Here is a 72,089-nt window from a genome sequence, read left to right on the forward strand (position 1 = left end):
GTCCTTTTGCCTCTTTAGGTAATTGGTTAAAAGAGGTATAGAAAGTACTATTTCCACTTGACCATGCTAACTTAGCCAAGTAGTCAGCCACTTGATTGGCTTCCCTGAAACAATGACAAATTTGTACATCGCCATTTCAATCATTTGAGCAATGTCTCTAATCGTCTTCCTCGGCTTTAGATTGTTGGTGTCTCCATTTTTAATCATGTTGGTGATGACTAGAGAATCCATTTCCAGGTCATATCTGTTGAACCCATTCTGAGTGCAACATCTCACCCCATACATTGCTGCAAGTGCTTCAGCTTGGTCGTTGGAGCAACATTGAGTTTTGACAGAGAAAGCCATGATAAACTCCCCTATACTATCTTTAACTGTGCCACCAATTCCCGCTTTACCATTCTCACTCAAGAAATTACCATCTGTATTGATTTTAACTCTATTAGCATCAGGCTTGATCCATGTCACTTGCCTCCATAGAACCATAGGTTTCAGTCTTTCAGTGGTATCACACAGCTGCAACCAAGTACCTTCTATTTTACATTTTGGGAAAGCAATATTCAAAGCAGCTTTAACACTCCAGTAAACATGTAGCTCTATTTTAGAAAATTTCATTTTCTTTTGATCTCCAAATTTACAAGCAGTCCAACTTTTTCAAATTTCCCAACATATGCATATTTTGTATACGCATTCTGTGAATGCTATTCATAGGTTTGACTTCCCTCCATTCCCAAAGGAGCTCCAAATTTTCGCCAAATATGATAAGCAGCTTCTCCCTCAACATGGTTTCACATTTTGGTCTCAGACAACAAGTGCATCTAGATTAGTTTCCTTCTGAAAGTGACGTAGCTTACTTGAGACCAATATTAATACAGTAGACAAATTCCTCCCCTATAACCAAGTAGAATAAAGACCTCAATGCTAAATACCTAGGATACAACAATTAGGAAAAACATAAAACAATAAAATACAAAACTAAAAAAAATCAGAATTAAGCATCAGTCTCTACACACACCCGCTAACAGAGAATATATATGCCAACGAAAATTAGCTAAAACTAGAACATCACAGGAAGAAAAAAAATAATATACAAACACTCATGAAATTGAGTACAAAGCTGAATGGATTAGTAAATCTGAACAACTCACTTCGAGAAGTTGCTGTAATTCTAAGGACTGAAGAGCTGAAGGATCCATGGAAACTTTTCCAAAATCGACTTGAAGGAAAATTTATTGACTTGAAAAACCCTATGCCGATTGAGTTGGATTATATTAAGATGAACTATAATTAGACAGCTGTGTAGTTGTGTTGGATTGGCCCATAAGATACTTCTGTAACTTACGAACGCGATAGATCGTTTTGAGTTATACCTTTTCATTTCGTAGTTTGAGATCATACATTGTCTTATTTGATGATTTTTGACTTGCGTGCGTGATCCTGTTGATTTTTCAAAAGTTTAAATGTGATTTTCAAAGAAACCTTCATTTTTGAACTTCAAAATGGTTAGAGTTGACCACAGTCAACATTATCGGTAAACGACCTGGGATTGGTGTTTGGAAGATTCCGGTAGGTTCGTATGATGGTTTTGGACTTGAACACATATTTGGTTGGGGTCCTGAGTGACCTGAGGCCATTTCAGCGCTAATTGTGAAAAGTTGAAATTTGAAGTTACGAACTTTGAATCTTTGAGTTTTGATGCTTGATTCTTGATTGTAGATGTTATTTTGGTATTTTGAGCTTACGAGCGAGTTCATAAGATATTATTGTACTTGTGGTGGATGTTTGGATTGGAGCCCGAGGGGCTCGAGTGAGTTTTGGATGGATTTCAAATGATTTGGTAAGAATTGAGTGTGCTAGCTGCAAACATCACAATTGCGATGGTTTGTTCTCAAATGTGAGCATCACATTTGCGAGAGGTTGCTCTCATTTGCAATAATGGGGGGAGTTGGGGAAGCTCAGTTCGCATTTGTGATGTGCTATCTTCATATTTGCGAAGTTTCTTTCTGTCGCATTTGCAACTGCCGCAATTGCGATATTTGTGCCGCCATTGTGAGATCTGAGGCTCAGGGGCTGGTTTACATTTGCGATCAGCTGTTCACTTTTGTCGACATTGCAGCTACGAACAATTCTGATACCTGCAACTAGGTAAAAATGAGGGTTACGGAATTTAGCTCATTTTATTCCATCTTTGAGGCATAAACTCCACATAGAGGCGATTTTGGAGAGTAATTTCCTCCCAGCTTCATAGGTTAGTACTTTAACTTATTTTTGTTCAATTTCCATTACTTTTCCATATATTTCCACTACTAAACCTAAGATTTTACAGAGTAGAAAGAGGGTTTCTGGGTAGAAATTTAGGATTTAATATTATATAGATTAAAACATCGATCTAAGGTCGAATCCCGAAACAAATAATATATTTGGATTCGGGGGTAGATGGGAAATCGAGATTTGGTCTTAATCCCGGATTGACTTTGTGTTGACTTTTTCAAATAAGATAAAGATCGAATCATTTTGGTACTAGGGTAGTTCCTAAAGCTTGTTTCGACTTATTTGAGTAATATTTGACTAGATACGGGTGATTTGGAGGTTTGTTCTAAAGGGAAAGCTATATTGGATTGTTAAATTGTGCCAGAAAGAAATATGTGTCTTGGTTAACCTTGATTTGAGGGAATTAGGATATAATTATGTCTAATTGCTATGTCTTCTATGTACTGGGAGCAGTGTATACGAAAGGTGACGAGTGTATATGCGTTTGCCATGGGTTAAGTATGTGGGTATAACTAGCTTTATTTATGCCATGCTGCTTTATGTATTATGTCTTCCATGCTCTAAATAGATTGTAAAACCTTTGATTGTTCTTATTCATGTGTATAGCTATGTTGAGCTTGTTGAGATATTGAGCATTAAGATTATTGAAATATATATTTGGCTATTGGTGCAAAAGTGATGGTAAATTCATATGGCGAGTTATGTTTAATTACTCTTTTAGATGTTGTTTGTACTTCACACCTTTCTTGGTACTATTTTATATGTGATGCTTGACGAGGAAGAGTAAATAACACAATCATGTCACTTGCAAACTAATTATGATAAATATAACTGGTAACTTGGTATAATAGTAAATAATCTACTAAAGTACACTGATTATATAAAAGATGTTTGCACTTCCGGTATATATAACTTAAATCCTTTAAAAAATAAGTAACACAGTACTTGGGCTTACTTCCACACAGTTAAACCTTTTGGCACTGAATTTCTCTGGTTCAACCAAGTCACATAGACAGTCAAACACAAAAATCGTCTCATAAGGTTTCTGTAGCACTCGACCACACCAAAGAAATCGACCATATTTCTATTACAATACTGGTCCAAGCTGCTACGATACCAATTCAACTTCCTTCAAACTACTCTTGATTCCATTTCAAGACATTACTGGTCTTTCCAAAATACCCTGGTCTTCAGCCAAACTCACACAAGTGAACCTGACATGAAGCAACATCACTATGATATCCATAAGCCTCTTATTTTTTCTTCATGTACACTACCTCAAGTCGAGAAATTCGCTCTTAAGAGCGGACTCGCAATCACTGGCGGAGCCACCTTATTCCAAGGGGTGTCAACTGACACCCTTTCGTTGGAAAAATTACATTGTTGTAACAATCTGAACGATTGTTTTGAGTTTTAGCGATCCGTTCGGTGGTCCGGGGTCTTGAGAGGCTTTATATTATGTATTATGACTTACATGCATGGTCGAATTTGATTTTCGGATGTTTCGGTATGAATTTGGATGAATGATTCTAATTTTAGAAGCTTAAATTGAAAATGTTGACCGAGGTTTGACTTTTGTGGAAACGATCCGGAATGGTATTTCGATGGCTCCGATAGGTTCATATTGTGATTTTAGACTTGGGCGTATGTCCGAAATTGAATTCAGAGGTCCGTAGGTTGATTTGTGTTATTTTATCGAAAGTTGGCGATTTAAAGGCTTAGAACTTTGATAAGTTTGACCGTAGATTGACTTTATAGCTATCGTGTTTGGATTTCTATTTCGAGACTTGGAATAGGTCCATTTTGACATTTGGAACTTATCTGCAATGTTTGGCGTCATCCCGAGTTGATTGATAAGAATTAGACGCGTGGTTGTGTTTTTAGAAGTTCTTGAGTTTTATGTTGATTTCATGTGTTTTGGAGGTCCGATTCATGGTTTCGGATATTATTTGATGACTTGATCGCGCGAGTGAGTTCGTGTTATATTTTTAGACTTGTGTTGATGTTTGATTTGGAACCCCGAGGGCTCGGGTGAGTTTCGGACGCGTTCCGAAGTGTTTGGAAAGAGTTTTAGTTTGTTGGTTTTGATTAGGTGATGTAGGTCTCGCAAATGCGAGAATTTGTTTGCATTTGCGATAATCGCAATTGCGAGGTGGGAGATCGCATTTGCGAGAATGGCTTGAGTGTGCTAGGTTCGCATTTGCAAAGGGGATCTGGGCATAGCAGTGATCGCATTTGCGATCATCTTGATCGCTTTTGCGATGATCCACTGTTCGCAATTGCGAACTACTCGTCGCATTTGCGATGACAGTAGGGATATGAGGTGTTTTGATTTTACAATAATTTCCTCGCATTTGTGGGGTTCGCATGTGCGAACCCCAGGTCGCATCTGCAACTGGACATAATGTGAACCCCAGGTCGCGTTTGCAACACTTGCGACTTGACCTATAAGCTGATGAAGGACAGGATTTTGGTCTCATTTTCATATTTTGGAACCCTAGACTTGATTGGAGCCGATTTTGAAGAGGGGATTTTTATCTACAAACAATGGGTAAGTGATTCTAAATATTTTTCAACTATATTTCATTAATATTTCTTAGATTTAACATCAAAATCATGTGAATCAAAGAGAAATTTGTGAAATTTTGCCAAGTTTTTGAAAAATAAGAAATTGAGTTTTAAGTGTTGATTTGGACTTGAATTTTGAAAATAATCATATATATGGACTCGTGGGGTTATGTGTAATAGGAATGCACCATTGGACCTAGATTTTGACCGGGCGAACCCCAGGTTGACTTTTATTGACTTTTTGGGAAAGGTGTAAAGATCATAGCTTTATCTATTGTAATTATTTTCCCTTGCATTGTTTGATAATATTAAGTCAACTTTGTTAAGATTTGAGCCGTGTGGAGGCGAATTTTAGGGGAAAGCTATTTTCGAGGGTTGAGTTGGCCTAGTTAAGGTAAGTATGTTGCCTAACATTGTGTGGGAGAAATACCCCATAGGGATTGGCTTATTTGAACTACGTGAAAGACGTGTAAACAAGGTGACGAATGTGTGCACAACTTATATGTGGAAATTTGACCGTTTTAGACTCTTAGGTTTTTTTTTTGTACATTAAAATGAAGTTGCCTTATCATGTTATATCATCCATTGCTAAATTTACTCTTACATGCTTTATTTGAAGTTGATTGGTTCATGTTCTACCCTTTATTTCCAAATATGCTCTTATATGCTTCATTGTAGGTGTTGCCTCTTTCATTGTAACATGTTATCTCTTCCATTGTGACTTATCCTTACTTGAAGTCATTGTTACATGTTATCTCTTTCCATTGTGATTTATCCTTACTTGAAATCTGTGTTACATGTTATCTCTCTTATTGTTGAGTTATTCTTATTTGAAATTATTGTTACATGTTATATCTCCTACTGTTGAGTTATTCTTATTTGATATCCTTGTTATACATTATCTCTCTCATTGTTGAGTTATTATTATTTGAAGCCATTATTACTTGTTGTGTCTTTCATTGTGAGTTCATTCTTCCATTTCTTTGTGCTTTTGTAATTCTTGTGTGTTGATTTACTTGTCGTACTCCTGTGTTATTATCGTCGTTGTTGTATTTAGTGTTGTTGAGCCGAGTGTTATATGTGGTTGTGGTATTGGAATTATTTCTAATCAAATATTGTGGCATATGGGCACGTGTGGTGTGAGTTATTATATTGTGTTATTATGTTTATGGAACACGTGGTATTGTTGAGAGGATTGTCGAGGTGTTCACACGTGAGTTGTCTGTGCTATTGTTATTATTGATATTTTTACATGCGGCATGACAATGCAGGCTATTTATGTGGGTTTGTGCATGTGGTGAGACAATGTGGGAATATTATTATGCGCGTGTGGCGAGACAAGACAGGCAATTAGTTTATTATTGCGTACGCGACGAGACAAGGGGGCTATGTCGGGGATGATTTGTGATGAATTGGAGGCATTGTTGTTGATGATATCAGTGTAGTAGTGTGCCTACCTTGTGTGAGCTATGAATTTTACAGTTTTATTTTGTTGTTTCCTACGTGCCATTCATTGTCTCTGATCTTACTTGTTGACTCGAGCTGTGATAGAATACTTGCACAAGCATACACCGTAATTAGTCACTCATATTAGTCCAAGAAGATGAACCTTGATGTTTATTGATCATTTACATGTATTCTTGTATACCTGCCTTCTGTGCGTGAGTTGTACCATTAGCATGTGAGTTGTCCCTGCAGATATGAGATATTGTTACTATTAGCACGTGAGTTGTCCATGTAGATATGAGATACTCCCTTCGTTTCAATTTATGTGAACCTATTTTCTTTTTAGTCCGTGCCAAAAAAAATGACCTCTTTCCCTATTTGGAAACAATTTACCTTATGCAATGATTTATAGCCACACAAAATATATGTGCTTCATTTTACACCACAAGTTCAAAAGTCTTCTCTCTTTTCTTAAACTCCGTGCCCAGTCAAATGGGTTCACATAAATTGAAACGGAGGGAGTATTATTACTGCTAGCACGTGAGTTGTCCGTGCAGATATGAGATATTGTTACTCTCTTAGCACGTGAGTTGTCCGTGCAGATATGAGGTATTAATGGTATTGGCACGTGAATTGTCCGTGCAGCATATGAGTTGTCCGTGCAGTTGTGATTTGTAATGTGGGCACAAGATGCCAAGTGACTAGGGTTCGTGATTTGGGACCCATGATTGTGATTATGAGATGTGGTACCTCGGGGAAATTCTTGTATAAACCTTGTGTGAAAGTGGTTGGTTTATTGGGTTGTTATTTCTTTTCCCTTACTTGGTTTCGCCGGACCTTAACTGTACTCTACTTATTTTACGTCGTTATTACCTGTTTGCTCGTTATTGTAAATTGTTGTTTCTAGTTCTTATTGCAAGTATTGTAACATTATTTTTACCATGTTTAGCTTTATATTGTTCTCTATTAGTTTTATATTCATATCGGTATTATGTCTAGTAGGTGTCTTGACTGTTACTCGTCACTGCTCCATCGGAGCAAGGTTAGTCTTGATACTTATGTGGTACTGCTGTGGTACGTACTCATGCTACTGTTGTGGTGTACTCATGCAACACTTGTTGCACATTTTTGAGTAGATCCAAGTACTTCGGAGCGCAGGGGTCATTAGTTAGCAGATTGTGAGTTGCGGTGCAGACTTCAAGGTGTACCTGCCTTCGCGTTCGCAGGCCTCGGAGTCACCTTCTGAAGTTTACTTTGTACTGTTTATTTCTATTCCGGAATAGTTGTATTTAGAGATTCTCTAGTGAACTCAGTAAAGCTTATGACTTGTACTACATGTTTTGGGAGGTTATATATCTACTTTGGATTGTTGGCTTTATATAGAAATTTCTGGTTCATGTTTAATCGTTGATTGGTTAAAATTTATTATTAATTCAGTAAGTGTTAGGCTTACCTAGTTTTAGAGACTATGTGTCTTCACGACTCCTAATGAGGGACTCTGGGTCGTGACAACTGTGTAGGTCGGTAAATTTTATTTTTATATGTATATATTACTATATATTGATTCCGCTTGATTTCTTCGTATATTTACTTTTTTATATTTTGACACCGCTTGGTAAAAATTCTGGCTCCATCATTATTCGCAATTATGCAAAGTTGAATCGAAAATTTTTAAGTGAAATTGGGAGTTGATATTACTAGCTAAATGTGTGGGATGCGCATGTACTTGATATTGTAGGTGATGTGGAGCATGAGTTTTTTCAGCAACAAGGAAGCCATGCAAATACTGAAATGGAAATCAAACGAAGGGCAACTGTGAGTGATTAATGGAAGCCTATCGGTTTAGACAAGCAAAACACATGTCCAAAAGGAAGCCGTTCTTGGGATGAAAGACTCTGATTTTATAAAAAGGCCGAAAACGTCCTCATGACTTTAAAACTGATTGGATCATGCATGAATACCGTCTTGTTCTTCCCATAAATCCACTCTTCATTTTCATCATTTCAAGAAATTTCCTCATATAATATTCTTGATTAAAATGGTGATATATACGTTGTAAATTTTTTGAGTTCATAGGATGAATTTTTAGATATAATGTATATTTAATTCTACCTGTACATATATATATATATATATATATATATATATATATATATATATATATATATATATACACACACACATTCACTCACTCATGAGCTCGTTGTTGCATCTACTACGGTTGACTTATGGCATATTTTAAATTATTATTTGCATTTTCTTCTGTGGCTGCATAATTCCTTAGTTCAGATTGGCAACTGGGTTCATTGTCATATATCTTTGAGGAAGAGAAATGGACAAAGTTATGAAAAAATCTTAGGAATGGGTATTGAATATTACAAAGCCCAGTATGTTGAAATAGTAGCGGAGCTGATAGTGTCTTCTATGATTTTATGATGAGAGACTTAAGTGATGATGGAACTTCTTCCTCATGCTTTTCTAATTCTGTGAGCTCTGATTTAAGTGCCGTCACTGAGGTCTCTTCTAGTTCAAGAGTAGTAGGGCATGACGAAGCTAGTAACCAACTTCTACGATGTGATTTCATTAAAGTTTAAGTTATGTACACTGTTAGCATAAAATATTTTTCATATTATTGGGTCACTAAAAAAATATTTTATAGGTCCTCTATAAAAAAATACAGGTTACCTGTTACATTATAATAGGTGATCTAATATATATATATATATATATATATATATATATATATATATATATATATATATATATATATATATATATATATGTTTACATTAAATGATCAAATAAGGAAGTGATCCGTGGAGCCGAAGACAGAAGACAGTTGAATCTAAAGGCGACGATCCCATCTGTTACCAGGGAGTAATATCACATAGATGAAATAAATGATTGTCACTCGGTAGCACTAAATTAAGAATATTCTATAGCATTAAGTACACAGTCCGTTACAAGGAATATAACATTCATTGCCTTCCGTTATATGTTTTTCAATGGCCCTCATAATTGACATTAATGAGAGGCTTGATCCTAGGACCTTGTTCCCTAGGTGCAACTATAAATAGTGAGTTCTATTATCACTGTAAAGGACACAAATTTTCTGGAAACATACGCTACATTCTATTCAAAGCTTAATACAATTTTATCTTTTTGTTCTTTGATGGCATTGTTGTTGTGCCCGGACGCCTTGCTCCTGGAATTACTATGTCTGCTATTTTATCTCAATCACAAAGCTAAGTATTATATTTTTATCTAATACATCTATTATTTCAGGATCAAATTACTTTACTTGTCTATAAACCACGTATAAATTCGACTGTACCGTTTTACGGATACATAATTTGGCGCCCACCGTGGGGCTTAGACAGTTGTGTAATTAAGTTGGTCCTTGCCTCTTTTACTAACGTATTTGATTATGTGTTCTTAGCAAAAAATCATAGAAAATGGCAGATAATGGTGTTAACAGCACACACGACCTTGAGGCCTAAGGAAAACACCCTCAACATGAGGATTCAATCAGCGATACCCGCAGCGAGGCCACACCGGTCCATGGAGGTCGATACTCGCGACATGTTCGAGAAGCGACTCCTGATAATGCTGAAGAGGAGCACTTCGTCGAAACGGTAAGGGCCCTGCAAGAGCAAAAAGAGGCCATTCTAGGCCATCTCACACGGCAGGATAAGGTGATGACAGAACTGAAGCGGGCGTTATCGGGTGCTCCCAATAACGCGAATGGGTGAGGTCCAGTTCCTCCCGGTGCTCCCACAAATCAAACAACGCAAAGGGTCGACAACAACACCCCGAGGGGCAAGGTCGGCTTCGATGGCGATGGGGGGCGTCTCTGGTCATAACAACGAGAGCAATCCCTTCGAAAAAAGAACTCATACGATTTATGAGGGAAGCGAACGCCTGCATGGACCAAATCCTGGGTGCACCACCGGTGCCGAAAGGGCCAGACTCAAAGAAGTATACTCAATTACCGTACAAACCAACCGCAGCACCAGAATTGATCCTGAAGCGGTTTAAAATTTCAGACGAGCTGAAATATGATGGGACTTCTGATCCTCAGGAGAATATCACCACCTATGCAATTGCGGTAAAGGGGAATGATTTAGCTCCCCATGAGATTGAATTAGTGCTGCTAAAGAAATTTGAAGAGACTCACGAAGGGAGCCTTGATGTGGTCTTTAGCCCGAGTATTCCAAAGACTCTTTTGAGATACTCGTGGACTCTTTCATTAAGGCCCATGCCGGGCCCAAAGAGGTACAGGCCCAAAAGGCTAATATTTTCAGACTTGAACAAAGAGGTCCGAGTAGCTGCGAGAATTCGTAACCCGGTTCCAAAGGAAGGGATGTTGCTACCTGCTGTTCCGGATGAATGGGCAGCTGAAGCATTCAACAAAGGATTAAATCTCAGGAGTTCTGATGCTTCCTGGAAATTGAAAGAAAGCTTGCATGAGTTCCAAGTGACAACTTGGGTGGATGTTCACAACCGGTACAGGTCAAAAATAAGGATTGAGGATGATCATATCGGTTTTCCGACGTCGGTTAAGGGTCTAGAGAAGAATAAGGAGAAATCAAAAGACGGTTTCGACACAGATCAACAATCTTCGAATAGCCCATTTTTGCCCTATGAATGGGCCGAAGGATGCGGCAGAGGTTTTCGATCGGCAGAAAGGCTCGTGATCGGTAGATGAATTAATCGCAGCAGGAGCAACGGGTCATTACAGGACAAGGAAACTTCAGGTTCTCGAGATTCTTCATACCCCAGACTTTCAGAATATAACTTCAATGCTAGTGTAGTAGAGTTGGTATCGGCTGTGAGGAACATTAAAGAAGCACGTTTCTCAATCCTAATGAGATCTGATCCCGGTCAGAGGGATCCTAGTTTATGGTGTGAATACCACGGGACGAATGGTCACCGAACTGGGGACTGCCAATATTTATGCAAAGAGGTTGCGACACTACTGAAAATGGCCATCTCAGGGAATTCTTATATTTAACACTTGGCCCACTCTTATTTCAGTAACAGCCCTTCCCTCTTTCAATTTTGGCCTCAATTGGCCCATTTCCGCCCACAAATTAAACAACCCAATACCCGTTCTTAAAACCCGCCCGGTTTCCCTTTAAATCCAGGCCGTTGATCATTTTGATCAACGGCCAATATTCGTTCTTTCCCTTTTTAATCCCTAACCCACTTAACCCTACTTCATTTGCATAGAGACGCCGCCTCTAACTCTCTCCGCCTCCCTCAAATCCTCTCTAGCTTCTCTGAAACCCTAATCGCCTCCCACCTTAGCTATTGTAACTTTCGAGCTTCCTCTTCTCTCCCAGCCTTCTATGCCGCATGCTCTTTTCCTTTCCTACTAGAGACTGATATTGCATTCATATCCCTTGCCGCTGGTTGGTCATCTCTTATTCATTTAATTACCTCGAGAGTTGGGAATTTCAGCAATTGGTGATATATCGATGGCACAAGTTTCATCTCGTGCAACCATGGCCTTCCCAGTATAATTTTGTAGCCAATATCACCTCTACTACCTCAAAAAGGGTCATCTTCATCACCCCTTCGGCATTCGTGGGTAGCAGGATCTCTCTCCGGGTTGTCACGCTTGCTAGGTTGAATTCGGCGAGGAGTTTAGTGGCCGGAATGATGCTTCCGATAAGTTTGGCTTGCTCCAATACCGTCCATTGTATAATATTGGCCAAACTCCCTGGATCCACCAAAATACGTTTGATTTAAAAATCTAATACATTTAAAGAAATTACCAACGCGTCATTGTATGGTAACAATAATACATCTGTGTCTTCCTCTTTGAAGGTGATGTCATCTTCAACGACTTCCCAAAGTCTCTTGATGTGGGTTACTGATACCTTTGTCTTCTTCGTCGCTGAGAAGTTAACCCCGTTAATCTCGTTCCCCCTGAAAACTATGTTGATCGTCAGACGCGGGGGATCTTCTCCTGCTTTTGAGGGCTCTACATTGTTTCAAACGGGAGAACGTAAATAAGGAAAGAAAATTTGAGTAAAATCTGTCATAGTAACATAAGAAAGGGAAAATACATGAAGTTTATTTAAGGAAAGAACTCAACGGTACTTGTTTTGTAAAGAAAAAGGAAAGGGGATCAATCAGACAACTGATACAATCAAGGTAAACAGGTTTGATTCGAATGAACCCAGTCAGAAATAGGTAGAGGAGGGCTAAAACGGAGAAAATCAATAGCAATTAGTCGAGACTCTATGAAAGGAGTCTAAAATCAATCAAGTAATTGTCAAAAACCCCTTTGAAAGAGGAGCTTTTTCATATATATAAAGCAAATGAATCAAACAGAAGTCTAACATTGCAAGGTATCGGATCATAAAACAAAAGAGTACGAGTTCAGACATAGATTCGTAATGCGTCTGAAGGTCCAGGGTCCCAAAGCGAAACCCTAATCCAGTTATCAAAGAAAACCCTCAAATTCTAGGGTTTCAGACTGAAACGAGAAGGCAAGTGAATAGACTCAAGGAGTCTCATGAGAAATAAACAGACCTTGATAGCAGGTTTGAAACAATCAATGAAGGAAAGTCGATTTGAGAGCATAAAGGGACACATTTTGGAAACTCGGAACTTAAACAAGTCAAGAATAGACGAAACATGCTTAACAAGAACACAAATAGAGTGCAGAGAAGCAAAGTCAAGAAACTCAGTAGTAAACACACATGGTAGAAGAGTGAGGAAAATTTAACACAGATTAATCATGTGAGCACACATATAAAAGAAAAGAAGGACAATACATGCGTAATAGAGAAGGAAAACATACGAGAATAATACAGACAAACATCTAAAAAGAAAAGAACAGCAAGAATCAAAAGACTTTCAGAAACCCTAATTTAAAATCAAACGATTTTTGAAAAAGGAAATTTGGGGAAAACACTCAAAACGTCAAGAAGAACATAGACATAGCACAGATCTAAACAAATAACAGTGAAAGAACCTCGAACGGCTTAGGGTTTCAGAGAAACCCTAGAAGTGAGAAAGGCTTGGAAGAACAAGATCAGATCCTGAGTCGAAACGGTCAGGAATCAAGCTTCCAGTGTTTGAACATGCCGGAACGTGGCCGGAAAACCATAGATCTACGGATCTGAAAAGAGACCATCGAGGTCAGGTCTCCAAACTTCGAGGACCTTGGGTCTTATGGTGAGAAAGGGTGAGTACAGAACATCCATGGCCGGAGACGCCATGGATTCCGGTGGAAATTAGTAATAATGATTTAAAAAGTAATTTAAAATACTGAGCAAACAAATACTATATAAATATCAATTTAAAAAATACTGGAACTAGTTTTATAATTATAAAAATGCTATTAATCATAAAATAGGCTATAATTGCAATTACATGCAATCTAGCTTTAAAAATACCAAATAAATTTGTAAAAAATATACAAAAATCACCTTAATTATATTTTGGTGTAAATATGAGAATAAAATAAGCTATTCCCCTAAAATGATATTTTTTGGAAAATAATTACTGGACTTTGTTAAATTAAAATAGGCAATCGATTAATTTAAAAATTAAAGAAATGCCAAAACTTTTGGGTGTGCTTATATATGCACAAATATGCTATTTTGGAAATATTTTAGGTATAAAAAATACTTAGGAAAAAATTAGGTATCAACACTTGGGTGCTTGTTTTAGTCCATAAAGGGACTTAACAAGTCGACACACCTTCTTTTCTTTTCCCGGAACCACAAACCCTTAGGGTTGGTTCATGTAAATTTCTTCCTCTAGATCACCATTTAAGAAGGTTGTTTTTACATCCATTTGATGGATTTGAAGACCATACAAGGCGGCTAACGCTATTAGCATCCGAATGGATGTAATTCTTGTTACCGGCGAGTATGTGTCAAAATAGTCAAGACCTTCTCGTTGTCTAAATCCTTTGACAACAAGTCTTGCCTTGTATTTGTCAATAGTACCATCGTCTTTCATTTTCTTCTTGAAAATACACTTAGAACCCAATGTTTTGTTACCTGGAGGAAGATCAACCAATTCCCAGGTATGATTGCTCAATATGGATTCTATTTCACTATTGACAGCTTCTTTCCAATATTGATCTTCTGAGGAAGACATTGCTTCCTTGAAGGTACGAGGCTCATTTTCTAGCAGGAAAGTCAGAAAATAATAGATGTCTGTTAACGTTTACTTCTTCTCGGATTTTCCTCATTAGGCATACCATCTGTTATTTCCTCCCGAGGTTGTTTTGACTTTTGGTAGGTCACTTCACTTTCCTTTTTATACGGATAAATAGTTTCAAAGAATTCAGCATTATCTGATTCTATTATCGTATTAACGTGAATCTCAGGATTTTCTGACTTATGAACCAGAAAACGATATGCCTTGCTATTGGTTACATATCCAATAAATACACAATCAACCGTTTTTGGACCTATCTTAACCCTTTTAGGTTTAGGAACTTGTACCTTAGCTAGACACCCCCACACTTTGAAGTATTTCAAGCTGGGCTTCCTTCCTTTCCATTTTTCATAGGAATGGACTGTGTTTTACTATGAGGTACACGGTTGATTATTCGGTTAGCTGTAAGTATAGCTTCCCCCCACAAGTTCTGTGGTAAAGCAGAACTTATCAACAACGCATTCATCATCTCTTTCAACGTTCGATTCTTTCTCTCCGCAATTCCATTAGATTGTGGAGAGTAAGGGGCAGTTGTTTGGTGAATAATGCCATTTTCCAAACATATTTCTTCAAAAGGAGATTCATATTCGCCACCCCTATCACTTCTTATCATTTTGATCTTTTTGTTTAGTTGTGTTTCAACTTCACTCTTGTATTGCTTAAAAGCATCAATTGCCTCATCTTTACTATTAAGTAAATAAACGTAGCAATATCTCGTGCTATCGTCAATAAAAGTAATAAAATATTTTTTCCCACCGCTAGATGGTGTTGACTTCATGTCGCAAATATCTGTGTGAATTAAGTCTAAAGGACTTGAATTCCTTTCAACGGACTTAGAAGGATGCTTAGCATACTTTGATTCCACACATATTTGATATTTGGAATTAATGCAATCAAATTTTGGCAATACTTCTAAATTTATCATTTTTCGCAATGTTTTGAAGTTGACGTGACCTAAGCGTAAATGCCATAAAGTGTTTGACTCAAGTAAGTAAGAAGAAGCATTAACTTTATTGATAGGAACTGCTATTACATTTAGCTTAAAAGGGCCCTCATTCAGGTAACCTTTTCCTACATACATATCATTCTTACTTAGTACAACACTATTAGAAACAACAATACATTTGAATCCATTCTTGACAAGAAGTGAGGTAGACACAAGATTCTTGCGAATTTCTGGAACATGGAGAACTTGGTTTAGAGTCACTATTTTTCCCAACGTCATCTTCGACGCAATCTTGCCAACTCCTTCAATTTTCGCTGTAGACGAATTTCCCATGAAAATTGTCTCGTGGGGTCCTGCGGGGGCATAAGAAGAAAATAACTCCTTGTTAGCACAAACATGGCGGGTGGCTCCAGAATCTACCCACCATTCTTTAGGATTTCCTACCAAGTTGCATTCAGACAACATGGCACACTAGTCCTCCATTTCTTCAGCACTTTCAACCATGTTGGCTTGATTCTTCTTCTTCTTATCATTCTTTGGTGCACGACAATCCACGGCCTTATGCCCAGATTTTCCACAGTTGTGGCAATTACCCTTGAACTTTTTCTTGCTTGGGTAATTCTTATGTCCAGAAGCCTTCTTTCTCTTCTTATTTTGTGGTGCCTCCTCAACAATGTTAGCCCTTATTATTGTCGAGTTTCCACGTGACTTCTTTTCAGCATTTTTGTTGTCTTCTTCTATCCTCAAACGAACAATCAAGTCTTCAAGTGTCATCTCCTTCCGCTTGTGTTTTAGATAGTTCTTAAAGTCCTTCCACAACGGAGGTAACTTCTCAATGAAAGTGGCGACTTGAAAGGCCTCATTTATGACCATACCTTCAACAATAAATTCATAATTAATAACAAGATAACTCTTATTAATAAATTTATTGATTCGGGTCATACCTTCAGCAAGGAGGTCATGCACAATGACTTGTTATTCTTGGACTTGAGTTATGACCGACCTAGTGTCAATCATCTTGAAATCCAAAAACCTTGCAGCCACGAACTTCTTATGTCCGGCATCCTCAGTCTTGTACTTTTTCTCAAGTGCATTCCATAACGCTTTTGAAGTTTCCATGATACTATAGACATTGTACAAGCTATCTTCCAAACAACTCAAAATGTAGTTCTTGCACAAGAAATCAGAATGTTTCCATGCTTCAGTTACAACAAATCGTTCGTCATCCGGAGTATTTTCAGCCAGGACTGGAGGATCCTCCTTGATGAATCGCTGCAAACTCAACGTAGTAAGATAGAAGAGCATCTTCATTTGCCAACGTTTGAAGTCGATTCCGGAAAACTTTCCGGGTTTTTCTGCTGGTGCCATAGCATGAGCAGGAGTTGAACGGTTTGACGAGGCAACAACATTCGTAACAGTAGCCCCCGTTCCCGCAACATTTCCATTAGTTTGGTTTTCATTCGTCATTTTTCTGTAGAGTTGGAAACAAAACAGAACTTTGTTAAATCAGTGAAGTTTTGATATCTTCAAACTGAATACCAAACCAAACATACAATACGTAACAATGGTGAAGTTTTTATATACTTCAAACCCGTACGTTTATTATTCCGACAAAGTTTTGATATACTTTAAACCAGACAGAACAATTATTGGAGTAGAAAGCACGAAGGCTTTAGTCTCCAAACCAGTGTACAAAATATAGATAACAGTTTATAATATATATTTCAACACAGAAACGTTAGTAAAATTCCTTAAGCTTGTGACCGCTACTGTGTTAAAACACAAAATCAGAAAACTGTTAGAAGAATAAAAGAAACTGGAAAACAATAAAGAATAAGAAATATTCAGAGTCCACAATTTGCTTGTGCGTCCTTAAGGAATTTAAACCCCCTCACACGTTGCCAAGGTAATGGATTAAATCCTCCCGGGATAAAACGGAATAAACCTTCCTGCAACAGTGGCAATACAAACTGCAGGATACCAACGAACTCAAAGAACGGAGCAAAATCACACTTACGAATTTGAGAGAGAGAAACTGCGAATTAGAATGCAGTATTTTCAGAAAGAAGGAAGTTCTGTAATTTTTCAGTGTGTTAAAAACGAAGCCATGCCTCAGAATTTATAGGAAATTATTGGAAGAGGTGTGATGTTTGTTCTGGAAAAGGTGTCTCAGCAGTTTACGCGTCCTACCTCGGTTACGCCAGGACCGCAGCCAGAGTGGCCTTCTGAATCTGCAGAAGTGTTCTGGCGCGGTCCTACCGCGGTTACGCCCGGACAGCGGCTAACTAACTGACATTTAATTAATTATTAAATAATTAATTAAATAAATTTTGTCCAAAAAATAATCTTATCGATCCAAATCCAAAGCCGAGCGAGCGACGACGGCGCGAGGGTTCATTCTCTTCAACTTCTTTTAAGAGCTTTAAGAAGTGATTCTATATATATACACACAAATGTAGTTGTCTCTCACCAATGAGGGACAAAGTTCAAGACAAAAGCTCACTTCATTCAAATTTTCATTTTCCTCCATTTTATTTCCCACCATTTCCAATTCACACTCTTATACTTTAAAGCTCAATGCTTAAAGTCTTTGAAGCCCAATGCTTTAAAGTCCAACAGTTGTTGGTTCAAAATGATAAGAAGGGATTCTTCCTGTCTGTTAGAATCACAAGAAAGACGGGAATACAAAGGAAGGAAAGACTGCAACTTCAACGTAACTGGTCTCCTTTCCATCTTCCTTAGAAATTGATTTAAGTATGAACACAAATGACTTGAAATAGGAAGAAATTTTTTAGGAAAAGCCGATTATCCTTCTTTTACGAATAAAATTCTTATTGTAATTAGTGTAGAAAATCATTTCGTCAACATTTCTTGAAGTACCTAATTCATGTATTAACCTCACCTTGTTCAGTATATCGTGGAATGCCTCTTTATAAAGTAGTAGTAGTAACACCTCATCTTCAAACAGTACAAATCTTCGAGTGAGTTAATTACTGAAATCTAGGACTAATGTTAAGCAATTAAAGCAGCCACCTTTATAACGAGTTATGATTTAATTTGACTTTCATTTCATTAGTTTAAGTTTAATTAATTTCTTTTCTTTATCCTGAATGTCCATTGTGAAATTTTATTTTAATATCTGAAGAAGTTCTCTTAAATATTTAATTGATAAAAGTTAATGTGAAAAAAATACACATGTTACGCATTTGTTGGTTGGTGTAATCAACGTACGGACGGGGATAAGTAATTTTTTTGTTCTACCACCTTTTATTAAATTTTCCTTTGATTCGTTTTGAGCCTGCCTTCCCAATTCCTTGTGAAAGGAATTGAGAAATGCCCTTTTACAGAATTCTTAGAATGGGTTGTGGCGTTTCCAAGATAGATGCCAATGGCGTCGCCACACCTAACAGGATCCTCCCAAATTTCCCTAATAGAAGGAGGCACAAAGAATGCACCCCTTCAAAGAAAGAACCATTATTGTTGATGCATGAAATACCAGATGAAGATCATGCAAATAATAGGCATTCAATATCTGCTCCAAAATGTGATGACAATATGAGTTGTGTCACCTCTGAGGGGTCTAATGAAAAAAGGGTTGCCAAAATAATGGCAATTGTTCAAGCAGAGGAAAAAAATAATGAAGGAGGAGGAGTGCATGAAAATGAAGAAAATGGAGGAGAGAAGGATGATAATAATGACGATGACCTAAGGGCCATTAATAAGGTTCGTGTTGACGAGGAAGATGGTGATGTTTACCCTGGTTCACCAAGTTTTAGGGTTTATTTCACCGATACGGATGTTGAAAGCAACAACAATGACGGTATGTGTAGTCATAAATTAACTAACTTTACATTGGGTGTATGTCACCACAATCCTTCTGTCTATCTAGGATTGGAATTAAGCAAACGGACAAATTTTAAGTTTTTCTTATTTATCTCTTCTATGTTAATAATGACTAGATAATATATAGTTGCGGCAGGTAATAACAAGGTTGGCCTGAAGGACATAACCCCAGTTGCAGCTACTACCATATCATCAACAAAGGTATGCACATATGATTTCAATTACAATTATTAGTTCTGTTCAACGTAACTATAAAGGGCTTGAGATATTATCTTGCCTTGATTTCCTTCTGCGTCAATAAATTGGCCATCATGGCCCTACGTAAATTTGAGATCCGTTACCTCTTTTGCCTCATTTCTTTTTCTCTTAGAAAATAGCTACTACATTATATTAATTAAAAGAAGAAATTCATAGCTTAGATTAAAAAGAGAATATATACTACTATTATTTTTCGTTGTTCAACAAGAATATTGATGGTGGATACCTTTGCCAATTCTATTCATTTTCAAAATATATAAAACATTTTATCATTCCCCACCTGCGTGCATTAATTATTGTGATAGACATGTTCATTTTGCTATTAGAAGTGGTACAACAACAGCAACAACCCAGTAAAATCCCACCAGTGGGGTCTGGGAGGGTAGAATGTACGCTGACCTTACCCTTACTCCGGAGGGGATAGAGAGGCTGTTTTCGGGAGACCCTCGGGCTATTAGAAGTGGTAGCAATTGGTATTTAAAATCACTTGGCTTCCAAATTCTATGTACAGCCATAATTGAGTTATGCTAATATTCATCGTTTAGAAATGAGAAAATTGGGGGTAGGAGAAATAGGGAAGGGATTACAAGGTGGGGCCGAAATCAAACTTGTACCAAGAAAATAAAAGTTCAGGTACTCAACCAACTGAGCTACTAAGATTCTCCTATTAATATTTGGTTATTAGTTTAAACTTATAACGTTCCTATGTAATCATAAATATAATAGTACATATTACTCTATTGGCTTATAAACCAAAAGATTGACTGCCATCAAACTCAACATGTATTCATCACTGTTTTATTTCTTTTCTAGCTCTCACTTCCTCACATTTCCTATAGGAGTACTGTGTGGTCAAGGAGGAGAAGAAGGAAATAAGAAAGAAGAGTTTTAGAAATGTACTACCAAGAAACCTGTTGAATGTTCGATCATCGTCCAACTCTTCAACTCGCTCCACACACCACCACAATACTCATCATCCAGCTTGATCATATCATGCAGAAGGGAACAACACCTCCACAGCCACAGGCTTCGTGTAATTAATGGGAATTTGAGAATTGAAGTGTAACCTTTCAACAAAAAGGACAGACGTTGAATTTATTTGTAAACAAAATATTCTTCTATATGTGTTGTTTTCCTTCCTTTCTTATATACACTTCTACATGTTTTGTTAGTCGTTTCAAATATACTATTAACAAGATGTGATGTTATCTGTTTTGGATTAAGCTGATAGAATTTTCACAATGTGGATCTCACACGAAAAAATAGATTCTTTGACTCATGTAATCTAAGCAGATCATTCTTTTGGGAAAAATTCATACTTAAATCGAATTTAATTTGACTAAATTCCATTTCTCAAAAGGATCGAAAGAAGTGAAAACTGTACTTTGCACCATTTGTGCTTTTAGGCTTAGGAAGAATTAATCCAAAATAGCCGTTCACTCAACCGCTTAAATTGAATACAGCATGACAGATGTATAATAGATGTATGATTTATGCATAATTATGTGAATATATATATATATATATATATATATATATATATATATATATATATACCGAATAAAAAAATATACTTATCGGACTAGCTATTTATGTAAAGATTTCTATTATGAGTACGTCCTGAAATGCATATGCGTGGATAGGTACAATTTTACGGTATTTTTACCTGTATGTACAAAATTAGAGACTTATTTATTTACCCCATTGTTTAGCTTTTAACTTAATTACAATTGGTATATAATTTACCAATTATATACAAATTAGTATTAATGAGTATCCCTTTATATTAGCAATTTAATAGGGAATTTTCTCTTTGCTCTCTCTCTCTCTCTCTCTCTCTCTCTCTCTCTCTCTCTCTCTCTCTCTCTCTCTCTCTCTCTCTCTCTCTCTCTTAGTATTCGTATATTAATATCTTCATGTGGATTAACTGAAGAATGATACTAATGTTTAGCGAAAAAAAGAGAGAAGATAGTACCCAGCAAAGTTCTTGCTTCAAATCCTCGGAAAAAGAGGAAGTAAATAATAAAGAAATTAGCTCTGATGAAGAAAATATTTTAGTTATTGTTCTTTTAGATTTTTGGAATACAACAACAACAACAACAACAAACCCAGTATGATCCCAACAAGTGGGGTCTGGGGAGGGTAGTCTGTACGCAGACCTTACCCCTACCTAATGCAGATAGAGAGGCGATTTCCAATAGACCCTCGGCTCAGGAAGGGCAAGAAGAAGAAGAGGGAAGCAAGGAAGGAAGAAAGAAGGAAGAGAAAATAAAAAGGGAGAGATAAAGGATAAGTAGTACCAAATAATAGCAGCGGGGAATACGATACCTGAGGCGAACAAAACCACATAACGTAATAAAACTCTAAGAATATAAAGGGACATGCATGCTACTAAGACTATCGGTGAACAACTAAAAACTACCCAGTAACCTTCTACCTTAATCCTCGACCTCCACACCCTCCTATCAAGGGTCATGTCCTCAGTGAGCTGAAGCAGCGCCATGTCCTGTCTAATCACCTCTCCCCAGTACTTCTTAGGCCTACCTCGACCTCTTCTCAAACTCTCCATGGCCATCCTCTCACACCTCCTGACGGGAGCATCAATGCTTCTTCTCTTAACATGTCCGAACCATCTCAACCTCGACTCTCGCATCTTGTCCTCCACGGAGGTTGTTCCCACTCTATCCCGGATAGATTCATTCTTAATCATATCTCTCCTGGTACACCCACACATCCATCTCGACATTCTCATCTCTGCTAGGTTCATCTTCTGTACCTGAGAGTTCTTGACTGGACAACACTCAGCCCCATACAGCATAGCAGGTCGAACCACCACTCCATAAAACTTACCCTTAAGTCTTGGCGGAACATTCTTATCACATAAAACACCGGAAGCGAGCCTCCACTTCATCTATCCCGCTTCGATGCGATGTGCGAGATCTTCGTCAATCTCCCCGTTACCCTGATAATAGACCCGAGATACTTAAAACTCGCTCTCTTGGGGATAACTTGAGCATCAAGATTAACCTTTACGTCTGCATCATGGGTATCGTCACTGAATTTGCACTCCAAGTATTCTGTCTTGGTTCTACTCAGTTTGGAACCTTTAGACTCCAAGGTCTGTCTCCAAACCTCCAACCTCGCGTTAACTCCGCTTCGTGTCTCATCAATCAACACTATATCATCGGCAAATAGCATGCACCAAGGCACCTCCCCTTGGATGTATCGCGACAATATATCTATCGCCAAGGCAAATAAAAATGGGCTAAGAGTCGATCCTTGGTGCAACCCCATCTCCACAGGTAAATGCTCCGAGTCACCACCCACAGTCCTCACCCGAGTCTTAGCATCATCATACATATCTTTAATCACCCTAATGTACGCTACCGGAACGCCGCTAACCTCTAAACACCTCCACAGGACCTCCCTCGGGACTTTATCATACGCTTTCTCATGGTCAATAAACACCATATGCAAATCCTTCTTCCTTTCCCTGTACTACTCCACTAATCTCCTTACCAGATGAATCTTTTCCGTAGTCGATCAGAAATAGACACGCACCTCCTCACCCTAGCCTCCACCACCCTCTCCCAAACCTTCATAGTGTGACTCAACAACTTGATACCCCTATAATTGTTGCAATTTTTGATATCACCCCTGTTCTTGTAAAGCGGAACCATCGTACTCCACCTCCATTCTTCGGGAAACTTCTTCGTCTTGAAAATAACATTAAATAGCCCAGTGAGCCACTCCAAACCTGCCCGCCCCGCGCTCTTCCAGAATTCCACCGGGATTTCGTCTGGCCTCGTTGCTCTGCCCTACGCATCGCCCCTTCCACCTCCTCTACCGTAATTCGCCTACAGTACCAAAATCCCGCCGACTCTCGAAGTGCTCCAACTCACCCAACACAATGCGTCTATCCCCCTCCTCGTTCAACAGTTTATGGAAGTATGTCTGTCATCTACTCCTAATAAGTGCCTCGTCCATCAACACTTTGCCATCCTCGTCCTTGATACACTTGACTTGGTCTAAATCGCGGGCTTTCCTCTCCCTCACCTTGGCCAACTGGTATAACTTCTTGTCCCCGCCTGTGCCCCCGAGCTCCTCGTACAAACGAGCAAACGCCGCGTTCTTAATCGTCGTAACTGCTAACTTTGCCTCTTTCTTTGCCTTTCTGTAACACTCCCGATAAGTCCTTTTTTCCTCTTCGTTTGTACTCCACTAGCTCAAATAATATTAAACAAAATAGTATTAACTAGAAGAGAGTATATTGAATGGGAAACTATGTTAATCCATTAAAAACTCCATTGACAACCGTTAAAAAGTTTCGAAGCTTTGAGTTCGAAAATCAAATTTTACGAAATTATTTTTTGTTTGGATTGGATATTGTTGCAAATGATTGAAAATATCCGTTGGAGTTTATATCTCAATTTTGAGATAATTTGGTGATGATTCGAGGTAGTTTTGATTGAAATTTCAAACAGAAACTCGAAAAAGAAGGCATAAATAAATTGTATATATTTTGTATATCGAGTGTAGAAACAGTATATAAAATATCTACAACTTATATAATTGTATATAAATTGTATGTAAATTATAGTTTTTGATCGGATTATGTGCAAAAAATAAGTATTTAAGTTGTAGATAAATTATAGATTTTGACCGAATTTATATATACTTGTAAAAAACTTTTGTTACTTTCTGTAAATATGAAAACTTAGACAAAACCGGGTAAGTAAGTTTAAAATCTTGTATATATATGAAAAAGTCCCAATTTTACCCATGGACCTCACGGCCTACATCTTGTTGTCTTTGCAATGATTTGCCTATTAATGATATGATTTGAAATAAACATAACCAGCAGAATTTGAAAATAACAATAATTAAAGCAAACTAATGATATATTTGATTAAGATAATCGAAAGTAGTCTGAATAATGAGATAGAGAAGGAATCTAGAACCCTAATCTCAAGCAAAAAACGAAAATTATCTGATCGCCTCCCAATAAGAACAAAGTAGGAACCCTAGATATAAAGGAAGGAGAAGAAGATTACCCTCAAGAATCCAATCCTTGAAAATAGGTAATCCAAAGTCGAACTCGAACCAAAAGGTTCCAAATCTCTCTCAAGAGTTTTCTTAAGTAAAAATATGCTAAGTGGCTATTGAAATAATCCTAGTCTCTTCTAAATACCAATGGGTAAAATAGGAAAAAGTTTCAAAGTTAATTTTTCAAAACAGCTCGCCAGGCCAAACCGTAACCTCAACTGTAACCCCAACTGTCACGACCCGGAATTCCAACCTCTGGGTCATGATGGCGCCTAACATCTACTTGCTAGGCAAGCCGACGTGAACAGAAAATTAACTGATTTTAACACTTTTTGACAGGATATTAACAATAAAAATGGTACAAGTCTGAAGTCAAGTATGATAATAATACGGAACAACGAGTCTAAACATAACCCAGAAATTGGTGTCATGGACATCTAGAGTGCTAAAAACATGGTCTGAATAAAATATACTATTTTGAAACTCAGGAAAATAGCAAAGATAGGAGGGGAGGGGACTTCAGGGTTGCGAACGCTATGCAGATGACCTCAAGTCTCTGTCAACAACTGGATTCGAGCAAATCTACTGAACCCCGCTAGGACCCAATCCGAAATCTGCACAAGAAGTGCCGAGTGTAGTATGAGTACAATCGATCCTAGGTACTCTGTAAGTGTCGAGCCTAACCTCGACGAAGTAGTGACGAGGCTAATACGGGCCACTTACAATAACATGTACGCAGTAATAATAATAATAACAAGGAAAGAAAACAGGAATGAAAATAAAGCAGATAATTTACGAAAATGAACTCAACCTCACAATCAAAAAACCCAGAATAACAGACCTCATAATTTCATATAAAATGTTGAGAACTAACACAATAACAACAACGAGTACAACACACACAATCCGTTGCGGCGCGGAACCCGATCCCATCGTACACACACAATCCCTCTTATTTCACCATAGCATTCGTTTATCAAAATCAAGAATCACGTATACGATCCGTTGCGGCGTGCAACCCGATCCCACCATATCATCATAATCAATGTTATAATCCTCCCCTATTGCACCATAATATCATTTATCAATATCAAGTATTACATACACAACCATTGCAGCGCACAACCCCGATCTCACCATATCATTATAATCGATATCAAAATCCTCTCTTATTCTACCATTTCAATCTATTATCCTTCAATTCCCATTGCGGAGTGCAACCCGATCCGCAAACAATTTTAATAAACATCAACAATCCAATAAGTCAATTTACAAGAATTTCTACAATCAAAGAGTATGAGCACAAGGAAATAAATGAACCACGTAATAATCAAGGAATGCAACAAATATTACAAAAGCAAAAAAACAAGTCAAGTACGTGACAATTAAGGTGTGCAAGTAAAACAGTTAAATCAAGTAGCAATTAATCACAGAGTCATGGAAGGGACAAACAATTCAATACAAGAATAACTAATGACAAGTAACAAAACATGTAACAGTTAAGGCGTGGAATGAGATAATTCATGAAATACGAGAAAAACATGGAAATAATTATTTTGACGGCGCATATACACTCATCACCTCGCATATACGCTGTTTCACACGTAATTCACATAACATATAGTTCAAGGGTTCCTAATTCCCCTCAAATCAAGGTTAGACCCAACACTTACCTCATTCCGCAATCAAAGCTTTCCTCTAAAATTCGCCTCCAAACCAATCGAATCTAACCAAAATCGATTTAATATCATCAGAAAATGCTAGAGAAATCAATTACAATAGATACAACTAAGATCTTTACACTTTTTCCAAAAAATCAACAAAAGTCAACCCGGGGTTCGCCCGTTAAAACCCGGGTCCAATGATAGATTCCGACTATCCTTGACCCCACGAGTTCATATACATGATTAGTTTCAAAATCTGAGTCCAAATCGACTCTCAAAACTCAATTTCTTATTTTTCAAAACTTGACAAGGTATCACAATTTTTCACTTTAATTCACATGATTTTGATGTTAAAATCTTAGATAAATTGATGGAATATGAATAGAAATGGATTAAAATCACTCACCCAAAGTTTGTAAAATTCCATCTTCAAAATCGCCTCCTACCGAGCCTAGGGTTCCAAAATATGAAAATGAGGCTAAAAATACCGTCCCTCGGCTTTTTGTCCAGTCGCAGGTGTCGAAATTGCAACCTGAGGTACGTAAATGCGAACGCAAATGCGAGGAATCCATCGCGAAAACGAAAAACCTTACATCCCCGATGTCATCGCAAATGCAACGATTTGTTTGCAAATGCGAACATGGACAATTCGCAAAAGCGATCATAGTAATCGCAAATGCGACCAAGCCCAGGCCAGGCCACTGTACTCTTCCTAAATGCGATGATGAAGCTCGCAAATGCGACCTATTGCTCGCAAATACGACCTATTGCTCGCAAATGCAAGATCTGAACACCATAAAAATCTGAACTCCTATGAACTCTCTGAAACGCGTCCGAAACTCACCCGAGCCCTCGGGGCTCCAAACCTATTCCAAGTTCCGGAACCGAAATCCGAACCCGCTAACAATAAAGTCAACCTACGGTCAAACTTTGGAACTCTTTAAACCTTCAAATTACTAGTTTTCAATGAATCACATTAAATCAAGTTAGGGACTTCTGAATTCGATTCTGGGCACACGCCCAAGTCCCAAATAACGACACATGCCCACCGGGGCCGTCTAAATACTGATCCCGGCCCGTTTACATAAAATATTGACCGTTGTCAACTCAAATTATTTTTAAGGCAAAATTTCACATTTTTTTTTCAATTTTTCACATAAAAACTTTTTCGAAACAAGACACGGACTGTGCACATAAAACGAGGAACACTAAACGGAGCTACTCGAGGTCTCGAAATACGGTAATGAAGGCTAAAACTCAAAATGACCTATCGGGTCATTACACCAACTGTGTCACACAGCTGAACCGTGTCAAATTCCAAAAGCTTATTTTCTTCAACTCTTCAGGCCCCTCTTGAACTGTAGCCAATGGTTAGTGAAACCGTGTCACACAGGTTGGGCTGGGGTCTTGATACTTTAATTCTCAAGACTTCAAACATGATATTCTTTACATGAATCCTCAAAGTGACTCTCTAAACATCTTCTAATCAATTCTCAAGACTCCAAACATGTATTCTTTGTATGAATCCTCAAAGTGACTCTCTAAGCATCTTCTAGTTAATTTTTGAAGATCATGCAGTTTCTTAGCGTGCATCCCTTGGGCGTTCTTGGACTTGGAGTGAGTCAACGGTCCTCTAGATAATTCAGGTTACCCTCATTATTCTCCGCTCTGACCGAGTTATCTAGGATCGTATATTAACCATGTCATCGCCCAAGTCTTGCTTAGATGTCTCACTTGCAAAATAAGACTCGAGGAAATGTATGTTATAGATAAATTAAAGAAAAAAAAGGTTAAGCATTTTGATTTTACCATTTTCATGAGAAGACACGAGAATGGCCTACATTTCCACTTTTGAGTTCGGCAGAATCTTATAACTTTTATTCAGATTTTGTATTTGTATTAAAAAATTAATTTAATATGTATAATGAATTTATTTATAACTCAATTATTTTTATTTCAAAATTCAAAACTCATAAACTCACAATCCAAACTCAGTCTATATTTGATTGTACTAGTAGTGTACTATATTAAACCATTTATATAGAAAGAAAATCATAAGTCAATGCTACATCTATATGTCCAATAGTAACCCTTCAGAAGTCCCAAGAGCCCAAAAACGGAACGGGAGAAAAAGGGGAAAAGACGGGGAAATGGTGGGAGGAATATTATGAAAAAGAAATTAGATGGAGAATGGTTAATATTCACAGCAGCCATATTCCGTGGTACCCATTGACATTAAGACAATATTTGGGTGGGAGGTGGGTGTGTGTGTGGGGGTGGGGGTGGGGGTGTGTGTGGGGTGTGTGTGGGGGTTGTATCGCTCGTCTTAAAGGGAGAGAGGAGTCGGAATGAATCGGGTCCCACAATATATATAGTACTCGTTGGGCGCCAATAATATTATCCATTTATTTATTTATATAAGGTAAACAAACATATAGGAAAACGCTTTTGTCCATTTTGGGTTCTTTTGGTAGCGCATACTTTTCTACTATTCTTTGTGCCCTGTGCCACTACGAAGCGTCTAACAGGTTCGTTCCCCTTCAACAAACCCACACCCAAAAATAATACTACTAATAATCATAATAGTAGTAATAACTAAAACCCAGATCCAGTTTTGGCAATTTGTTGAGATTATTGTTATCCATATATGCACCCTGTATGTGTATGTTTTGGTTGATCAATATATGAGTTTGTGTATATGCATCCTGCTTTTCCTCGAGCAGATTTGACTTATATGCATTTGTAATAATTATTATTATTAGGATTTTGATAAGCTAAGAAGGGGCAGATATGTCTGGAATCATAGGTCGAACAATGGCCAGCAGAAAGATTTCTGCTTTGGTGAGAATCAATTAATTGTTTTAGTTTTTGGAGTATTTCTTTTGGATCGATTTTGGTATCTTTTTCTGACAAAAAAATTGGTGAATTTGGATTTACTATTTCAGAATCAGTTCTTGATGGGAAGCAGGGTATTTGCATCTAGAACTTATTCTTCGTCAGCTAAAGAGGTGATTCTTTTTGTTCTTTTTAAATTTGTTAATTATATGCATTTGCCTAATGTTTAATGTTGTTGATGGAGAAAGCATTTAATCTCTTTGTAGATGACAGTGCGTGACGCGCTAAATTCAGCTCTAGATGAAGAAATGTCTGCGGATCCTAAGGTCTTTGTTATGGGAGAAGAGGTACAATCCAAGTTTTTTGCTTAAAGATTCTTAAAATGCAAACTTTTATCTGTGAAATGGGCCCTAATTGAGCAGAACTGATACAGAAGATTCATGTAGCCAACCTTAACTAGTTTGGAATTGAGGATAATTGTCGTGGCATGCCGTGTTATTGCAAATATTTGCCGACCTAACTAGTTTGGCACTGAGACATAGTTATTGTTGCTGAGGTGGTTGTTCTTGTTGCTGCAAATATTTATCACTAATAATGTTTTTCTTTTAATTTTGATATGTGTTATTTAATTTACTTATCAAAAAAAGGAAATCTTAATCCGTGTGATGTTTACTCAGGTTGGTGAGTACCAAGGAGCCTATAAGGTCAGAAATGGTTCTTTTCACTATCTTCTCAAGTCTTGCATTATTATCATGCATTATTTGCCCTTGATGATCATCTATTTTAGTGCCTGAACATCTCTTTTATTCTTTTTTCTTTTTAGATTACGAAGGGGCTTCTGGATAAATATGGTCCGGAAAGGGTTCTTGATACACCAATTACTGAGGTTGTTCCTTCTGCTTCAATTATGAAACTGCTGCTGCTCCTTTCTTTCTTGAACATACATGATAAAGCACTTAAACCGTTTTTTGTTCTTTCCTAGGCTGGGTTTGCTGGAATTGGAGTTGGTGCAGCATACCATGGTCTAAAGCCCATAATCGAATTCATGACATTTAACTTTTCCATGCAGGTTGAACTTTTGTTCTCATTTAGAATTGTTGTTTATTCTTTTAATATTTATTGATCTATTTGTTCTTACTCGAAGATCATCCAACAATGTCATTGAACAATGCCCATATGTATTTTATGTCTGAATGAGTTCACGGTACCCATTTGTGAATGCCAATGACGGAGGGTGGGTCAAGTAGAACTGACATGCTTCTAGGTTGGCAAGTTTCTGAAGAAGGGGGAACATGTCACCTTAGGCAAATCCCACATCGGAATGGCATAGCACAAGTTTACATGGTACGCGCGTTTTTGGGCTCGATGATGGCGTAGCCCAAGGTACAAATCCGTAAGGTCTGTTGGGCCAAAGCAGACAATACATGCCATGGACTTGGGTCGTGATACCATCAATATGATGTGGACTTTTGGGAGGTCGATTGAGAATGATTGTTTTAAGCAAAGCATGCAAACAATTTGGATTGTGTATGATTGTTTTGGAGTTTAGTTAGTAGTTCTAATATGGTGTTCTTCTGGAATTGTGCTTATTAAATTAAATGTATTGCAAAAAAAATTCAAACACAATACTAATGGGCGACGGGAACTTAGACTATTCTCTTCAACTTCAAAAGTTAAATTTGGTATTTTTAGTCTCTGAACCAACTATTACTGAATTTTTAATAGCCGCTACTACTTCAATCAGTAAAATGCGAGCAGCCACCTAATGCACAAAACTATAAATGACAATGACTTTTTGAGAAAGAACTATAGTGACAATGACTTCCATGCTTAAATTTATGTTACACTCATAGAATCATGATCTAAAACAAAGGACAGTAGGAGATTGCTTTGTTTCTGAAGCAATGTCTTCACACACCCAGGTAAAGTAGGAAGTCGATGGGGACCTTCTTTACATTGAAGGTCCAGGAGTATTTACGGTTTGATGCATTACATTATAGCTAATACCTAAGTGGCTGGAACTGTAAATGGCTGTTGATCATTTGATGTACTATTTGGTGGCCGACTAGATTATATCTGTAGGGGGCTTGTTGTGGAGATAGGTAGAAATTTCTTCCTTCAACTATTATTTTTTGGGAGATTGACTTCTTGTATATTTGTCTCCCTGACCAAATAGCATCCTTTCCTCACCTGTCTATGAACACGTGTCTATAGGAGACCTAGAATAAGATTATGACATCTCCTGTCTGCAAATGTGACAAGCATATGAGGTGGTGGGTTCCCGCAAATTCACTGCATAGTTTTTATATTATAGTTTTTAACCCCGACCACATGCATAATGTATTTTCTCTATTTTTTTTTGCAGGCAATTGACCATATCATCAATTCTGCTGCAAAATCAAATTATATGTCTGCTGGCCAGATATCTGTGCCCATTGTTTTCAGGGGTCCTAATGGTGCTGCAGCTGGTGTCGGTGCCCAACATTCTCAGGTATATCTATGAACTGAAAACATGATGTGCTCACCATGTTCATTGATGGAATTGATTCTTAAGTGGAGCCAATAGGCAGAAGTAGACAAGACTGTTACTCTAGATTCTTTAATATTCTGCTTTCGTTGTTTTGAATGGATTGTTTTTTAAAGTTGTTGGCTTTAGTTAATAACTCTTATATAGATGGCAAGTGGTATGAATTACATTAGTGGACAGTAAGATGGTTAGTAGACAGGGAGATGGTTTTTACCTACCACCTGGTGCACTGCAAGGTAACTTAGCTAAGGGATTGCTGAGGCACAAGATGTGATTAAGGGGTTTTGAATACAGACAGGACCACTTTCCTACTGTTGGAGCAGAACTTTGGCACGGACCCTCTTGTCACTTAACTTGCTAATGCAGACATCAAATCCATTATAGATGATTTTATGTGTTAATACACCAAGTTAACTTTACCAGTCACTACATTCCCTTAAATTGCACCTGCAACAATCATGTAATCAACAACTAAACTAGTGAAAAGCGAGCTCCCTGGGGGGAGGGGTCCCTAAGACAACTTCAGGCCTTCGAGCCTGATACAGGCCCCTCCATTCTTTTCTTTCTTTCTCAAAGAATCACCACTAGCGGTGGGTAAAAGGGTGGGGTAGTAAAAGGGGAAGGGAATAAAAAGGTTGGGTTTAATTTTTAGCCATGTGATGGACATGTGGCAAATTCTGGTGCTAATCAATCCAATTAGATACTCCCTCCATTTCAATTTATTTGACATGATTTGACTCGGTACGAAGTTTATGAAAAAAAGAATTTTGAAACTTGTGGTGTTAAAGCGTAAAGGGTAAAAGCTTTGTGGGGCCATAACATTTGTTTGGCTATAAAAACTTCTCATTAAGAGTGAAATGGATAAAATAAAAAGTCTAAAGTTAAATTGTTTTCAAATATAGAAATGTGTCATTCTTTTTTAAACGGATAAGGAAAGTGTGCCACATAAATTTAAACGGAAGGGAGTACTGAATAGTCTCTAGTCATTAAGTGCAAATACCAGTTTTGTAGCGGCTAGGACTATGTTGAACCGAACTATTTATGGAGGGCATGGATGAACATATCTCATAGTTCAGGGGCATATTTGGATCTGTTCTCTTGTTTTTATTGGGTTGTTTAGTCAGTTATTTAAAGTTGTCGTTGAAGTTATCTTTCAACCTCCAGCAATGTGTGTGTGCCACAAGCACTTTTCTATTGCATAAAGTTCTATGGTCCTTTCTTTTTTATTTTTGCAGTGCTATGCAGCATGGTTTGGTTCCTGTCCAGGATTAAAGGTACTAGCTCCATACTCTTCCGAAGATGCTCGTGGCTTGCTCAAAGCTGCTATCAGGGATCCCGATCCAGTTGTGTTTCTAGAAAATGAATTGCTGTAAGTTGCTTTACTGGTTAAGTTATTGAAAACTGTTTTCTTTATTCCTTCTCATAATCTATCCTCGATGTTTGATTTTCATGATACAGATATGGTGAGTCTTTCCCTGTTTCAGCAGAAGCTCTTGATTCTAGTTTCTGTCTTCCCATCGGAAAAGCTAAGGCAAGTTGATCCAGGTGTATTACATTGTTTTTTCTGTATCATCTTATGGGCTATTGTTCCTTATTTTACAAGCATTGGCAGATAGAACGCGAAGGAAAGGATGTGACAATCACTGCCTTCTCAAAGATGGTTGGCTATGCTCTTCAGGTTTGTCATCATTTTCCTTAACAGTGTTTGGACCATTTCTGAATGAATTCGAGCATCATACTCTGTGACAAAATTTTGACGGTTTCTCCGATTATGGAAAGACGGTTAATGAATCCAGAAGAACTGTTTCCAACCGATGAGGCACATGACAGTAGAAGGATATCTGTACCTGATAGCAATGCTGGTTCTATCTGAATCTAAGATTTTTCTTTATGAGTTTGGGGACTATTATCGCAAGTCTTGAATCATTTGACAGCTTTCAGCTTTGAAGTGTCATTCATCTGTCTCCTTTCTGATTCAAACAGAATTCCTTCTGTTTCGGGACTTGTAGATGGCTTGAATTTGACTGGTTTTGAGCAACTAGCTTTTATTTTTTTCTCTGTGTCTTGGATTGTTTTAAGCTTTTTTTTTTCTTTTTGATAAGTAAAATAATATTTTAAGCGTTGGATTGTGTTAAATTAGTAAGTATTCACTCGTAACTGCTGAAGTTTAGATCCTAGTACAAATGAGACTATTCTTCGAATAGTCTCATACAACTTACGATCTGCTCGTTTGCTAGAGTGGAACTTCACAAGAGATAATAATATTGCTTGGATTTGATGTTGATGCATAAACAATATATAGTATGACCTTGTCTTTAGTTATACTTGTTTCGATTATAACATATTAACTTTTATAGGCTGCTGAAATTCTTACTAAGGAAGGAATTAGTGCTGAGGTATGACTCCTGAGTTCATGTCCAGTGCTGAGGTATTACTAGTATGCATAAAAAGTTCCAGCTTTTCACTTGTCATTTTTTTTTCTGTAATCAGGTTATAAATCTGCGCTCGATCCGACCACTTGATAGACCCGCCATTAATGCATCTGTGAGGAAAACCAACAGACTTGTAACTGTTGAAGAAGGATTCCCACAACATGGCGTTGGCGCTGAGATCTGGTTACTTTCTTTTAACAGTCTTAGACCATAACCCATTCACACACAACTCAAACCCTCCTCCCCAACCCACCAAAAATTTGACCTCCTTTGTTCCGGTTTTTGTTTCAGTAAAACTTACTGATTATATTTTCCTAATTTTACTAGTGCATCTGTGGTTGAGGAGAGCTTTGAGTATCTTGATGCACCAGTTGAGAGGATAACAGGTGCTGATGTTCCTATGCCATACGCAGCTAATCTTGAAAGAATGGCTGTTCCACAGGTTTGTCGTTGAAGATATCTTTAGCTCTCACCCATTGGGTTTGTTATCTTTTAATAAATCACAAATTGGTGGTTTTGTTGGGTCCTTTGTAGTTTATGATTCTAGTTATGGCCTATATTACATAGATTCTTCATATCTTCCTGCCTTGATGTATTTCTGCCGAACGGATGTGCAGATGCATGGGTCATGCGGATTCTCGAAGATACATTAAATATTAGCAAAAAACTCTGCATATCGGTGCCAGATATTTATACACACATGTGCAGGATACGTACCATAAACAAGTCATGTAACATAGTTATGGATATTAACTGGATGAAAAAAGAAATAATCCCAACAGGGCTGAGCGTTAAACTCTCTGTGTCTCTAAACATTTGTATAATGTTGAAGGATTAGGGTCTGATGCACTCGGGCAAGAGGATGAACTGGTCGAAGGACATATTAGGATCAATTGGCCAATGCAACATCCACGAGTAATATCTCTTGCTTGTCAACGAGGGTTATTGATAGCCAAGTATTCAGAGGTCCAATGCTCAGGGTAGATATGTTTTGACTATGTTGCTAAATAATGAGTGCAAGTTGTACAACGGTTGTCCAACAATGTTCTATTGGTGTAGATTTTGGGGCCTTAGCATATACACAAGATAAAGTCAAAGAAATGCAGATGTTAAGAATGTGGGATTATACAACATTGGACATGATTAAAATGATCACATCCTAGATATGTGTTAAGTGGTTTTGATCATATCCTATTTATACCTCTTAGATGCACCAGTCCATTGGTGAACTACTTCGACAGTTGGAAGTTTCTGAAAGAGAACGAGGCAAACCTAAAATCACATGGAGAAAATTATCTCAAAAGAGCTATAATTTCTCAGATCAATGTGGACTTGGAATATAATCGAAGTAAAAGATCTATATAGGCAACTAGTTGGAATTAGACTAATAAAGTTTAGTTGTTTTTATTACACTTAAACTAGGTCAGGTGTTTCCTAAGAACTTTTTTAGTCAGTCTGGTTAGGGACTTGTATGTTAGTGTAGTGATACATGTAATGATTTTGTGGACGTCTAACTTGCTTTAAAAGGCATTAGTGGACATCTAACTTGCTTTAAAAGGCATTAGTTAGTATTAGTATCAAATTGATCCGGATAGAGCTGAATGAATACAATGATCCATATTCCCATGTTTAGTAATTTGATATTGAGACATTATTGACTGATTGACTGTCCATATTGCAATATGCCTCACATTTTATCAGCCTAAGTAGAAAAAAGATGGAGAAGAGTAACAAAACACCAGATTTCAGTTTTAGTATATGAAAGTCCATATATCATGTCCATACAAATTGCAAACAATGTGCATGGAAGTTGAAGGTATAAAGATTAAAGGTACTACTTGAAACAAACAATGAATAACTGCATAGCTAATATTTCTTCCCATCTTTTAGCAGCGAATTGCATTTGAAACTTGATAGCTGGTTTTTGTTTCCTTATGAAGTATTTGAATTTTCTGACGCAGGTAGAAGACATTATTCGCGCAGCAAAGAGGGCCTGTTACCGATCAAGTACCTAAATTAGAGTTCCAAATGCTGCGTAGGCTTTGGTCCAACAAGATCTTGTTGTTCCAAGCATTTACCTCCTTTTTGTGGATATCGATTCTTTATCCGCCTGTGAGTGGATGCTTCTGTTTTTGCCATCTTCTGGAAAGTTTAGTTGACTGTAAAAACAGCTAAACTGTAAACTAAATTAGCAGAGGAAATCTGCCGCCAGATATTTCAACATACAAGGATATAACACTTGTCGAGAATAAAATTTTCAGCTTCTATGGCCTTCTCTGTGATACTTTCAGGAAAACATTCTATCAGAAAATACATACGTTCTGGGAAGTATCAAAATCCAATGCAACTGTTTTTTTTCCTTCTTTGTCCAGTCGTATCTCAATTGTTGTTGCTATAAATTGTTCAAGGGAACACCAACTCTACGTGGACAGACGATATAGATTTTTCACTTTTATTTATTGTTCTCGAGACGCTTTTGCTCCTTTCTCTTTCTTATTCATTCATGTATCAAAACAGGGTAAAAGAAACACGAGTTACAAGTATAAGCCAAGTGATAATTTTTAGGAAACATCGTTATGGATTTGAATCGAATTGAGAGCTTTAGTATTATCTGACGTAAGTCAGATTTCCAGAAAAAAGAAAAAAAGACTCCAGTCAGATTTACAACTTTTTTATATTTAAATAAGATCAAAACATTGTCTTATTTTGGGTCATTTCGGTAGTGTTTGTTTATTGATAATGAAATTGAATAAATATCTTCTTTGTAGATCACTTCTTGAGCAGTATTTACATTATATATAGGATTGTATATATAAATTATAAAGCAAGAATAGAGGCGACGTGGCATCATCTTCTCTTATACTAGAAATGCCATTTATTTCTTCAAATTAAATATCTTTGAAGAAATGCGACTGTTGCAATGGTAATGTCCAAGAAAGAAAGAACACGACGTTTCTTTTCTCCCTTCTCATTTTGTCCAAAAAACTCTAATTATTTGGTTTTTTCTTCTTCTCCTATTTATTATAGACACGTTTTTCATTTAGTTGATCACCAAGGGTCATATCAGTAACTGTAAGCTACAAAAGAAAAAAGAAAAAAAAGAAAGAAACGAATGAAGCCATCGATATATGTGATATATATATATATATATATATATATATATATATATATATATATATATACACACACACACACACATCGTCAAATAAATGTTTCTGATATGGCAAGACGTTTTTCTTGAAGATATTTTTTTTTTGTTACTTCATCACATTTAATTTGTGAAAATTAATGACCAATTGATGATTGTTTTCCATGTTTTAGGCATTTTGGAGTAGTTAGATTTTGAAAAGATGTTTGAAGAATACATCACCTGCTGTTCAGCGATGCAATTTATATATCTCCTATGTTTCTGTGTTCTACCTATAGAATTTTGTTGATTCTCTTTCTTTTTTAATTTTCCTGTTTTGTCAATTTCTTATTAATAGGTTACGACATATGCTTTGTGGACCAGTATATTGGTTTCTTGATAGTCATAGCTTGCTTTTGAGTTTTTCGAACCGTTGAAGAACAACGAGTTTGAAGAAATTAAATCTGGTGCCAATATTGGTATAGTAACGTAACCTTGTAATTTAAGTTTTGTGTTGGGAGCCAAAACAAACTGTAGACTTCTGGTCTTAATTAATCTGTAATACATTAGACAATGGTGATTATGGTAAAGACACAAACACACATTATAGTGAACTAATGCACTTTCTTGATTAAACATACAAGTTGTCTTTAAACTAAAAAATAGTATAAAAAATGCGTGAAACTTGTAACGTGAAAACTAGCATTGAGAATTGCTGAGGCAAGTTGAGAACAATTAGAAAAAAGCTTATCTGTATTTTGTTGGTATGACTGACCGATTGGCCTAACTATTATGAGGTGTACTGTCCATCACATTATTTTTTTTTTTTGTTATTATAATAATCATATATTTAGAAAAGGCAATAGTAAACTCGATGAGATCTCTCGCGGACAAAATTATTATTAGTTGTATATAAATTTGAAAACTAACATTCAGATAGTTTTGGGCACCCTCTAATTTACCAAATATTCGTAGTTTCATTGAATCCATACTGAGACAAACGTTGGTCCATGTGAATACACAGCTAAATATTCTCCCACTTTGGAATGTTGATTCACCAATACGAGCCCTATACACTTACTTGTCATATATGTCTAATGCCCTTGACAATTATAGTCGAGTATCATTACTCATCAGGCTCAGTGCCATGGAATCAATTGTAACATCTTATAGGCAAATCATGAGCCCAACACTACGACTTTTAAAGGTCAAACTTTTGATGACAAAATCAAGAAATAACATATTAACTCAAAATTAGGAGAAAAGTTATTCAGTTTGATATTTTCATCTTATTGAGGGATTAAAAGAAGTACGCTAGTCATACAAGGTTGTATTAAGCTTTTCTTTATCAATAAAAGTAAATATAGATGGCTGCAACAAGATGGTTTTGTGTAAACGACAGGATTGAAATAGGAGAAAGATGCAATGCAGTTCTATCCAAGTATCGGGGAATAACAGGTTATGGCCAAAAATGTAATATATTAACTTTGCAGAATTAGTTTACAAAAGAAGAAAGCATGATGCAAGCTAATATGCAAATGCACTTCCTATCATAAACTAATATGCAATTTGCTTGATATTGTAAAATGACATCAGAATGTTCACGAGTTGCGGCGATATGTCGACCCCAAACCATAAAAGATACCAAAAACAAGGTTGCCCAAGTAACAGTATGATTGAATGACTTTTTTTGGTCATTCAGCTTTTGATGGCAGGATATAATCTTCTACATCCAAAACATGAGTTGCAGTGCTAGCCAGAGCACAGCTTTTCAAGTGCCATGTTTTCATCCCAACCTGTGGCTTCCAAAGTACTCCTCACTTGAGCTTCAGGAAACCCCATTTCCACAAGCTTTTGTATCTGCGGTATTCAAATTACTCATTCAGTAGCAATTTGGAAAATGCAAGATGTACCCAAGACTAAGTAGCGGGAGGAAATTAAAAACAAAAAGGAAAGCAAAAGCATGTAAGAATTGCACACCTTCTCCTCGGTGCCAAGTGTTTTCGCAAATGTTTCAGTCCAGTAACGAGCTGTGCCAACAAAGGTCTGATGGTCTCTGAGATACTGCAACAAGAAACAGATTGACCATTTGAAACCAAATATTTGGTCGGGAAGAGGGCACGAGACACAAAACAAGGTCAGCAACATGAAAACTAAGCAAACATACAAGATTTATGATGCGGTAGGGGGAGCAGGAGGGGGATTATTACTGAATATATAAAGCACCTGTTGTGCAACAACTGCATCTTGTGGATCATCAGGTTCAGGAGCAGAGAGTAATGCTTGTATAGAAAGGAGAGCTGTCTTGAGAGTTAGCGCTGGGCTCCACTGGTCTTTCAGGATGTCTAGGCATATTGCTCCACTTTGGCTACTTATATTGGGATGCCTTCAAAGGGAATTCAACACATAAAAGCACTTGAATCATAATTCCACTGGAAGAAGCAGGAAACAGGAACTTTATATCACACGTTAAGAGGGGGGGGGGGGGGGGGGGGGGGTTACTTCTGATACTTCAATTGGATACCGTATTCAAGGTCTATGTAAATGTTAGTTGTTTGGAAGGCCAAGATCCTGTTGTAGAAATATCACACCCTCCAAGGATGTCTGCCTTGCATATTTTTTTTAAATGATATAATTGGTACACACAGAAGCTTTACTTTGCTTATGCTTTTGGTGGTTGGTGCGTAGGTGCGAGGAGCAAAGAGAGGCTTGCGTACAGTGAAAAGGGTATTTGTGGCTGTCAATTCTATGTTGATAATGTAGGTTGAATTACAATGAGAAGTTTGTATCTTTAAGCTCCATTGGAATGTACACGACAAGCTCATTTGCTCTGCTGCTGTGTTTGAGGAAGGGAGCAAAATGGAGGAGTTTCTATGATAGATTAGGTGGCGATTAACACTAGCTTTTAATTGCATATGCTGGGACAAAGTGTATGGCACGGAAAAAAACGTAAGAGATAACAATAAGGTCATGCTCGTGGTTTTCTGAGAAATTTATTTCAGGATAAATCAATATTATTTAAGTAAAAACACAGAACAAATCAAGGCAATTTCAACAATGTGTGCAAGTGGTTCTCTCAGCTCAGCAGATGCCAAAGATTGGCTAAAGTGTTGCTATTATATTCTAGTTCAACAGTGAAAGGATGACACCTATTGGACCTATTTGATGAAATTGAAAAACATGGTTAAGTAGTGTACTCAAGTCCTAGTTATGCAATGTGTAAACCAAACATGTTTTCATCATAGCATATCCGTCATAAGATTTACATTTATCTAGAAAGGAGGACTTACTGATGTTAACCTTGAACGCTTCAATTATAGGTTCATGACAATAACAATAATGTGAAGTTAGGCTTTCATCAAGAGGAAAAAAGAAATAAGGAGCATGCCAGAGGTAGTCAATTTCTGTGGAAGCACATTTTAACACTATTTAAGATGAGAGACACAGGGATACCTTACGGACACTGATGCATTTGATTTTAGAACTCCAGAGAAGTTAATATCACTAAATAATGTTGAGTATCTAGCAAATGATTTTAATCTTCAGATTTACTAGAAGGAATATTTTTGTTCTAGAATTCTTTCATCACCCTCATTACCTACCACACACCACCGCTCATTTAAATTTGTACTGTATTATTCTCATGATGTTTGACCACATTTCATGAGCCCGGTTAAAAGAATCTGAAGTAGAGACATCATGACTTGTCAATATGTTCTATATAAGAAACAGTACCTGATAAAAAATACAAACATTAATAATCCAATAGGTAATCTGCAATTTGTTATTACTTCATATCACAAAAGTCAACAGTTCAACATATGAAATTTTGCACAGGCATTACTCCTGTTACTACAAAGGAGAATAAAGAATAGAAAGAAAAGATAGAGCATGTCTGCCTCTCATACCAAACTTTTGTGGCAAATCTCATTTTTGGAGGCTCGAATGGGTAGCCATCTGCAAAGACAAAGCTTCTAGATTTAGGAGTCATACTCATACACAAAAACTGCTAAAATCTGATAAACAGTAGACCATGCCAATGATATCTATATCCTAGACTATCCTCCTTATCAACATGACATTGAGCTCCCTAGGAGTTACCACATAAAATGGAGTAACAATTAATAATGGTTCGACACATCTGCATTCAAGTCGATCTATTAACTATGACACCGAAACCCTTTCCGCACTGTCCCCAAACATAAGGGCCTGACAACAAATTAAACAAAGCGACAAAAGTTCACACATAATTCCTTCATTTGCCACAATAGCTGAAAAAGATTCCACTTTTACATACAAGAAAGCCTCAATAACGCGCGCAAACACATGTTGTGAGTAAATGCTGTAACTTTTGCAAAGAATTGCACGGGTTAGAGAAAGCTATCGAACATGTCTATTTGTCATTGGTTAGATTTTCCACATCAAGCATGTCAACCTCACGCGTTCAAATGTTTGGCTGGCTGTTCAATAGGCACATTTTCATACCTTTAGTTAAAATGTCTAAATGAAATGTTTTAGAAAGTCTAATATGTTTCTGCTTTCAAATACTTATAGTAATTAATAATGGTCCGACTCAAGTGGAACCTTTCCGTACTTCCCCCAAACATAAGGGCCTGAGCCTGACAACAAATTAAACAAAAGTCCATCCGTAATTCCTTCATGTGCTACATTAGCTGAAAAAGATTCAATTTTTACATTCAAGAAAGCCTCAATAAAACACCATTTCTTTGATACACGTGTTCTATAAATTCAAAACCCTAGAACCCCCAAAAAAACAAAAACCCATTAATAGTTATATGCAGAAAATGAATGTTAAGTGAGAGTAGAAGGAAATTGGGAGAGTTACCAGTAAGAGTAATATCGATCTTGAAAGAACCACCTTCATAAGGAGTACCAAGAGGACCAGGGATTGTACCAATCAAGTGAGTGAGACTGTCACCTTTAAGGGTTACACTTATTCCTGAAACCCCAACATCTCTGTTGCACTCCTGCAGCTCCTTTTGAACCCTTGCCAAGTCCACCATTTTTGCTCTCTTCCTATTTCCAATTCAAACGTCTCCCCACTGCTTTTTGTTTCTTTTTTGGTTGGAGAGAAAGCGAGGAGGGTATTGCGTAAAGTGAATGAGCTGTAGCACACATGATAATAAAGGAAAATTGGGGCCCCAATATGACTAAGGGGTTTAGATCCATTTTTACTTTAAAAAAATTCAAATAAATTATATTGGCTCTTTAAATATTTATATCAAATTAAACTAATCTTAGGATATGCGCTTTGCGCGTGTTTTCTATATCAATAACTAAATAATTTTAAAAAATTACATAAGTATTATTAAATCACATATATAAAAATAAAATATATATGACTTTTAAAAATATATATATGTTGATCCCAAATCCAACCAAGTCCTTAAAATTCTGTAAAAATATCTTACGAAAATTACTGTTATTTTTATGCCGAACAAATAAGTAAAAAAAATTACTTTTATCATGATGAGATTGATCATATGAAAAAAAGTAGTTATAAGTGAAAATTTAAGCTTTAAAAATCACTATGTGAGTCACTAATTTACAATAATATATAAAAAATATATTTAGAATCTATTAACAGTAAGTAAATTTCATTACAATCTTAGGCTCTTTCTTCCATAAAAAGAAATATTCAGATGCATAGTTATGTGCTTGGATAAAGAAAGAAAACTCCATTTTAAACGAAGAAAGAATAGATTAAACAAAGTATAATAGCTGAATACGCGCGTACCCTAAGACTATCGCGTACCCTAAGACTAGTCTTAGGGTATGCATGAATATTATTAAACAATATTGTCTTTGAGTTGTAATAAAAATAAAATGTATATATATATATATATATATATATATATATATATATATATATATATATATGTTGATCTCAAATCCAACCCGGTGAAAGTCCTTAGAGTTTTGTAAGAATATCTTATGAAAATTATTGTTATTCTTATGCCTTAATATCGAAAAAAGAAGTAAAATAATTACTTTTATCACGATAGATTATCCTGTAGCTCCTATGGAAAAAATTATTAAGTGGAAATATACTTTTTAAAAATGACTAATGTTGAGTCACTAATTTACAATAATAAATTAATATATAAAGAAATATAGGGAGCTGTCATTTGTTAGAATATTCATTAAATGAAAAAATAGTTAACTGCAACTCATTTAGAATATGTTTTATCTTCTATTATTTCATCATTATTGTTTTAAGTTTGCATACATTAATAGAAAAATAATTATTGATTGTACGTTGTTTAACAATTATTGAGTAAATTCTATACATTTATAATAGATGACGTTTGCAAGTCAAATAATTATTGATTGTAGCTTCAAATATTATATAAAAGGTTAACACATTTTTTAGATGATTTTAAAATTTTAAATAGTTAAAAATTAACATGGAAGTTATTATAATTATAGTAAAACTTCAAATAAGTAAATTATTTATTAAAATATTAATCAATTTAAAGTTATAAATATTAAAATTTTCCACATAATTCAAATAAAGAGTTAATTAATAACTAAAACTTCAGTTGATTTAAAATTTAATATTAAATAAATAATTAAATATCATGAACAAAATTTGTAACGAAAAATATAAAAATAATTAGATAAAGGAGATCAATAAATATTAGACTAACGTTGAAATCCTTATCAAATGCACATTCCTAATGTCTATATACGTAGAACAAGGGGGGAATTATAAACAAATTGTTTGAATGGTATAAGGTAAACTTAATTCATTTTGATGCCCTATATATTAGGATTTCCCGTGTAATCCTTCAAATAAGGAAAATTTTAATAAATAAAATTCTAATTGATATCATAGTACTAAATATTAGAGAAATAATTAAATGACTATCTTGTCTTATGTAAACTCTATTTTTAAAAGGGTAAAAAAGACGAATGGTATTTCGCTAAGGGCCTTCGTACTTTTAATATAGTATAGATAGATATAACTCTCTAATAGAAGTGGCAAACGGGCAGGTCGAGTCGCATATGAGCGAGTCGAAAACGGATAATGCAAAAAATGAATTAAATATCCGACCTGGTCCATATTTAATACAAATAAAAAGGAATTAACTGGTGAATAATATGAATATCCATAATATCCATGACTTCTTGTCACGACCCGACTGGTCGTTTTGATCTTTAAGGTTCCGTTAAGTGGTTAATGTCTTTAGTGGCATCATATTGTGTATTATGACTTGCGCGCATGGTCGGATTGATTTTCGGATGTTTCGGAATGTATTTGGATGAGTGATTCTCACTTTAGAAGCTTAAGTTGAAAAATATTGACCGAGGTTTGACTTTTGTGGAAACGACCCCGGAACGGTGATTTGATAGCTTCGATAGGTTCGTATCGTGATTTTGGACTTAGGCGCATGTCCGAAATTGAATTCGGAGGTCTGTAGGTTGATTTGTCTTGTTTTGCCGAAAGTTGGCAATTTAAAGGCGTAGGATTTTGATAAGTTTGACCGTAGGTTGACTTCATAGCTATCGTATTTGGATTTCTATTTCGGGACTTGAAATAGGTGTGTTTTATCATAAGAAACTTGTCCGCAAAGTTTGGCGTCATTCCGAGTTGATTTAATAGGAACTGGACACGCGGTTGTGTTTTTAGAAGTTTTTGAGTTTCATGTTGATTTCATGAGTTTTGGAGGTTCGATTCATGTTTTCGGATGTTATTTTGATGATTTGATCGCGCGAACGAGTTCATGCTATATTTTTAGACTTATATTGATGTTTGGTTTGGAGCACCGAGGGATTGGGTAAGTTTCAGACGCATATCAGAGTGTTTGGAATGATTATAGCATTGCTGGTTTTTGCATAAATGCCTCAGGTCTCGCATTTTCGTAGTCACAATTGCGAAGGGGGACATCACATTTGCTGTCACGACCCAATTCCATTATAGGTTGTCATGGCGCCCAACACAGTTGTTAGGCAAGCCAACACTACTCAACTAGTGGATTTTCGTTTAAATACATTATTAAGTAGTAACATTTCCTTGTTTGTTAAAAGGATTTAGAAATTTGCAAGTGTGACATAAGTAAACAGAAGCAATAAGTACAAATCGAAATCATGTAAGCAAACCCAAAATCATAAGTTTACATGTGCCAAGACCTGGTGTCACAAGTGTGTGGTCAATCTAGTTGAATCTACAGAAGAATGTTAGCTTACTGTCTGAAAGGAAATATACAGAAAAGTAAAACATAAGGGAGACTCTAGCAGCTGCAGAACGGTCAGCAGCTCACCGTGAAGTCTCGAGGTGGGGATCAACTATGCGCACCGGACGGGTAACTAGATGCACCTACTTCAGATCCTGTACAATTAAGTACAGAAGTGTAGTATGAATACATAAACAACATGTACCCGGTAAACATCCAGTCTAACCTCGAAGTAGTAGTGACGAAGGGCCGACTTGACACTTACTATGGGCTAACAATAATATAATTAAAGCGTTATACTAAGCATGAATTTCATGGATAATACCGAAAGCTCAATAACAGGAAATGATAAGTTCTTCTTTCACAAATATAAATTTCAAATTCAGTCATATCATGTAACAGCTTACATTTCAGGACATTTAAGCAATTTCAATAATGGAGAGTTCTAAGGAATTATCATGCGCAAATTATGCCGAAGTCGTACGGCCCGATCTAACATAATATTTAAACTGTGCACTGCTGGAGGGTCAAACGGCACGAATCATAGGTGCATTTATTTACTACCGAGGCACTCGGCCCGATCCACAAATAGCAATTATTTTCAAGGAAAACACAAATTTTTCATTTACAGTCAAGTATTCCATTCAATTCTTCAAATAAGTGGATTTAACCTTTTACAAATTTTTTATCAAATTCTAGCATGACTCAAGTAATTAAATTAGCAAGTAAGGGTGCAAATATTTCAAATAAAGCATGATACGTGTCCTAAACTACCCGGATAATAGCATAATACTAGCTACGTACGGACTCTCGTCACCTCGTACGTACGTATCCCCCACAAATAGGTACACACATTTATTTAATTCACCTATTGGGGTTATTCCCCCTTACAAGGTTAGAAAGGAGACTGACCTCGTCTCAAAGCCTACTTCCCAATTCAAGAATACGCTCAAACCTCCAAATTCAATGCCAAACGACTCGAAACTAGTCAAACATTACATAAACTAATCAATTTATGCTCAAAAGTTCATATCCCCACTATTAAAGTGATTACCCAACACAAAATGTAAGATTCCTAAAATTCACTCCCGGGCCTACATGCCCGTATTCTGGAAATGTTTGAAGAAAGTTATTACCCATAACCTTAGGAGCATAATGTATGATTTTCACTAAGTTTCATAATCATTTTCGTGGTAGAATCTCATTTTTTATTAAAACCCTAGGTTTTTACCTAAACCCATGATTTTCACTAATTTATATATTATAATCTACCCACAAACTATGTATGTAACTCAGATTAGATAGAAATTACCTACCTACAAAAGCTAGGTGAAAACCCCTCTCAAGAAGCTCCAAAAATCACCCAAGGAGCGAGTGAAATGTGTAAAAATGGTTTAAGTCCCGTATTAAATGAACCTCACTGCCTCCAGCTTTTTTGCACCTGCGGTGCCTTGGCCGCACCTGCGGAGAAGCCATCGTAGGTGCGCATTTTCTCCTACCGACCAAGCTCCGTATCTGCAAGCTCAAGGGATTGGATATGCGCCCAGGCCCGCACCTGCGACCAAATACCTCGCACCTGCAGTCGCGCAGGTGTGCCAAAACCTCCGCACCTGCGGTGCCTGGGCTGTCCTCCTTTCTTTGCTTCTGTGGCTCGTGGCTCGCACCTGTGGCTGGCCAAGCGCAGGTGCGATTATGACAGAACTGGGGAGCTTCAGCTCTTACTCCAAGTTTCCAACTTGGTCCGAGCCTCGTCCGATTGACACTCGGGGCCCCCGGGGCCCCGCGCGAACATACCAACAAGTTTGGAATTATAAAACGGACTCGCTCGAACTCTCGGAACACCTGAAGCAACATTAAAACTAAGAAGCACAACCTAAAACTAATTGAATCAAACTTAAGAACTTCAAGTTCTTCAATTTACGTCCAATGCGCCGAAACGTACTTATACTACTCGAAATGACACCAAATTTTGCGTGCAAGTCTTAAATGACATTACGGAACTATTCCTGGTCTCGGGATTCCGTTAGGACCTCGATATCACCAAAACCCTCTCCAAACAAAATTTTAAAGAACTTCTAAAACCTTTAAAAACCAACTTTCGCTATTAGGCGCCAAAATGCTCCCGGGTCATCCAAAACCCAATCCGAATGTATGTCCAAGTCCGAAATCATCATATGAACCTATTGGAACCATGAAATACCGATTCCGAGATTGTTTACTTGAAATGTTGATCGAAGTCAAACTTAGCCCTTTAAGCCAACCCTAAGGAACCAAGACTCTTCCAAATCCCGAACTAACCATCCTCGCAAGTCATAAATCGGTAAAAGCAAGTACGGGAAGTCTCATTTAGGGGAACGGGGTTCTAGAAAGCAAAACAACCGGTTGGGTCGTTACATTCTCCACCTCTTAAACAAACGTTCATCCTCAAACGGGTTTAGATTCATAGCTGAAGTGCTGAATAAGTGTGGGTATCTGCTCCGCGTGTCCTCCTCAGACTCCCAGGTCGCCTCCTCAACTGGTTGGCCCCTCCACTGAACCTTCACCGCGGAAGTTCTCTTGGACCTCAAGTGGCGATCTTGTCTGGAAACAATGGCAACTGGCTCCTCCTCATAACCCAAGCTCTCATCTAGTCGAATAGTGCTGAAGTTTAACACATGTGATAAGTCGGCGTGATACCTCCGGAGCATAGACACAAGAAAAAATGGATGAACCCCTAATAGGCTGGGAGGTAATGCAAGCTCATAAGTAACCTCCCCAACCCACCTCAACACCTCAAATGAGCCTATAAACCTTGGGCTCAGCTTGCCCTGCTTTTCGAATCTCATCATGCCCTTCATCGGCAAGACTTTCAAGCGAACCTTCTCGCCTACCATAAATGATACATCACGTGCCTTCTGATCCGCGTAACTCTTCTGTCTGGACTGTGCTGTGCGGAGTCGCTCCTGAATCAACTTTACCTTTTCCAAGGCATCCTTCACCAAATCAGTACCATATAACTTAGCCTCACCAGGCTCAAACTACCCGATGGGAGAACGACATTGCCGACCATATAAAGCCTTAAATGGAGCCATCTTGATACTGGACTGATAACTGTTTTTGTAAGCAAACTCAGTCAAAGGCAAGAACTGATCCCACTGTCCCCCAAAGTCAATCACACATGCCCTGAGCATGTCCTCCAAGATCTGAACTGTCTGCACTGACTGCCCGTCGGTCAGTGGGTGAAACGCAGTGCTGAGCTCTACACGGGCCCCCAACTCACTTTGTACGGCTCTCCAGAAATGCGAAGTGAACTGAGGGCCTCTATCTGATATGATGGAAACAGGCGCCCCGTGCAACTATACTATCTCCCGAATATAAATCTGGGCCAACCTCTCTGAAGTATATGTAGTCACAACCGGAATGAAGTGTGCCAACTTGGTTAACCTGTTGACAATGACCCAAACTGCATCAAACTTCCACAAGGTCCGTGGCAACCCAACTACGAAGTCCATAGTAATGCGCTCCCATTTCCACTCAAGTTTAGTCATCTGCTGAAGTAGTCCACCTAGCCTCTGGTGCTCATATTTGACCTGCTGGCAATTTAGGCACCTAGCTACATATTCAACTATGTCTTTCTTCATCCGCCGCCACCAATAATTCTGTCTCAGGTCACGATACATCTTCGTAAAACCTGAATGAATGGAATACCGAGGACTGTGTGCCTCCTCTAAAATCCTCTCCCTCAAGCCATCGACATTAGGAACACATAGACGACCCTGGAGTCGCAGGACACCATCATCGCCAATAGAAACCTCATTGCCACCACCTTGTAGTACCGTCTCTCTGAGGACTGCCAAATGCGGATCATCAAACTCTCGAGCCTTGATCTGCTCTAATAGTGAAGACTGAGCAACAACACATGCAAGAACTCGGCTAGGCTCTGAAATGTCCAACCTCACAAGTCTGTTAGCCAAGGACTGAATGTCAAAAGCTAGTGGCCTCTCTTCCGCTGAAATGAATGCCAAGCTACCCATACTCTTTGCCTTCCTGCTTAAGGCATTTGCGACCATATTTGCCTTGCCCGTATGATAAAGAATGGTGATGTCATAATCCTTCAGTAACTCAAGCCATCTACGCTGCCTCAATTGAGATCCCATTGCTTGAACAAATGCTGTAAGCTGTGATGATCAGTGTAAACCTCACATGACACTCTATAAAGATAATGCCTCTAGATATTAAGAACATGAACAATCGCGGCTAACTCTAGGTCGTGCACAGGGTAATTCTTCTCATGAATCTTTAGCTGACGTGAAGCATATGCAATAACTCGCCCCTCCTGTATCAATACACAACCCAAGCCAACGCGTGAAGCGTCGAAATACACCGTATACATCCCCGAACCAGAAGGCAACACTAGAATCGGTGTTGTAGTCAAAGCTGTCTTGAGCTTCTCAAAGCTCTCCTCATAATCATCAGACCAACAAAACGGAGCACCCTTTTGGGTCAATCTAGTCAGAGGTGCTGCAATGGATGAAAACCCTGCACAAACCGCCAATAATAACCTGCCAACCCCAGGAAACTCCTGATCTCAATCACCGAAGTGGGACGAGGCCTACTTTGAACTGCCTCAATCTTCCTGGGATCCACCTTAATACCCTCTCCTGATACAACATGCCCCAAGAATGCCACCGACTCTAGCCAAAACTCACACTTGGAGAACTTAAAATATAGCTTCCATTCTCGCAATGTCTGAAGCACCACTCTCAAATGCTGCTCGTGATCCCCCAGGCTACGTGAGTAAATCAAGATGTCATCAATGAAGACAATAACAAAAGAATCAATATAAGTCCTGAACACTCGGTTCATCAAATCCATAAACACTGCTTGGGTATTAGTCAAGCCGAAGGACATCACTAGAAACTCATAATGGCCATATCTAGTACGGAAGGCAATCTTCGAAATATGTCATGGGATCAAAGAGGATATTTATAAATGAACTGCTACATTTATAATTTTTCATGTTTTAGCATATACTGTATTAGGTCATTGAATGTTGATACATGAAAAAAAAAAGGCAGTCTCTTGCCTTCAAACTCCCTGACCAATATCTCTTGTTCACCTTTTCACTTTTTCATAAATGAGCTAATGCTCATGCTAAGTACAATATATGTTCCCTAAAAAGGGATAAAGTTTGTGGTTTACGAGAACTAAAGGGATGTATGAATAATACTAACATAAGAAAAAGCTCATCAAATACCACATCCTTCACTTGCTTCAACAATTTAATTTAGCATACACCTTTTAACGATGAGTTAAAACACATTCGCTCTTTCTTTAATTCATGGTGTCTTTCTTCCGGAACCAAGTATGATACACATTCTCTTTTAACTTGTGACAATGAACATTTAAACTACCGCTGCTATCTTTCAGTAGCAAAATAGGAGTATAGCCCCGTTTGTCCTTAAAAACTTTTTTTTTCGGAATTCACTTTCAAAATATTGTTTGGTTATAGATTGGACTGCATTTCTGAAAGTTTTTATTAATAATGAGTTTCAAGTTTGAAAAAGTGGGTTTTACTATTTTTTTAAGTAAAAATTCTATTTCTCCGTACAAAACTGCAAAAATCTTTTCAAATGAAATGCATGTCCAAACATAATTTTAAATTCCAAATACCACTATTCAACTTACTCCAAATACAAATTTATTTCAAAAGTCACAACCTTATGTCCAAACGCCTAGAGTTTGCCAATGGAAACTTTATTATCAATGAAGATAGATTCAGATAGAGGAAAGAAAAGATGCTCAACCCCCACCATTAATATCATTAGCCAAATATTTATTTTTCCACAGAGTAATTTAAATCCAAGCAGCAAAGATATGGACATGAACACAATATAAACAACTCTTATCAACATGTTCCGGAACCAAGCTTCAGAAAGAAAAAAAGATGTGTTTACACTTTTAACTTCCCAAGATATTCAACTATTATTTTATTTATGTTATTTATCATCTATAATTTACCGTTTAATATGTAAAAAAAGACATCAATAACTAAAAAGTACGATTTAAAAAAAAGTATAATGCATACTATTGCAGCTCAATATTTTGTCACTTAAATTATTCATTGCAGGCATTAAATGTAAAAGTCATCTGTCTTGCGGACTTTACAAGAGATATATCTTACTTATCACCACGCCTACTATCTTAGAGCTTCTAATCCTTCTGGATACCACCAAAATTATTTCAAGTGAAATACATGTCCAAACATAATTTCGAATTCCAAATAACATTTTTCAACTTAACTCCAAATACTACTTTTTTTTAAAATTATAATTTTAATGTTCAAACGCCAATATATAATCAACTATCAAGTGATTAATATAAAAAAAGTATTGGCATGAGCAACTGGCCAGGAAAAGTTTAGAAAAAGTATTAAACATAGAATTACACGAAGTTTGGTATGAGCAACTTAAACAAATGTATAGAGAATGAATTAAGTAAAGAGTCTGCGTACCGTTTTCTTCCATTTGATGTATATGCTTATCATGAAAGAACCCGCCAAAGAAACTCTAAGAAAGCATTAATTTCTCTCTTATTGAACTAACATTCATCATTTATCACAAATAAAGAAGGTTGCATGATTTAAACTTTCTTCATTAACTCTTAACGTTGAATTGAAATGACTGACTATGAAAAGATGCTAGCAATAAAAATAACTCTAATTTAGTAACTAATCTGATACACCCCTTCAAATAAAAATTACACCCCTTCGAATAAAACTTACACCCCTTCAAATAAATTTAATATTCCCTCCGTTCCAATTTATGTGAACATGTTTGACTGGACACAGAGTTTAAGAAAAGATGAAGACTTTTGGAATTTGTGGTCCTAACAAGTCAAAAAGTGGCCCAGAGTATTTGTGTGGTTATAAAAGCTTCTCATTAAGGGTAGAATAGTAAGTTTAAGCTAAATTGTTTCCAAATTTAGAAAGGGGTCATTTTTTTGGAACAGACCAAAAAGAAAATAGGTTCGCATAAACTGGAACAGAGGGAGTAATAATTAATTATTTTTAATAAGTAGGTATTTCAGATATTTAGAAGGGTAATCTGGTAATTCAATTTTTAACTTTTGAGGTCCCTACTTTTATAATAATATAGATATAGATAAGCTAAATGCTTAAGTTGACCTTACCCACTTACTCTTAGCATATGAAATATTTAAATGCACAATTAGGTTTAATATCTTGAGCAAACCTCAGTATAGAGCAGCAATACCTTAAAAGAGTATTGAACTCAAAGTCTCATTTAATTGCGCAACAACTTGGAAATTGGTCGGCTATGCATCGGGATTAACATTGTGCTCTAGAACGAAGTAAACTATCAACAAGCATATTTAAACAACGCAAAATGCAAGGTCAACTTTCTGTACTTAAGCTATACAATATTTCTCCATTTTCCATTGAGAACCTTCTTTTCTTGCTAAGAAATAGAAGAGACTAAATAAGTTGATTTGATTATAATGAAGCATCAGTTCTACACAGGTGCTGTACCCAACTAATCTAGGCTGGTTGACTTCAACAATGTCAGAATCACTCCACATCTACAAAGTTGGATCTGTCACATAGCAGAATCGCTTGAGAAAACTGCTACCAAGTGAATTATAATACCAGAGAGAACTCAAAAGTAGAACAGTCCTCCAAGTTTTTTCTTCTTCCTTTTTGGAGGTGATAGAAGAGGAGAACAAGCTTGGGAATCAAGAAATTCAGCTAAAACTTTAATGTAAAACATGTTAACAGAACCCCGACACAACAGAAGAACATTGCGTGGTAAAACCTAAAAGTACAAGGGGGTGAATTGTTTATTTTTAATTTTAATCACTACCAGTTGACTAGTTTTCTAATTAGTCGACTAGATATAATAACGTGATAACAGTAAGAGCAGAATTTAAAATGCAGTAATTAAATGCAGGAATTAAAGACACCAGAACTTTTATACTGGTCGGATTCAATGTGAATCCTAGTCCAGTCCCCTTGGGTTGCAAGGGAGTTCTCTTTCAGTGAATGAGTTTTTCGAGTACACAGTGAATGGTGTGATCTACACCGATAGCTCAGTTCCTATATCACTCGTTTCTTTTTGATACAATACCTCACCAGTGTTGTTCTCTCTTTCTTCTCTAACTTGTTACACAGCAGGTCTAGTAGAGCTACAATGTTTGTTTGCAGTTGAACAAAGAGAGGGTATTTGGTTCGATCAAAGTATATGTGCTAAGGTACAGATACAAGTTTAAATACTCTGAGAGAGGCTTGAATTCTGGAGAGATTTGCCAACCCAAGAGATTTGATCCTTGGAAAGATATTGATTCTTTCCAAGAATAAGGTTATTCCGCAACAACTCTAACTTGACGTGAGGCCTTAATGACTTCCCTTATGCGCGATCCTTGAATCTTGATCCTTCCAGATTTAGATACTTGATTGATTATCTTGCAAGATCTTCGATATTCTTGATTGATTTGATTCCTTCAATTTAGCCTTAATTGATTCCGTCAGTATCAACGATTCCTTTAATCACGTCTGCTTTCCTTAATTGTCTCTGATTAATTCCTTCAATCTTGTATGCCATCCATGAGTTCCTTGATCTTTTCTAATCGATTTATTCAATCTTGAATGCTATCCATGAGTTCCTATACAGAGAACAAATATATTATTTTCATCATTAAAATCAGATCTAATAATCTCCCCCTTTTTGATGATGACAATATAATATATATGTATAAACAGCAGTTGACTTCCCTGTATTTTACTCCCTCTCACTAAGAGTAGTTGACTTTGTCTGGTGATAACTGTTGAGGCGCATGTAGTCGACTTCTGCAGGTTCTATGACTCCCCCTCAAAAAGTGCCAAGCTGACTTAACCTTAGTCGACTTATTCTTGTATGTACCTGTACAATACATATATCCTTTCTCCCCCTTTTTTACATCAGCAAAGAGGAAATACAAAAACACACGGCATGCGAATACAGGATTTATAGCAGGATGTACTAGCAGAGTTATAGCAAAACAAAAGAAAAAATTATCCACCGACTGATTTTTCAATCCAAAAACAGCACAACAGAAAAATTGTCTTAAACTTCCACATTAACGACGCAGAAAATAGGTAAGAGTATTGCAGATCGCCTCCTTCAGTCGATCAAAGCTGGCATTGGCTGAAACACTCATTCCATCAAGCCTGTCATGAACCTCCTAATGCCTTGACAGCGTTTTCCCTTACTCTGAGAACCGCAACTCGCATCTTTGAGACATCAGACCCTGTTTCTTTAGAGATAGCATGAATGGTACCAACAGTGGACTGAGTGGCAATGAGAAGATCTTTGATTGCAGAGAGCTGATTGTCAATGGCACTAAGCTTTTCAGCAAGGTCAGGATCACTATGGCTAGGATGGGAAGCAGAAGGTATGGGTTTGGAGTATGTTTGAGCATTCTTGACGTCTCCTTCTTGTTTCTTGACCCATGAGTCCTTCATACACACATACCCCATACTTGCAAAAGCTCGGGAGTGGTAAGATTTTGAAACAGAGGTAAAGGGATATGCAGATATGGAAATATTGTGAGCTTCCAGAATGTGAGTGATAGCCATACCATAGGGTAGACTAGTGGGATCATCTGCACTCTCAATCATAAAATTGATGACCCAGGAGGACAACTTGATTTTGAGTTTGGTCACAAGGCAATAGACCAGAAAGGTGTCTCTTAGAGAGAAGGTGGAGAAAGAGCCAGTACGAGGAAGCAGAGTGGTTGCAACAATGTGGGCCAGAACACGAGTTTCGAAACTAACATCACTGGGGCCTAACTAGTTTGGGAGAGATTCAGATGAACACAGCAATACACCTTTTAGCTTAATCAAAGGAAATTTGAAAATCATCGGGCCAGGAATTTTTAAAAAGCATGGGGAAACCAGAACACTTACACTGAAAAATTGAATCAAACATGTCACAATCAAGAACAATACGCTTTCCTAACACTAAGGACTCCAACTTATCAGACTTACTAGAGCGAAGATTGGCATAAAACATTCTCACTAGGGGTTCATAGACTTTAGGCGGAGGAACAGAAAAGAACTTTGACCACCCTTGATAAATGAAGAGATCTTTTACCTTACAATTTAGGGCTTCCATGTCATCAAGGTCGACTACCCTCCCATGAGCAATATGCTTGTCTTTTAGGGCGATGAGAAAGTTCCTATTTGGAGAATCCCAGCAATTGAGGTCCGACTCTAGGGAACTAGAAAGATCTATTTTTGATTTCTTTGGAGTGAAGGAAACTAGGGGTTCTTCCATAGGTCGTTTTCCCAAGGCTTTTTCTCCTAAGGGATGAGAATGATCAGAGAAATCCGCCTGAGAGGAGGCAAACCCCTCAGAATGATCGGACCCTAGGTCTACCTGTTCAGGGGGCTAAGAAGGGGGTTTTGCTCTGGAGCGAGTGCTCTTCCTAGTGGAGGCAGTGGGATTTTTGGTTGTTTGGCCACTGAAGAGATTTTTTTTGGGCAAGGCTTCGGAGAAGGGTTTTTAGGCGATAGAGACGATAGAGATTGAAAAGAAGGTTCAGCATTAAGAGGGTTTCCGACGGTTGAGTACAGAAAAGGAAAAGGCGTTAGTTGATCAGACGTGATGATTGGCTTTCCTTCTTTGAACTCTGCGACTGATGTGAAAAGAGAGGAAAAAGGAGGGAAATCGGATACGTAATTAATGATTAAGAAAAGATATAGAACTTTTGGCATACAAAATAAAATAATGGCACATAGGTCCTGATATTAATTATTAATGCAAATAATGCCAAGTAATTCTCTTAGTGAACAAAATCTTTCTTCTAATAAAGGCTTGGTAAAAATATTCGCTAATTAATCAGTTGTTCCAACAAAAAAAATTTCTATATTTCCCTTAAGAACAAGATCTCTAATAAAATGATGCTTGATATCTATATGCTTTGCCCTAGAATGATGTACAGGATTTTTAAAGAGACATATAGCACTAGAATTATCACAGAAAATTGGTATAGGCTTAAACGATAGTTCATAGTCACCAAGTTGATGAGACATACATAATAATTGTACACAGCATTGTCCAATGGCGATGTATTTAGCTTCAGTAGTAGATAGTGCTACTGATGCTTGTTTTTTACTGTTCCAGGAAATCAATGCTTTGCCAAGTAATTGACATGTTCCACTTGTGCTTTTTCTGTCTTCCTTATCACCTGCAAGATCAACATATGAAAAACCTTCTAATTTAAACGTGTTAGAGTGAGGATACCATAGTCCATGAGAGACAGTTCCAATGAGATATCGAATAATTCTTTTTACTGTTGTCAGGTGTGATTCCTTAGGAGCTAACTGAAACCTGGCACATTTACAGACACTAAACATAATATCCGGTTGACTAGCAGTTAGATAAAGAAGTGAGCCAATCATTCCACGATACTTAGTTTCATCAACAGGGATTCCCTATTCGTCTTTGTCGAGGCTCGTTGAAGGACTCATTGGTGTGCCAATAGCTTTAGCATTGCTCATGCCGGATTTTTGGATCAACTCCTTTGTATATTTGGTCTGACATAAGAACATTCCTTCTTCAGATTGTTGGATTTGAAGTCCAAGGAAGAACATTAGCTCTCCCATCATGCTCATTTCGAACTCACTTTGCATAAGATTTGAAAATTCCTTGCACATAAGAGGATTAGCACTACCAAATATAATATCATCATCATAAATCTGAATAATGAGATTACCTTCTAATGACCTTTTAATAAATAGAGTAGTGTCTACTTTACCCCTTGTAAAACCATGATCAATAAGAAATGAACTGAGTCTTTCGTACAATGCTCGTGGAGCTTGCTTCAGTCCATACAATGCTTTGGTTAGCTTATATACATGATAGGGAAACGTTGAATCTACAAACCCAGGAGGTTGTTTCACATATACTTCCTCTTCAATGAAACCATTCAAGAAGGAACTTTTAACATCCATCTAAAATAGCCTGAATCCCTTAAAAGATGCATATGCTAGAAGGATTCGTATAGACTCCAGTCGAGCTACTGGGGCAAAAGTTTCGTCATAGTCGACTCCTTCCTGTTGTGAATATCCTTGCGAAACTAATCTGGCTTTGTTTCTTACAACTTTTCCATCCTCATTCAATTTATTTCTGAAAACCCATTTTGTTCCAATTACAGGAACATTTTCAGGTTTGGGTATCAGTTTCCATACTTGATTTTTGTCGAATTGATCTAACTCTTCCCGCATCGCTTGCATCCAACTAGAGTCTTTTAGAGCTTCCTCTATCTTCTTTGGCTCAATCTGAGAGACTAGTGCTATGCTTGCTTTCTTTTTGAGAGCTTCCTGGTTTTTATTCCTTTGCTTGGATCCGCTAATGAATTTTTGAGGATATTCAGGTTCACCTCTTCATTCATTTGGATGAACTGTATGAGTAGTTGACTCCTTTGGAGGTTCTGGTGGATTGTTGCTGGTTTCACTAGTTGACTCTATCACAACATCAGATCCATCAGTCGACTTTTGAGATTTGCTTGTCTCCTGAATTTCTTGAGCTTGATCTTCATCACCTGCAGTAATTCCTTTCTCAGCCGAGAAGTTATTTTCATCAAATATAACATGTACAGATTCTTCCACACATAATGTGCGTTTATTATAGACTCTAAAGGATCTACTATTTAATGAATAGCCCAGAAAAATACCTTCATCACTTCTTGGATAGAATTTTCCAAGATTGTCCTTACCGTTATTGTGAATGAAACACTTACTTCCAAAGGGATGAAAGTAACTGATGTTAGGACATTTACCTTTCCATAGTTCATAAGGTGTTTTCTTCAGAATGGGCCTTATGAGACATCGGTTGAGAATGTGACATGTTGTACTTACTCCTTTTGCCCAGAAATGATTTGGCAGTGAATGATCTAGTAACATAGTTCTTGCCATATCTTGTAGGGTTCTGTTTTTCCTCTCAACGACTCCATTCTGTTGGGGTGATCTTGGTGCAGAGAAATTATGAGTATATCCTTGATCATTACAGAAGTCGTCAAATGCTCTGCTTTCAAATTCTCCTCCATAATGACTTTGGATTGTTGTAATCAGATACCCTTTTTCTCTTTCAACCTTCTTAAAGAAGATCTCAAAATTTTTCAACGCTTCATCTTTATGAGATAAGAAAATCACCCAAGTGAAACGTGAGTAATCATCAACAATAACAAAAGCATATCGTTTTCCTCCTATACTAGCAGTTCTAGTAGGCCCAAATAAATCCATGTGAAGTAGTTGCAAAGGTTTAGAAGTAGATACAATATCCTTGTTTTTTAAAGAGTTTCTAGTTTGTTTTACAATTTGACAAGCGTCACATATATGATTTCTAGAGAAATTCAGTTTGGGTAAGCCAATAACTAACTTATGCTTACAAATTTTTTCTATCAAATGCATGCTTGCATGACCAAGTTTCCTATGCCATAACCAGGGATCATCAAATATGGATGTTAAACAGATATGACCATCTACATTTTCAAATCCTTTAAGAATGTAAACATTTCCATACCTTTTACCTAGGAGGATTATTTTACCTATCTCATATTCAATAGCACAGCCTATTTTCTTAAAATTTACCTCATACCCTGAGTCGCATAGCTGACTTATACTCAGAAGATTATAGTTAAATCCATAAACGAGATAAACCTCAGTAATATCGCAGTTGTTATTGAAGGGAATTGTTCCGGTACCGATTATTTTTCCTTTTGAGTCATCGCCAAACTTAACGCTTCCTCCATCTATTTTTGTAACTTCCTTGAATAGGTTTTTATCACCTGTCATGTGACTGGGACACGCACTGTCTAAGTACCATTTTCCTTTGCGACTTCTCATGTGGTGTTCCTGCAAAACATAGTGATTACTTTCTTTTAGGTACCCAAGCTTGCTTGGGTCCTGGTTGGTTAGTACTACTAGGTTCAGAATTGTTTTAGGGTTTCCAAATCCATCCTGAAACATTTGACTTACGAAATCGACAAAAAGAATATTTATTTCCACTTTTATTACAGTAGTGACACGTAACTCCTGACCCATTTTTAGGTCTTTCATTAGTGTTAGTACTAGTGGACTCTGTTCTGGCTGGTCCTTCTCCAGTTGACTTGTAAGTCGCCTGGTTTGACCTGATAGAACTATGACTAGTGGATTTGCGCATGGCATTGAGTTGCATTTGCAATTCCTCAAACTCTTATTGAAGTACTTCTTTTTTGATTTCACATACTTCATGTTTGAGCTTCCAGTTACTTCTTTGTTGAGTCTCTTTAGTTCATACATTATTTTTTGAGACTTTTTCAAAGTAAGATCAAGAATATCCTACAATTCATTACATCTTTCACAGTTATAAGACCTTACCTCGCTTGTTTCACCTCGTGCCATGAAATAGTTTTCATTATTATCTTTGCATTCGTCGTCTGAATATTCCTCATCTGTCCAGCATCCTGAAGATTTGTTCATATCGTTTTCCAAAATTGTCATGAAGCAAAGATTTGCTATTTCTTCGTGTTCTGAACTGTCTTCATCACTCCAGCTTCCAAATGATTTGTTCTTGTTGAAACCTCTGGAGATTTTTCTTTTCAGATCTGGACACTCAGCTTGAATGTGTCCAAATCTTCCACACTCATAGCATTTCCCATCATTCTTATCTTGTTTGTTATATTGCCTGGATCGCCTAGGTGGAATCCTTCCTCTTCTTGTATTACTGAATCTTCTCATTAAACCATCCATGTTTCTTGACATCATAGCAATTTCTTCTTGAAGAGCTTCAGGATCATCATCGATATCATTTTCAGCTATTTCAGTTGTGGCCTTGAATGCAACTATTTTCTTCTTTTCTTAAGATGTGTCTTTTCAAAAGCTATGAGTTCTCCTCGAAGTTCATCATAAAATAACTTATTCAGATCCTGAGATTCAAGTGTGACTACTTTGGTCTGCCAAGTAGTTGGTAGGCTTCTAAGAATCCTTCTAACTTGATCACCACTTGAATATGGTTTGTCGAAAGCTTTCAGATCGCTAATGATTTTACTGAATCTGGCAAACATCTCTTCAATAGATTCTCCTTCTTTCATTTGAAAGAGTTCATAATCATGAACCAACATGTTGATATGTGTTTCCTTTACTTTGCTGGTTCCTTCGTATATAACTTCAAGCTTATCCCACATCTCTTTGGCTGTGTCACAACTGGAGATTTTCTCGTACTCTTCACCACTTATAACATCATAGAGCAAGTTTCTCGACTTATTGTTGACTTGTACAACCGCCATTTGGTCATCTGTATATGAATCTATATCTTCAGGATCAGCAAGTGGTTGAGCGACAGCCGGCAGAGGATAATTCCCCTTTTTGATAACTCTCCAAACTTTAACATCATACGCCTTTGCATATATTTCCATACGCACTTTCCAGTGGGAGAAATATTGTCCATTGAAGTATTGTAGCCTTACTAGCGAAGTTCCTTCTTGGAAGAGTGCTCCTGTGATAACTTGATTTGCCATGATCTTTTCTCACAAGCTGTTAAGAAAAAGAAAAATGTGAGCCTCGCTCTGATACCAATTGAAAGTACGGGGGGGGGGGGGTGAATTATTTATTTTTAAAGTTAATCGCTACCAGTTGACTAGTTTTCTAATTAGTCGACTAGATATAATAACGTGATAACAGTAAGAGCAGAATTTAAGATGCAGAAATTAAATGCAGGAATTAAAGACACCGGAATTTTTATACTGGTTCGGATTCAATGTGATCCTAGTCCAGTCCCCTTGGGTTGCAAGGGAGTTCTCTTTCAGTGAATGAGTTTCTCGAGTGCACAGCGAATGGTGTGATCTACACCGATAGCTCAGTTCCTATATCACTCGTTTCTTTTTGATACAATGCCTCACCAGTGTTGTTCTCTCTTCTTCTCTAACTTGTTACACAACAGGTCTAGTAGAGCTACAATGTTTGTTTGCAGTAGAACAAAGAGAGGGTATTTGGTTCGATCAAAGTATATGTGCTAAGGTACAGATGCAAGTTTAAATACTTTGAGAGAGGCTTGAATTCTGGAGGGATTTGCCAACCCAAGAAATTTGATCCTTGGAAAGAGATTGATTCTTTCCTAGAATAAGGTTATTCCGCAACGACTCTAACTTGACGAGAGGCCTTAATGACTTCCCTTATGCGCGATCCTTGAATCTTGATCCTTCCAGATTTAGATACTTGATTGATTATCTTGCAAGATCTTCGATATTCTTGATTGATTTGATTCCTTCAGTTTAGCCTTAATTGATTCTGTCAGTATCAACGACCCTTTAATCACGTCTGCTGTCCTTGATTGTCTCTGATTAATTCCTTCAATCTTGTTTGCCATCCATGAGTTCCTTGATCTTTGCTAATCGATTTCTTCAATCTTGAATGCTATCCATGAGTTCCTATACAGAGAACAAATATATTATTTTCATCATTAACAAAAATCAGATCTAACAAAACCCTCAACGGTAATATAGATGTTTACTTTTAAATGCTTCGCTGTAATTACTATTCCTGAATGAAATGTAAGGGAAATATAAGGTCAAGTGTTAAATTTGATTACCTTTGTTCCAAGAGTGTAATAGTCACCAGAACTTGTATGTACAACAAAAAGTCAAAAATCAGCTGCAGCAAGGAATTCCTTTACCTACAAAATAGTAATTGGTATGTAAAAAGATAAGTTACTAATTTACTTGAGATAGAATCAATTAGGATATTCGAGAAGAGTTACCTTCATGGTCGTTATTAAACTTCCTACTTTTTGCAATTTAGTGCCTTTTATTTTGATGAAAGCATAAGAGCTGGCAGGACATCAGAACATCCAAATATTCGAACTATCTCTAAGGAGCTGATTGAAATATTGCAAGAATTTCTCAGCGGAGTTAAATTACATTTGATTAGAACAAAGATTAACAACAGCAGGATAACAGACAAGACGATGAGAATTCTTCTACCTTTTTGGTAAACTACTTGCATACGGGCATGTTTCCACCCTTTTTAATGAAATTATGACCTTATAAAAAAACAGACAAGTCGATGATACTTTTAACGGAAGTAAAACTACTGACATAGAACATGAGACATACTATATAGAGAAAAACATAAATGTGATGACCAGATAAGTCATCTTATATTTTAGAACCTAATTTTGTGCTTTGAAGCTTTATATACCTCATTTTAGCCCTCCTTGTTTTGCGTGCATAGTCCGAGCGTATTTCCGAAAAGCTTTTATACTTAGAAAATATGAAATTTGCGCCTTAAAATCCATCCGAGTTGACTTCTGTCAACGTTTTGAGCAAACAGATCCGGATTCATATTTTGACGATTCCGGTGGATCCGTATCGTGATTTGGGACTTGGGCATATTCCTGGAATTGAATTCGAAAGTCCCTAGACCGAGTTATCGGACTTTGTTGAATTTTGAAAGGTAGAAGCTTAATGACTTTGAAATGTTTGACCAATGTTTAAATTTTTGGATATCGGGTTTGTATTTTGGTTCCAGAACCCGGTATAGGTCCAATACTATATTTATGACTTGTCCGTCAAATTTGATGAGAAACGGATTTGATTTGACCTGATGCGGACATCCGATTGTGAAAATAAAAGTTTCAAAGTTTTCTAGAAAATTTCATTTGATTGGGTGTTCAATTAAGTGTTCTAGGTGTTATTTTGGCGATTTGATCGCGTGAGCAAGTTCGTATGATGTTTTTAGACTTGTGCGCACATTTGGTTTAGAGCCCCGAGAGCTCGGGTGAGTTTCGGATAGGCTACGGAGTAAAATTTGGACTTTGGTTCTACAATTTCTTTATCTTGTGTCCGATCTCGCAATTGCGAAACCAGTGTTCGCATTTGTGAACATTCCCCAATGCTTACAGGCTCGCAATTGCGAGCAAATTCTTTGCATTTGCGAAGAGTACTTGAGCCATCCTTAGTTCGCATTGGCGAACAAGAGGTCACATTTGCGGGGAGGCCAGAACTCGCATTTACGAGGTTGGGCTGGGGCAGGCTTGGTCGCATTTGCGATCAAATTGGCCGCAAACGCGAGAGATCAAAGTTCGCAAATGCGAACAAGTCGTCGTATTTGCAATGAAAGCAGGAATGTGAAGGGCTTCACATTTGCGATTGGTTCTTCGCATTTGCGGGGTTTGCAAATGTCGCAAAAGCGACATCTGCAACTGATCAAATGGGAGTTAGACGGGATTTTTTGTTCATTCTTCAAATTTTCAAACTTAGAAACCCTAGAGGTGATTTTTTATGGAGCGCTTCTTCCGCAAATCATTGGTAAGTAATTCTAAACTAGTTTCTTTCAATCTTTTCACTATATTTCCTAAGATTTCAACCTAAAATCTTGTGTTTTCAAGGTGGAAATTGGGGGTTTGGGTAGAAATAGGGATTTTTATAAAATGGGGATTTAGACCTCAAATTGAGGTCGGATTCCCAAACAAATTACATAACCGGGTTCGGGGTGAATAGGTAATCGGGTTTTTGTCCGAATTTCGGATTTGGACCAAGCGAGCGCGGTTGTTGACTTTTTCAATAATGACCTAAATTGAATTATTTGCAATGGTGGGTTTTTCATAAGGCTTAATTTGAATCGTTTGGTTGGTAATGTGCTAGATTCTATTGGTTCGGAGGCTTGTTTGAAAGGCAAAGCCGTGGTTGAGCTTTGAATTGGTCCTTTGGAGCGAGGTAAGTGTCGTGGTTAACCTTGACACCGAGCTACTTCGTACCTTTTTCATTCAAACGTGAATGACTCCACTCTCAGTCCTAGTGTGGCTTAGACTAGTAGAAGGCCGATAAAGAATCCCTTCCTTCGGCGAACGGCTAGACACTTCTATAGTGGGATCTCTTGAACCTATGAAACTCGTGAAAGTGGGTGAACCCCTTGCCCCTTGAGGCATTAAGACTTATTTACCTATTTGCTACATGTTTAGAAGTTGGGTACAACGTATATGTGAGGTGACGAATACTTATGCGTTGTTGTCGGGTTAAAGCATGCAGGTGGGACTTCTTTCTTGCAATTACTGCTTCCTTTGATCATGTTATCCATTCTTAGGCTAGTTATTTGTTAAATTGATCGTTCTTATCGTGTTTATGGACTTTTGTGATAATTGAGTATTGATTCCAAGTTGAGATTGGTATTGTGGAACCGTTGTTGAAGTAAGGCTTGTACTTATTGATCCTACCTCCCTGTTATTACTTATTCATTGTTGTGTGGTAAGGGAGAGTGTTAATGCACGAAGGGCAATACCGTGCCCTATTGTGAGTGTTAATGCACGAAGGGCGATACCGTGCCATGTTATGAGAGTTAATGCACGAAGGGTGATGCTGTCCCGTATCCATTGATCTATACTGTGAGTGAGAGTAAAAGCACGAAGGATGATGCCGTGCAATTTTCTTCATTGTGCTTAACTGTTTTAACTTGTTAAAGGCATATTGGATGTTCGGGTATCATTTTCGTTGTATCTCTCGTATCTGGTATCCCCTTAGCATGTTCCCTCCAATAGTCTGTGTTTAGCTTTTATTGGTTGTTATCTTGTACATATACTGTTAATTGTACATGTTTATTATGTAGGTGTCTTGTCATAGCCTCGTCACTACTTCGGTGAGGTTAGGCTCGACACTTACGAGTACATAAGGTCGGTTGTACTCATACTACACTCTGCACTTCTTGTGCAGATTTCGGTATCGGCCCTAGTTGCCCGTGAGTTGGAGAAGCTTGGACTAGCTTTGGAGACTCGAGGTAGATCTTCTTGCGTCCGCAGACCTTAAAGTCCTCTTCTATTTTTCTTATTTCACTATTTCTTTTCTTTCAAAATAGTTGTATTTCCTTCAGACTCTATTTGTAGTAAAATCTAAAAGCTCGTGAGTTGTTGTCACGACCCAAACCAATGGGCCGCGATGGGCACCCAGTACCTTACTCAACCGAGTACCAACATAATGTATCTTTCATATCATTCTATCATAGATAAATGAACCAGAGTAAAGCATGAGGGAATACAAACTTATACATATGAAGTACGGGCCAATAAGGCTGGCATGATTCTTTATATACTCAAAACATAGGCCGACAAGGCCATACAAGTATCTGTATATATGATATCTGTCTACAAGCATCTAAGAATACATAATATCATAAAGTTCGGGATAGGGTCCCGCCATACCAATCAATACATGTACTAATCATACTGACCAAAGAAGCAACTCCAGAGCGAATGGAGCGCACCAACACCTTCTGCTGAGCTGATAGCCTACTTGGAGGACTCTCGACCTGTCTATCAGGACCTGCAGGCATGAAACGCAGCATCCCCAGGCAAAAGGGACGTCAGTACAAATAATGTACCGAGTATGTAAGGAATGAAAATCAGTAACATGAGAGAAACATGGAGTAAAAGACTCAACATGTATATCTGAATAACTCTGTGAATTATTTAACATTATAATGTCGTACATATGCGTATAAATAATATACCATTCATGGGTATATGCATTCATAACATCATCAAGCCTCTGAGGGCATCCCATCATATCATCGCGGTCACTGTGGGCAAATCATCAACGTATACCAGCTGATCAGGTGGTGGTGCGTATATAACGCCATAACCTTTTCCTATATCCCATATACATACATATATATATATATATATATATATATATATATATATATATACGCATATATAACGTCATCTGGTCATGGGTCAATATACATGAATGCAATCCATGAGAAGTACGTCAATAAAATCTCTTGGAATGTCATAAGACCATTATGCCTTCGAGTAATATCATGAAGTAAACTTTTTTTTCATCTTACGTATTGTTCTGAGACCCATGAACAGATGATAGAATAATATGACACATGGAAATTCAAGAACATAGGCACCTCTAATACTTTTATGAATAGAGTCATTTATGGAAGTTGTGCATTTTTTCGTTTCGTTTGTGTCGTATAGATCATGCCAAAAGAAAGAAGGGATAGCCTTAACATACCTGGAGTAGGGAAAAATTCGTATGATATTCTTGGAAAAAGTTACACCGTACTCCGTTAGAACCACAAAATTTCTCTGTTGCTAAAGCTCAAAAAATTCGCTGGAATTGTTGAAATTGTAGAAATCACGTTGCATTAAGGTATAAAATCTGATCTTAAGTGTTTTGAGAATGGAAGTTAGCTTAAATTTGCTTTAATGATGGCTTCTGGTAACGTTCTTGATGGCTTCAAAGAGTCTCATGGAGAGCTCTTTTCATTTCCTCAAATGTAAGATACATGAATTCATTAGTTTGCTAAAGGTTATAAAGCCTTTCATGGTTTTCAAGACTTATATCTCAACTAGTTGCCACCTATTTAAAAATGACTCTTAGTCATGAATTATGAGTAAGAGTCATACGGTTGGTGTAGTGGTTTGTTACCTGGGATTTTGATATTATCCAACAATTAATTAATTTAATTAGGTAATATCCCGCTACCCGGTAATTAACCAATTACCCACATAATTAAGTATTGTCTCAAATTACTTAAAATCTACTTATTTTTAATACACTTTATACATCCTACTATCGTGGTCATATGGTACCTTGTATGGTACTAGTCCGAAAATATCGGGTAGTATCGCTTGGCCCGTATTTTATTCCAATATGCCAAACTTGGACGAAAATTTATTTTCTTCAACTTGTTTCCCCTCTCACCTTCACGAATTTACTTATCACTAATTTGAAATAGCATAATCCTTATAATCTCCAAATAATCTTTTCCTTGGACTGATGTCAATTTCCTTACGACAAATTCAACGTACAATACTACAGGGCGCAACATCGTCGTAATTTAATATTGCAAGGCGTAATATCGACTCCCTTCCATTTAGGCAATTTCCTTACTCCCTTCCATTTAGGCAACTGTTCTTTGAATAAATTCAAAGGCCAAGGCATTCCTCCCTTTAGGCCTCTTTCTCATACCATGACTTGTGGTCGGAATCCTCCCAATCTCGTAACTATTGCTACCATCTATCATGCAACCTGTACAATTCTGACCTTGTAAGCGCACCTATGCGACTCTTCTTTCCTTTTTTTCCTCTGATTTTTAGCCATTACTGAAGTTCTTCGCTCGGTAGTTTGTCGAACTTACGAATATTGCTATATCTTATTTCATAGACCTGGTTATCCATTCGTATGACTTTACTGCATCTACGTAGGTCATACTATACCATAACTCTTACTTCGATGTATCGTCTGCAATCAATTCCAGGTTACTCTCGTTGCTTATCCTTAAGACTGATGGTCTAATTTCATCTCATATTGTTGAAATTTCATCCATATATTGTTGATTCACCTTAACGTTGATTCATCATCTACCATTGATAACTTGATCTTTCATATAACACCGCCGCTAGGGCCCGCGTCTCATCGGGCACATCTAAAGTAATTAGATTGATCCACCTAGGGATGATACTATAGTTCCATAACCGTACTTTATAGTATCCCAATGTGACTCACCTTATATGGGTATTTTAGTCCCTTACAATTCATGAAATCCTCTTCAAGCCATTACTCGATCGAAAGCCCAAACGTTATCCTTTATCTATCACAATTATGCCCTTATTCCACTACCAGGGCAGCATTCCATCTCTTTTAAATGCTACCAGTCTTAGACTCCTTTGAGTTCATTCTGGCTATACTGAGCCTTATATAATTTAGAGAACCCATCAGCTCTCTCTCATTTTCGTAGGCTTAATCTCGAGGGCTTATCTATTCTCGTCACCTTCTCACTCGCCCTTTCTTATCCTTACTCCTGTCTTCCTACAATCTTGACGCTTTACCATACTTTAGCTTGCGATCCATACATATCCATTTATACTGCTCGCAACCTTCCTTCAACTTGCTTGCACCCTAGATTTCCTTATGTTATTTTGGAATGTTAAGCGAGACATCACATTGTCTCAAACTCTTCTTTACTCTTTTAACTAGACCTCTCGATACCTAGAAATCGTAGGCTGGAAGATATGCCACTAATGAAACCGCTATCCTTCCTGGATACTGAATCCCCGCGCTTCTAGCCTTTTATCCGAAGTATGGACTATTCACAATCTTCTGTATTTGAGTATCTCGTATGTTGTTCACTTTTACCTTACCACCTTAAAATCTTGCATCGTATCTTCTATTTCCTTCATGACCTCCCTTCCACATTGGTATAATTCACGTCCATAACTTGAATTTTTATTATAATACTTGCACCTCTGGTGCCTATACAATTCGGTGGGAGTTCCATACTGACTTCTTATGAGGCTAGTACTTCTTCTAACTAGCTTTAATGTAGAGCCGCTATAGAATATAGTTGTTGTACTATCTCTCTTGTACCTTTGATATTAAGAGTAATTCTGCAACATTCCCAATCACGATTGCTATAATTTTCTAGGTCCAATAATCAGATTCCTGATTTACTTCGTTGATGTAACTCTTTAGTTTCTTCTTCCTTCTGATCAACCTTTATGTAGGCTTAAGCTATCTTCCGATCTGCAACTCATGGTATTATATATTACTTTATCCCTTCACGGACGCTATGGAATATCCATGATACAATCTTCGAACGATTCAATGCTTTGTTTATGACCTTGGCTCAATTCTTTCTTTTAACTTATACTGGAGTCTTCTACGAATGTATGATTGTCAACATATATGTTGCATAGTACCTCGAAATCTTAAGTGCGTTCATAACGTAAATGACTCAGGATGATTGATCGAATAACTCCTTTCGTTCCATCTCAGCTTTCTTTACTCTAAGCTATTTCTTTTCCTAGTCTTTCTGTCACCTTGTTGCGTGCATACTTAGCTTATCTTAGTTCTCATGCATGCAGGGATTTCTGTGCAACTCATATGGTCTCGAATATCACTTTTGATTTTAATCCCCATTCATTAGACACGGTAGATGTCACTTTCTTATGGAGTGCGTACAATGTTGTTGTGAGACTGTTTTTTTTACATGACCATTACAAGTTACCATGTTTAGGTTGAAGCCTTCTTCCTTATTTCCTCAGCTAATCTTTCATTGTAGTACTTAGGGAGAACCCTTGACTCTCGTAAGGCTGTGAGCTTATTACGGACCTTTTGATGTCCTTCCTTTCCTATAATCATCCGTAGTTGCTTACCTCCGTGCCCTTGTGCTTGTAAGGTTGCTTCTTAACTGATATTTTGACTGCCTTCCCAGTGGCACTTTCTTTTATCCCCGTAACACTCATACGTCACCTTTAACTATCCCAACTCCTATTTGAATATATCTCAAGTATTATAATGACATTACTACAAGGCTGAACTCTCCATGTTGGGGTTTACTACATTTATCTTGCATGATCTGCTGATTTGTCTGTAACATCTTGTCTAGTCATGACTAGGCTCTTCCTGAATCAACTATTAACTACTCGTTTGCTCATTCTCATATCAATATTTCGCGTAATATTTCTTGGGTTATTTCCTTTTGTCTTAACTTACATCACGTACTGATTCCTTATCTATCAATAATATCTCGGGCAGGAACCCATACTTCCTTTTCTTGACGTCGTGCTTACATAATGTTCTGGAGTCATCGCATATCTGTAACATTTGAATAATTTCAATCTCATCCCTTTCTCATCTTTATCGCATTGTTCCTTTATCATCCCATAGTTACTAGATCCACTTAGTTCTGACTTAATGCCACACCATTCCATATTCCCCCCTTTAGGGGAGTATTAAGACTTGGAGCTACGATGACCTGCCTATAGATGTTTTTCCTCTTTATCTTTGGCATCCTTTCAAATCATCAATGACCCTTACTCGCCTTGCGATAATCCTTCGGTACCAAGGATAACAAAATTCCTTACTCGCGATGGTGACACTTAGTGTAACAGGCATATACAGTCCCTTAAGCTTAACTTTACTCACATTGTTTGCTTTAGGGAAGCATCTTTATGAGTGACCATTCTCTGAATTCATCATGGATCTTCTTTTGTTGTCCATTCTATTATCGCCTCTCGTCTCTTTCTTCATTTGGCTATAGATTCTGTAACAGTCTACCGTTGTCATCCATGTATCACATCTCACTCATAATTCTTCCTTATCTCTCTTCTCATTACTCTGCTAATATTCCTGCCTATACCTTTCTTATGAAAACGTTAACAAGACATTATTTTGCTTTTAGCTCTCCTTGCTTCATTAATCGGCTCTTCGGGTTGCTCAACGTCCTCTCTCTACTAGGGACGAGAGTCACACTAAGGTAATATTTATCCCTTCCAGGCTTTTAGTGCCTATCTTTGGATTTTTTTTTATCATCCTAGTGTTCATATCTAATCATAATATTCTAGAGTGCATCACCTGGGTTTCTCGCAAGAAGATCTATTAGCACATATGTAATATCTTTTGAAAATGTCAACTAACACAAACAATCCATTCACCATTTTGGTTTACTCTAACCCTAGCCGGATCGTGATATTATGTCATTCTCTTAAACCATATTTGTTAGTTCCCATAGAGCATAACTTAGATTGGTGTGGCCAATTGTACGTACATCTATTACTGTTGAAGGTAGTTCAAAATACTTATATCTCCCTTCCTGAATGGTAAATGATGATAATCTTTATTAACTGGGTACCTCGTACACTTCTTCGCCTTAATTCTTTTACTTGCTGCCACTCGTGTCTAACTTTTGATTCCGTTATTCCTTTATACCGGGAGAAGAGGATAAGTATTCTTTCTTAAAAGCTCCTTATCAAGAACCGTACACCTTTTAGTACACGCATGATCTGCTGAAGACCTCTCATTTAATCATCATAAGCAAGATGCAAAATCGAGTTCCTCTAACTCAACACTTCCACAGCTATATCTCTTATCGATCGTCTTTCTGAATGTAGGCATCATCTTATTACGGATATAAGTTCGGAATTTGAATTCTTATAAGTGAGCTCTACCACACGTTCTAGAGTAAGTAGAAAGAGTGACAGTCCTAAATGCCCTGTAGCCTCCTGCTTATAAGTGTGGTGCACAACACACCCATAAAAAAGACTCTACTAGACACGGCTTGTAGACTCCCTAGGACGGAATTGCTCTGATACCACTTTTCTCACGACCCAAACTAATGGGCCACGACGGGCACCCGGTACCTTACTTAACCGAGTACCAACGTAACGTATCATTCATATCATTCTATCATAGGTAAATGAACCGGAGTAAAGCATGAGGGAATACAAACTTATACATATGAAATACGGGCCTATAAGGCCGGCATGATTCTCTATATACTTGAAAAATAGGCCGACAAGGCCATACAAGTATCCTTGTACATGACATCTGCCTGCAAGCCTCTAAGAATACATAATATCATAAAGGACGGGACAGGGTCCCGCCATACCAATCAATACATGTACTAATCATACTGACCAAAGAAGTAACTCCGGAGCAAATGGAGCGCACCAACACATTCCGCTGAGCTGATAGCCTACTTGGAGGACTCTCGACCTGTCTATCAGGACCTGCGGGCATGAAACGCAGCGTCCCCAGGCAAAAGGGACGTCAGTACAAATAATGTACCGAGTATGTAAGGAATAAAAATCAGTAACTAGTAGACATGAGAGAAACATGGAGTAAAAGACTCAACATGTATATCTGAATAACTCTGTGAATTATTTAATATTATAATATCGTACATATGCGTATAAATGTCATACCATGCATGGGTATATGCATTC

At 37.4% G+C, this 72,089-nt stretch overlaps 3 protein-coding genes across 5 annotated transcripts; 2 read left to right on the forward strand and 1 right to left on the reverse strand.

Moving 5' to 3' along the window:
• LOC109228251 lies at window positions 18,711-20,755 on the forward strand. 2 transcript variants are annotated; one of them, XM_019393407.1, is made up of 3 exons: window positions 18,711-19,235; window positions 19,386-19,459; window positions 20,356-20,755. In XM_019393407.1, exons 1-3 carry the CDS (start codon window positions 18,749-18,751, stop codon window positions 20,500-20,502), a joined length of 708 nt encoding a protein of 235 aa, XP_019248952.1. In that variant the 5' UTR covers window positions 18,711-18,748; the 3' UTR covers window positions 20,503-20,755. The 2 variants fall into 2 exon arrangements, with proteins under 2 accessions (XP_019248952.1, XP_019248953.1); XM_019393408.1 differs by having other exon boundaries at window positions 19,395-19,459.
• On the forward strand, window positions 28,644-36,475 carry LOC109226902 (pyruvate dehydrogenase E1 component subunit beta-1, mitochondrial). 2 transcript variants are annotated; one of them, XM_019391812.1, is made up of 15 exons: window positions 28,644-28,754; window positions 28,989-29,067; window positions 29,172-29,234; window positions 29,328-29,408; window positions 29,739-29,765; window positions 29,885-29,947; window positions 30,044-30,130; window positions 31,427-31,552; window positions 32,824-32,957; window positions 33,047-33,119; window positions 33,201-33,266; window positions 33,946-33,984; window positions 34,079-34,203; window positions 34,348-34,462; window positions 35,982-36,475. In XM_019391812.1, the coding sequence occupies exons 2-15, from the start codon at window positions 29,017-29,019 to the stop codon at window positions 36,033-36,035; spliced, it is 1,104 nt and encodes a 367-aa protein (XP_019247357.1). In that variant the 5' UTR covers window positions 28,644-28,754; window positions 28,989-29,016; the 3' UTR covers window positions 36,036-36,475. The 2 variants fall into 2 exon arrangements, with proteins under 2 accessions (XP_019247357.1, XP_019247358.1); XM_019391813.1 differs by lacking the exon at window positions 28,644-28,754 and adding an exon at window positions 28,777-28,882.
• LOC109226904 (ubiquitin-conjugating enzyme E2 27) lies at window positions 38,592-42,267 on the reverse strand. Its single transcript, XM_019391814.1, has 5 exons — window positions 41,994-42,267; window positions 41,056-41,104; window positions 39,374-39,533; window positions 39,128-39,211; window positions 38,592-39,007 (listed from the first exon to the last, which is right to left on the reverse strand). Exons 1-5 carry the CDS (start codon window positions 42,169-42,171, stop codon window positions 38,900-38,902), a joined length of 579 nt encoding a protein of 192 aa, XP_019247359.1. The 5' UTR covers window positions 42,172-42,267; the 3' UTR covers window positions 38,592-38,899.

Source organism: Nicotiana attenuata, chromosome 6 (assembly GCF_001879085.1).
Source record: "Nicotiana attenuata strain UT chromosome 6, NIATTr2, whole genome shotgun sequence".
NCBI classification, from domain to species: Eukaryota; Viridiplantae; Streptophyta; class Magnoliopsida; order Solanales; family Solanaceae; genus Nicotiana; species Nicotiana attenuata.

Coding starts and splice junctions, on each gene's coding strand:
- LOC109228251 (XM_019393407.1), top strand. CDS start 18,749: ATGCCCTTTTACAGAATTCTTAGAATGGGTTGTGGCGTTTCCAAGATA. Junction 19,236..19,385: donor TGAAAGCAACAACAATGACG/GTATGTGTAGTC, acceptor GATAATATATAG/TTGCGGCAGGTAATAACAAG. Junction 19,460..20,355: donor CTACCATATCATCAACAAAG/GTATGCACATAT, acceptor CATTTCCTATAG/GAGTACTGTGTGGTCAAGGA.
- LOC109226904 (XM_019391814.1), bottom strand. CDS start 42,171: ATGGTGGACTTGGCAAGGGTTCAAAAGGAGCTGCAGGAGTGCAACAGA. Junction 41,105..41,993: donor GATCGATATTACTCTTACTG/GTAACTCTCCCA, acceptor TTGTCTTTGCAG/ATGGCTACCCATTCGAGCCT. Junction 39,008..39,127: donor CACTTGGCACCGAGGAGAAG/GTGTGCAATTCT, acceptor TGAATACCGCAG/ATACAAAAGCTTGTGGAAAT.
- LOC109226902 (XM_019391812.1), top strand. CDS start 29,017: ATGTCTGGAATCATAGGTCGAACAATGGCCAGCAGAAAGATTTCTGCT. Junction 33,985..34,078: donor AGGAAGGAATTAGTGCTGAG/GTATGACTCCTG, acceptor TTCTGTAATCAG/GTTATAAATCTGCGCTCGAT. Junction 34,204..34,347: donor GGCGTTGGCGCTGAGATCTG/GTTACTTTCTTT, acceptor TAATTTTACTAG/TGCATCTGTGGTTGAGGAGA.